This window comes from Sander vitreus, chromosome 19 (assembly GCF_031162955.1).
Source record: "Sander vitreus isolate 19-12246 chromosome 19, sanVit1, whole genome shotgun sequence".
Classification (NCBI taxonomy): Eukaryota; Metazoa; Chordata; class Actinopteri; order Perciformes; family Percidae; genus Sander; species Sander vitreus.
In genome coordinates this window covers 7,518,988-7,576,938 of record NC_135873.1, presented here as the reverse complement: position 1 = coordinate 7,576,938, position 57,951 = coordinate 7,518,988, and the positions used below count along the sequence as shown (strand labels likewise).

Here is a 57,951-nt window from a genome sequence, read left to right as displayed (position 1 = left end):
AGAGTACAAGATAGAAGGAAAGGAATAAGCGACAATTGTGTGTCAGTGATTTGATTTGTATGATGAAGGAAATCCCAAATAATCAACTAATTATCTGTGGACACTCATAAGAGTGATTGCACTGATGAGTTAAAGAGGAGTGTTTTGTGACCGGAGATATAGAATGCATTGTGTCTCAGAACAGGATCTGATTGTCTTAAAGAAGGATGATCTGAGGTCTCTGGGCTTGAGGACCCTAGTGGAGTTGAGAGTGACAAATTAATTTAAGACTCTGTTCCTCTCACACTCTATAATAAGCCACACGGTCATAGGGGCATCACCAGACTTCTCAATAGAGAATATACATTGTGTTGGCAAAGCACATGATATCTATATGACTTGTTTTTCAGTCTTTAAGCATTGTGGCGATAATAGGACTTTTGTCAATTGCTCGAACTCATGTTGAACTGGACCCTGAAGTTTTTTATGACTCAGAGATGACCGTAATGAAAATTAAGGGCAGAAAGTCCACTTTACGATCCCCCACAATGCTCCTCTGTGCTTCTCAAGAAAGGGGGGGTTTTGATGCAGCATCTGAGCATGTGATTTCATCAAAGTATAAACTATGTTTTTTCTGTTAAATTAAAAAAAGACACAAGACAAAACTCATATTGCTATTAAAATGTACACTAATTGATATGCTATGTATCAATTAACCATCCACAGGTCCTAAAGAACGGCGCACTGAAGAATTGCTACTACTACACTACATATTTGCTATAACTCACCTCACAGACAAGTAATGGTACTTTGTCAAGTGTAAGCTTTGTCTTTAAGCAGCCTAAAATTGGTGTGATTTTCCTGTACAAACTGTTTAGTTAATCAAATATGGGCTACTCAAACAACCAGAGAATTTGGAGTATATTTTTTAGCTTATACTGTGCAGGGTTTGGCTGCCAGTAAGGTTAAAGTGTTTATTTGTGGCTGGTTCATCTGGCCTGTCAGAGTAGAACTGGGAGAGGGAGAAATATGGGTGATTCTTAGGCTTCCCCTTTGCTGAAAATACAGGTTACAGTTGAAAAAAATACAAGGATGACAAAAGTAGGTCCCTTGCTTATAGAGTAAACGCAGCTGACAATGAAGAGGCTATTTTAGGGCTGAGTATAATAAATAATAATAAGAGGCAATGTCATACTGTACCTACTACAAACACACACAGTAGTGCAATTATATGCAGGTGGAATGTGTTAGCAATAGTCAAGCCCTTATTGTCATACAGACTGGAAGCAGCCCCAATAGCCAACAGACATGAGCTCACTGTCATTACAATGAGAGGCGTGTCCAAGCCCATCACCGCTATGGACCTGATGTTGCCGTGGAGACAGGACACACACACACACACACACACACACACACACACACACACACACACACACACACACACACACACACACACACACACACACAGCTTAGAGTGACACCACTGGGAAATTAAAATGGTAGCCCAAAGCAACAGGCTTTTATTGGCCAATCCCAGCTTGATCCTTGAATGTGTTTGCCTTGCAAGTTTGTGTGTGAGCGACGTGTGTGCGTATTTAGGGCAGGGCACTGTACAGGTGCACTGCACATGCATCGCCTAATTATATTGACAATGTCAGCCAGTGTTGGAAAAATATCCACCACGCTTGTCTGGTATTCGGCATCAAGCGCAGAAGAGCAATTACTGGCCTATCAAATCATTTTACAGCTATATTGTGTTGGTGTGTGTGTGTGCGTGTGTGTGAGGCTGTCAGCACTGTCAGAGTTTTCTGACTCGGGAAAACAAAAACAAAAAACATGAATTACTTGTTTCACAGCATGCTCTGCAACTTAACTTATAGCTATATCAGTACGTCAGGACTGGGCTAATTGTAGCCAATTAGAAGAAAATTGTTCACATCAGTCATTGTCTTCTCTGAAATCAAAGGCAGTAAATACAATGCTTTCATGCCTAAAGCAGAAACATGATCGCAACATCTTGTTGCAACCTCTAACCACAGTGAAAAGCCTGAGGCGATGCAGTGGAGGCAAAAAGTGAACCGATTTATTACATTAAAATGTTTCATACAAACGATGCATACATACTAGTTTCATATTGCTTCAGACATAAGTTTCTTTTCTGTTTGAATTCCAGTTAAACAACTCTGTAACAAAATGTAAGTACAACATTTATGAAAATATAAATCTCTAAACAGGTAAGTCAGTCCTGACAATACAAAGAATACAATAGAAACATTCATTATACCAGTATGTCAACTATGAGTTGCAAACATGTAAGTTATTAAAAGTCATTCAAGTTACTTAACATACAATAATACCGTTTACTGGCTTCCATATGGACACATTCAAATATACTCTTAAACTGGCATTCCAATATATTTTATAAGAGGACTCTTTTCAAACTTTTTAGCAAAGATAGCACATTGTCTCTATCATAAACATAATTACAGTAGAACACTGAAACCATTTGGTAACAATATAATTACAGTACAAGCTTAAAGGAACACGCCGACTTATTGGCACTTTAGCTTATACCATAGCACCATACAAACCCTTCTCATCTCCGTGCGTGTTGTAACTCTGTCCGACGGTTCCACCGGTAGCTTAGCCTAGCACGGATCCTGAAGGTAATCGGTTCCAACTAGCCTACTGCTCCGAATAAGTGACAAAATAACGCCAACATGTTCCTAGTTACATGTTGTGATTTGTATAGTCACAGCGTGTACAAATAACAAGGTCACATGAGACACAGCCATCTTCTAACCGTATACAAACTGGGAACTATATTCTCAGAAAGGCGAAGAAGTGCTACTTCTGCTACTTGGGCGGAGTGATATGCTTTGCAGCACCTGAGAAGCCCCGAGCAGATCAGCAATGCTTCGCCTTTCTGAGAATATAGTTCCCAGTTTATGTACGGTTAGAAGATGGCTGTGTCTCATGGATGTGACCTTGTTATTTGTACACGCTGTGACTATACAAATCACAACATGTAACTAGGAACATGTTGGCGTTATTTTGTCACTTATTCGGAGCAGTAGGCTAGTTGGAACCGATTACCTTCAGGATCCGTGCTAGGCTAAGCTACCGGTGGAACCGTCAGACAGAGTTACAACACGCACGGAGATGAGAAGGGTATGTATGGACTTATCTAACTCTGGGGGATACGGTGAATAAGCTAAAGTCCCAATAAGTCGGTATGTTCCTTTAAAAAAAATTAGACAGTCAACAAAATTAAACACAAACTATAATCGGGACTTTGGCAATTACATAATATAATTGTTTTTTTTTCAATTTAGAAAGAGTTGTAGGGAGATAAAGTATTTTAACGCTTGATGCTGCTACCTGGTTTGAAATGATCCAAGGGCCGTTCTCTCAACAGTTCAAAACTAGTAAACATACAATAAGATGTAATAGCCCTTAAAAAGTATATGTCAAAGTGTAAGTGTGGTATTTTCAGTCATGCCTGGCAGATGATTGGTTTCATCAGAGCTCAAAATTGCGTTTTGGGTTATTATAGACATGCTTAACGAAAGCGATCACGGTACCTGCAAGGTACAACCTCATAGATGAACTCATCATCTATTCTTTTAGATTGTCAGCAAACCAGATCTTTTATTTCAGCCTGTCATGATGTTACCAGGGTCACATTTCTGTGGGCTGTGAATGTGTCAAAAAAAAAATCTATTTGTGGAAAGAACTTCAGAATATTTAAATAATATTTGTGCAGAACAAATATCAACAGTGAGGAAATTTAAAGACTCAGAAAAAAGAACAGCTTTTGTTCGATCATAGAGTATAAATTTGAAGCACAAAGTACAAGTAAATGTAAAAAAAATAAATAATTTAAAGTGTAAATTTTGGTCATGTTTTTGGCTATGAAAGCAAAAGATGTAACTTAAATGTGTGTTCATCTGTAACATTTCTGCTTTGAATCTGTACTCGGATGTTCACAAAAACAGTTTTTCTTCTGTGTAACCTCACAGTTGATACATTTTTTATATTCCTATTATTATACATCTGTTTATAATTTGTTATATTATTATTATACATTTTGACAGTCTTATTTTTGTAAGCTCAAAATCTTATTGGCCTTTATTTGATCCCATATATCTCCAAATGTTCCTGTCTCTGCTGTCAGGTGTTAAGATAGCGGCATCTTACTGTTGTAGTGATACCAGGCATATAAACAGAGACTGTAGCATTTCAAGTGAGTTAGCTGTAGCCTGCAAGTACCTGGATAGTCTAGTGTATTTTTGTAGGCAAATTCAATACCTATTTTAAGACAACTCTAGATCACTTTAAATGATTTACACAATGTTTCATATGAATACATTTAAATAATTTCACAAACCACTCATAAAGTGCTTCCACCTACTGTCTAAACCTCTAAATATATTCACATGGCCAAGTTGTTTCAGTGAAACATTGGGCTTACCACTCCTTCCTTTTCTATCTGAACAACTGAACAAACTCCACTAAATCTATAGTAAGTACACTGGTTAAGGCGTGAATGTGTATGGTGCTATGCTACACTATGCTCAATAGTGGTGTTTCCCTTAAAACAAACAGCACACAAACTGATGGAACTGCAGGTAAATTCACACCAAATTGACGTAAACTGTTCCAAGACATTTCTACAACTATCATTACAAAGAGCAATGCCATCGGTCTCTCGTGTTGTTGACTGGATTTCAGTACACTAATCGTGTAGATTTAACATCAATGCAAGTATTATGTATGTGTGTATACTGTGTTTACAAATTCCCTGCATTTTCATAAATCTTGTTATCTGCACATAAAGAACATTTTAAATTCCAGGCACTCACTTTGATTGCATTAAGCACAACATAACATTTTTAAGGAGTTGCACAAATTGCAGCAGCCAGAAAGGGATATGTACATATGTTCATAATTCTTCCTTTTTGTACAGTACCGACTGATGTTGATACAAACATAAATCTACTCTTAAACATTATGGCTTAATGTGCACAATGTAAATAATGATAGTGTCAAATGAAAGTGGCCTAAGATCACTGGAATGGCTTTGAAAATGTTTGACCAAGACAATTGAATAATACCTTTGTTCTTCAAATGCAAAAGGACACATAATGGCGAACTAATACCTCACAGAATATACCTTTCTTTTTTTTCAAAAACTTAGAATTTTTCTAACAGTCTTTGTGTGAAAAACAAAGAGAAACTGTATTATAAGTTGGAAGTAAGTAATACATAAGTTGAGTCGGCCCATTAACTACCCAGAGGGCTGACATCTGCAGCTGAATCACGTGGCTGTAAACAAGTATCAACTGCAACCCCAGAGATTCTAAACCTTTTAACCTATCTTCACCTGCTTGTCCTAACTCCACCTGCTTCTTTGATCTCCACCTATCACTGCAGAAGTTCAGTCTTTTTTGTAGGCGTGGTCGACTCACCTTCCCCAGAGTCAGACACGTTGATAGGGCTGTCCCTGGAGAAGACCTCGGTTGACTCTCTCCAAACGCAGTCAGCAACAGTCTTAAAGGAATGGTTGCCACATTTTGGCCGTACCTTCTGCGAGGCATTGTTGACAATCTGTCGGCTGTTGGAGGTGGCTATCTTTATCTTGAGAGCTGCATCCACACGATCCACTACTGTGTATGTGCCAATACTGCCGTCCTCGAAGCCAATGATGATGTTAAGTGCTCGCTGGGAGAGAGACAGGGAGGTGGGCGTCTTGTATAGAGAGCATGTGCCGATGCTCTTACCATCAGCTAAGCGCATCACGATCAAATTGGACACAACACCAGCATCATCGTCTTCATCACAGTTCCGGAAACAGATATACACTAGATAACGTCCGTCTCTTGATAATTTCTGACGCCAGATTATACCAGCAGCATGGACAAGCCTCAGCTTTCCGCTGTGAAGATCCAGGACATTAATATTCTCATCACCTTTGGAGACAATTCCTAGTTTCCCATTGGGTGAGATCTGGAAATCCTCTAGATTTTTGAGGAAATTGGTTGGCAGCTGGACTCGCCTGCAAACTGACTCATCTGCCACACTCCAGATGAAAATGGTCTCTGTGGATGTGATGAACACAACACAGTCAGGGCAGTCAGGAATGAGCTTGAAGTTGACGATGGTAATGCCATCATCACAGACAAACTTCTTGGATACACTGCCCGACCACAGGCTGACAGCGAGGAGCTTGTTTTTGGAGGTTCCCACAAGGAAAGTGTTTGCTGTGGTAACGAGTGCATTCTGGAGGGTGACTAAAATGTTGCAAACTTTGTGCCCAGTCCCTAGTCTCCAGACTCTAGAGGCATTCTGCTCGCAGAGGGACACTACAAACTGGTCATTGTGGGTGATTAACAGCTGTGATATTCTCTGTCCATTGATGCGGAAGATGTTTTCTCCTGTGTTGGTTTGCCAGATGTACTGACTGGACTTATCATCTGAAGTCACCATGAGATCCCCTGAGGAGGTTAGGACACAGTTCTCCACTATGCCCTCGTGCTTAAAGACGGTCTCAATAAAGCCAGTGCTGAAGTTCCACTTGTGGACAGCTTCTGAACCGTCCATGGTAAACACATAATCCTCTCTGCCAGTCAGCTGCAAGGTCTGGATCTTTTTGCCTGTTTTGTCGATATTGGACATGGCGGTGATGATATCAATGTCCCAAACAGACAGCACTCCACTGCTGGCAACAGAAAGGAGCAGGTTGTGGTGGGCTGATTTAATGAGTTTGACAATAGCCCCTGAGATCTCAATAAGGCTAGCCATGCATTGCCCACTGTCCCTCCTCCAGACAAAGATGGAAGAGGTGTTCTCCATGGAGGCCACAATGCTTTGTCCATTCTTAGAGAGAACAGCAGCCACAAAGCGTTCAGTGCGTTTGGCCTTGAACTTCTCTACCATTTTCCATACTTTTGTGTCCAGAACTTCGATACTTCTGGCCTTGCAAATGAGAATGGAGCGTTGGTCCTCAGATAACTCAATGCCCACCACTTCACTGTCATCCCCTCTACAATCGTAATCCTCCATCAGACGTGGGTTGGTGATCTCTTTGGTGTTCCATACTGACAAACTTCCTTCATTGTCAACCATCACCATTTGGTGAAGGGTGTCCAGAACTAGAATGGACTTTACAAATCCCCCAGAAAACTCAGAGGTCACAGTGGCCAACTTGTCCCCATTCCCCAGATGAAAGATGGATGCAGTGTTGAGGTACTGGCCACAGAAGGCATACATTCCATCCGGAGAGCACTGAACACAAGTCACCTCGTACCAGCAATGGAACTGGTAGAGAGGCCAACCGTAGAGTAGGTCAATAACGTTGACTTCTTTACTAGCCTCAAGCCAAGCCAAAGCATGATGGGTGGACAGAGTAAAACCATTGATGAAGGCCACCCCACCAGTGACACCACCATGCTTGGACCCCTTGATTTCAACCTCAGATAAAAGGCAGGACTTGTGATTATCATAGATGAGCAGCGTGTTTTTGGTTGTGGCCACGACCAGATACTTTTCATCAGTGGTTAGCCTGATTCCAAGCACAACGGATTTGGCTGTGTCGATCTGCCTTTGAAGTTGTCTGCTCTCTACATCCCAGGTGCTGACAGACCCATCTTCGAGGGCTACAAGGACTATGTTTGGTGCTAGAGTGGGCAAGATCTCCACAATCTGCATGTAGCTAGAGCACAGAGGAAGCCTCTCTGGACTGTATGTGACGTCCATAGAGGAGTGGAGAGGCACAATGGAGCAGTACTTCGGGCCATCTTTGTCACACTCAAGGAGGAGGTGTCTGAGCTTGGGGAGGGAGGTGACAACTGGCAAAAGCCTTTGCTGCAGCTCAGCCGACAGCGATGCTGGGCTATTCAGCACTTTTACCTTAATGCTACGGAGAGTGGTGGCCAGGAACTTTAGTTCTTTTTCTTGGGTGTAGCTGTAAGCTAGGTCAATGTCTGATAAAGCCTTTTCAAACTGGCCAATCTTGATCATTGTGTACAGCCAGCTGAAGTTCATGATGACACCAAACATGAGGTCATCAGTGCGCCCACTCCTGGTAAGGTGGTACACCAGCTCTGTCATCTTCCTATGGTTGACAAAGAAAATGTCAGGCTCCAAAAGATTGCACTGGAACACCCAAGGCTGCTCTGGAGTCTGTCTGTCATATGAGTACTTGTCAGAGGATGTTTTTTCATGGGACTGCTGCTGGTGGGGGTTTTTGTGATGAGATATATTCAGGGAAGTGAAATGGTTGTTATCATAAGTGAAGATCTTCTTCCTGCCTCCTGACCATGCCCCCAGGAAGTACTCAGCGAGTAGGCTGTGCATTTGATGGACGTCTTCCTCGTTGCTTAGATACAGCTTCTGGGCAATGAGATGCAGGTGTCTGTTTGCCCAAACCATCAAGGTGACGTTACGTACCTGGCGTTCCACCAGATAACCATCCAGCTCCTCTTTAAGCCTGGCAACCAAATCATAAGAGATCCTCAAGGGGTTTTTGAGGTATGTTGCCACAATGACATCACCAAGAACTATATTATCAAGGGACAGAATATCTTCCAGCTCGACCTCTGTTAGCCCAGCCTTGGCCATGGTGATATACCCTAATGCCCTGAAGACAAATCGTTGGCCCAACTTGTTCTCCACGGAGTAGAAAAGCTGTTCTATGCTTTCATGCACTGTTGAGCACAGGGACCTGTCATCCACATCTTTGTGAGACCTCCAATGAACTACTTCTCTGTAGATGAGGTTGACAAACATCGGCAATGTACACTTGGCAAGTGCTTCATTGACATAGATCTGTTGGCCTGAGGTGACCTTTCTTTTAACCCCCAGCAACTGCTGTTTCAATGTTTGGCTGCAGACCTTGCGGTCCCTCTGAATTAATTCCACATAATACCCCTCATCATGAATGAGCTGTCGAAGCTTCTGCAGGATGCCATGTTTATTGGGTAACGTTGAGACTACAATACGGACTGTCCGAGGCAGATGTATGGGGAGCCACCACAGCTTGCGTACTTCATCGGCATCTGAGAGCTGCTCCAGTGCATCCAGGACAATGACCAAGGGCCTGTGGAATGAAGATTCTCCTAGAAGGTTGATCAGGAGCTCCCTCATCTCCTGGATCTTGTTAGGCAAAAAGTGAATCAGGCAGCGGTAGTTTATTGCAATCTGTTCACAAATGCTCTGGAGGAGGGTGCGTAGGTCTGTGGAGAGCTGGCTGGAGCCAATAAAACGGACAATAACCACTGGGTCGGTTTCAGGGCCCATCTCTTTCTGCAGCCATGTGTAGGCCTGAAAAACAGCATTGAGAGATGATTGTTAGAAGATAGAGAATCATCTTTTTTTATATAAGTTTTTTTTGGATATTCCATATTTTAATAGCACATAGGCATAGGCAAACCAAATCTGCAAAATAAATATCTTAAGATAGAGAACATTTTTTATGTTTATTTGTATGCTGCTTGGTCTGGTCAAACTCTCAAAAAATCTCAGTAATGTTAATTTCTAATGCCCTTAAACATTCTCAACGTAATACATAGATTAAATCCACAAAGTGTTTTTTCATCATTAAAAACATTATATGAGCACTACTCAAAGTTTTGAGGCCTCATTGATATTATATTCCCACCATTCATGAATTTATTAAATGGCCCAGCAAATACCATAAAGATGGTATTTGACACTTTTAGGGCAATAGTGATGATTTCTACTCCACATTTAGCTGTGTGTGTGTGTGTGTGTGTGAGAGAGAGAGAGAGAGAGAGAGAGAGAGAGAGAGAGAGAGAGAGAGAGAGAGAGAGAGAGAGAGAGAGAGAGAGAGACACACACACAGACAGACAGATCTGTCAGTAGATTATTCACATTTTTATTTTAAATAATCTACAACTAAAATGTAACTCACATGTTACATTGAATACAGCTACAATGTACCTTCAGAACAGGAAGGCAAGATTATAGTGCTATAAAATGGCAGGATGTACAGGATGCATTTTCTCTCATCATAGCTTTTGGGAATTTGCATGCCAAACACCCACCATTACAATCAGACAAAGGAAACTCTACATAACTTTAATTAACCTGATTCTTACGTGCAGTAAATGCCAGCCATTATAATGGGCCCGAAATTCAGTAGAGTCTCTGAAGATTGGCAATATTTACTAACTGTGCCAAAGCAGCCATTGCATTGGTTGTTAGGAACCAATTACATACTGCTGTATATTTTGCTATAAGAGTCTATTTAACAGCTATTGTAATTTATCATCTGATATGTATTATTCTTATTCTGCAACTGTGAACGATTTGGCTGCTGACATGAAAATCTGTATTGCAACCTTACACACCTGTTATCTTTACACAGCCTACAAGGCTACGAGTTACTGTGGTGAACTGAGAAGATTAGAGCTCCAAAAAAAATGCCTCATTATTCCCTATAACATTATCCCTCTCCTTTATTACAGTCAGCTAATTCTTTTTAGAAATCTAATTTGGTAAGAAAGTTGTAAATACATACTCTTTTACACACAAACATTTGTGTGTTTTGTTTATACATTTAGAGCCCATTGCGACTGACAGGCAGATCACCGTGCAACCCAAAGCTCTGCCCTGAGTCCCACAAATGTTTGATGATATTTTGACCTGGATTCCTCTTGTCTCGGTGGACTGGTTTCAATTATAAATCAAATACCAGACAAAAATTCGGTGTGTTAACCTGTAAGTCCCTTTTATCTTCTTTACTAACCACAATGAGTGTCCTTGTTTGTAGTTAGTAAAGTAGATTAAAGTGATTTAAAGGTTATTACTATGCACAACAAATTAAAGTAATCTATTTTTGCAAGAAGAAAATTCTGCTGTACATATTACAACTGGCTTTTCTTTGTCATAGAGAAACTAGAAACAGAAAATGGACATTCTATATCCTGTACTATATCATGTTGAAGAAAATGATTGCTATGATGAAAAGATTAATAGGGATGAATTTGTCAATTTTTGCATTACACAACAAACAAACCACAACACGGTCCACTCAGAGGAGTACAGGACCTGTGTTTCTGAAAGATCTGGAGTGGTCTGAGCTAAAAAAATAAAGACATAAATGCTCCAGGTTTCAGATAAATCAAACCAAACAGGTTAGGCGTAAATTACACCCTGTGGACTTGAGCACAGAGTTGTGGCACAGTGGCCCCAGACCACTTCACCCTTTGAATTGTTTGGACAGCACTGCACCTCTTTTAGTCTCGCCTAAATCTAATAACATCCCTCTCTCCGGACCTTCAAACACCAAGGCAACATAGGGTTTCAAACTATCATGTTTTATTTTAACTTGCTGTAAGTACTAAATGGCTGGAGATTAATACACAGGACAATACAGTGGTGAAAAACTACAATTGTCATGCTAAAGCTGTGATTAACATCCAACATCTGAATTAGACTACATCTAGTGGTTTTGGGAGCGCATTTCATGATCTAGTCCTTTATTTAGCCTTTAAATAAATGGTAAAGTCTGCAGTTTCACATGTAAAACTGGACTAAATGTTGACTGGAGAGTTTAAACATACTGCATGCTATTTGATAAGGCAAACAATCATTTCAATTCACTGTTTTTTTAGGATAATTACTAGTCAAATTTAAATGGGTAAAATTGATATCTGCATTTTTGTAAATTTCTTAAAAATGTTTCTGATGATTTACGGAAGCAGATTTTCTCTTTCTGTTTACAAAAACGTATTTCCACTCTCACACAGTGTGACTGTCAGCATGTTACGAGGAAGCTTTTGAAAGATCCACCTGGAATTGAAAACAAGAACGAACAAAGACGTTTATGGCAAGAAAATCAGGACAGGTTCTAAAAAAAAACAGGCAAACTCCCCTGATGGAAACGAGACACATGGTGCTGTTGCAGTGAAGCAAAAAGACTCATTTGTAGCAAAATAAACTAATTCTGTATCAAATCCCTTTTTCTCTTTTTCCTCCTTAATCCTTTACCATGTTCTCTTACACACCTCCTTCCTCACTTGTCACCTCTATCACTAGGCTCTGCTTTATGAGAGTGTGAATGTACATTAAGTGTTGTTTTTACTTTCACTCTTACTCCCCTGGTAATCTTCAATGCTGAAGTTTAGGTTCTGATCATTGCTTTATTGCTGTTATCGTACCTTCTAATATTTTATACAACTATACAATGAACTTGGATGATATGACTGGCACTTACAATAAATGATTGTATCAATGTGATGTCTGTGTGTGTGTGTGTGTGTGTGTGTGTGTGTGTGTGTGATCTTGGCCATGGTGTGATCCTAATGTAGCCGGGCAGCCAGATGGCGCACACAAAGCCAGAGCAAGAACAGAGAATGTGGTGCATGTGCACAAACAGAGCTACACACATGTTCACTTTAAAAAACAAATGTACACAGACAATGCAGAAATCTCAACAGATGTTCTCGCACAAACGCCTAAAAACGCAAACCTATGTACAGATGTGTGTACAGTGCACACGGAAACACACACATACGCACACACACACACACACACACACACACACACACACACACACACACACACACACACACACATGAGCTTGCACGAACGCACACACAAGCGTATGGCTTCACAGGAAATTAGAGACGTGTGCATGGCAATGGACTGTCTTTTGGCAGACACACAGATGGTCAAGCAAGTGTTTAATGATAAGAGATGAACAGTTGCACGCCCCCTCATACTCTGCGGTACAAAGATGGACATGCTCAGATCTGACAGACAGTCGAGCACAAGCGTGACCACACTGCGAGAGCCGGCCAAAGTGAGAGAGAAAGAGGGGCAGGAATCACACAAAAGGAGAAAGGCCATCATTTTTTTATATTCTCTCTATCATGTCTCACCTGTTTGGCCACCTCAGACAGCAGCAGTGTCTTCCCAGTACAAGGTCCCCCGTACACCACCAGAGGGCTCATTCTGCTCCCCTTGGACGTCAGAAGGTACTCTTGTACGTAATCCAAAGACTCGGTCTTGAACTCGTAGAGTGCTGCGTAGCTTTTACATAGGGAGAGTTGCTGCAGAATCTCATCGTACAGCGGGTCAGTCTCTGTGTCAAAGTTCTGCTGGACCGTGGCTTGGATGATATCCACCATGTCCTCGTAGAACTGTTTACACAGACCTTCTACATAGTGGCTCTCCACTTCTTGGGAGTAGCCTAACTTCATGTCGCAGTGAGTGACTGAAGAATAGACACGGAGGTTGGAGGCAGCAACAACTGTGGGGATGAATTCGTCCCGTACCTTTAGAAGGCGTTCGTAGGCTTCCTGGTTGCGCATGACGCGATCGCTGCCGACCACGATGTCCATGTATCGGGTCATCTCAGGGATTTTGGCAAAGCGGTCAAAGTTGGCGATCTTGCGAATGTAGCAGACACATTTCCTGAGAAAGGCAGGAGTTTGTTTTCCAAGGGCAAAGTCTAATTCATCCTCCAAGGCTGAAATAAGACAAAATAATACAACTTACAAGTCTTCCTCAACATCCCTATATGAAATCACCTTTTGAAAATTTAGATTACAGCATTGTGTTTGGTTAGGTTCTAAAATGGCTTAATGCAGATAAGAACCACCACCAATGGATTACAATGTAAAATATTTAAAGATAAATGTCTATAACAGATGTAGGTTTTACATTTCTTTCAGGAGCAAAGCTGAACAGATTTGAGAAGCCTTTAGCCTGCGATTAGATAGATTTCTCTTGAGCCTTATTTAAGAAGAAATAAAGTAGGCCTAGATAAAATCAAATAAGCCTGCACTACTGAACTGTATAGGCTCCCCAACAAAGAGTTGGCTGACTGGAATTCTGCCAGCATCTCCTGTTTAGTGGTAGCTTACTAATTAGGTGGGAGAGAGAAAAGTGTGAAAGTAAAGTTCCAGGAGACGGCACAACTTCTAGGCTGTACAAATAAGCTACACTTAAAGCCCAGTGTGCTCAATTAAAGTGCATTAAAAACTACAGTTTCCTGACACAAAAATGTGCTTCCTTTTCATGTGAAATTATGAAACTTACAATTACTTAATTTGTTTTGTTTTGTTCTTTATTATCACCATAAAAAGGCTACATGTTGTGCCTGCTCTATAAGAACAGGGCGAGGTGTATAAAACAAGGACTTGTTATTGAATTATTGCCTAAATCTTCTCCCACAATGACTGAGAACCTGAGAAAAGAACAAGAGATGTCTTGAAAGATGAATTCAGTACTGTTCAAACAATTCAGTAATAACTGGGTTATGGCCAAATGGAGTCTTTTACAGACAGGAGCTGATATGGAGCAAAATCAACCTCACGGTGAGAATAAAGAGTGGGAGGAGTTGTTCAAATATTGGAGTTGTACCTTTAGCTTTCGCTTATACCCTTTACACCAGCAGAAGTACAACAATCTGCGAATAACCGTTTAGATGCATTTACTTGATTCTCTGTTTTGATGTTTGATCTTAATAGGAGAGTTCAGATTGGCGCCTTTGGTGGCAAATAATTTGTGTTTTTTAGAACCATGTTCAATAGAAAATAATAAAAATATAAGTTCCTCAATAATTAGCCTGGTAATCACTGAAAATGTTGCATAATAATAATAATAATAATAATAATAATAATAATAATAAAAACCGAGAATAAAAAGGGGGAAAGTAGTCTTGAAATGTCACTTAGGAAATCTCTTTAGAAAAGAAAATCTAGAGAAAAAATCTTTTCTGTTTTTACCTGTCATTGCAAAACACGGTTTGGATGAATTACTGAGATGTGAACATACAATGTGATCGGTCAATCACTGTCATCTGCTGAGCTGAGTCTGACAGATCCTGATTGCGTCTCATGTCTTGTTACCAAGTGACAAGATGTCAGTCTACACAACAACCTTCTTCATTAAATATATGGCCTTCACGATGTGATTTCTTTTCCTGAAGGTGAATGATTTGTATTTTTTTAAATCAGTATTTTTTTCTCATACATTATGTATATATGTATAAATATTATTTTAACCAGATATACACTGTAACACAATATTACAACTATCAGACATACTGTTTGATAAAAGGTACGATTTGTTAGATTTTGTAGGAGAAATAAGCTGCCTGTATATCACCTTTACTTATTTGATCTACTGTCGAAACTAGTAAGTATTATTTTCATTACTATATACCTATATCTAATCTCCCCTTTCTCTCTAATGTCAATGTCCATTTCAAATGTATTTATATAGCACATTTAAACAACTGTGGTTGACCAAAGTGCTAAAAAAGACAGAATATCAAATACAAAAATGATCATGTAAAAATACATAGTTACAAATAACATTAAAAGACATTTGAGACGCCCACCTCAGCTAGGACCAAAGGCCAGAGTAAAAAGGTGTGTCTTTAGCAAGGACTTAAAAGTATATATAGTCTGCGCCTCTCGAATATACAATGGAAGGCTATTCCAGAGGATGGGAGCACCCACCGCAAAAGATTGATTGCCTCTACTTTTTAGCCTAGCTTACCAACCACTTGCTTTTGGATAAAAGCAAGTGGTTGGTTGACCTCAGTGTTCTGACTAGTGTATAGCGATGTAAAATTTCAGGCAGATACAAAGGGGCCAAACCATTTAAAGCCTTGAAGACAAGCAATAAGATCTTGAAATTCTGAAATGTACAGGAAGCCAATGAAGAGAGGCCAAGACAGGTGTTATATGTTCCCGTTTTCTTGTACTAGTTAAAAGGCGAGCGGCTGCATTACTGCGTACTAACTGGAGCCAATTTAGTAATGACTGATCGATGTAAGATCCTTGAGAAGGTGGTCGCTAATCAGTTATGTGACTTTCTACATAACAATGGTTTATTTGAGGATTTTCAGTCAGGATTTAGAGTGCATCATTGCACAGAGATGGCATTGGTGAAGATTACAAATTAGCTTCTAATTGCTTCAGACAGGGGAGTTGTCTCTGTACTTGTCTTATTAGATCTTAATGCTTTATTCAACACTATTGACCATAGCATCCTATTACAGAGACTGGAACATGTAATTGGCATTAAATGAACCGCACTAAGCTGGTTTAAGGCTACTTGTCGATTGCCGAGGTTGTCGCTTTTCATAGAATTACATTATTTGCATTCAGAGCTTTACGTTTGTGTCAATAAATTAAAGGTCAAATCATTATTTTTCACGTAAAAATGAATCAGTATTTTCAAAAACCAAACAGAAACCCTGAGAAATAGAAGTCAGGTTCCCATCGGACAGTAAGACTAGTTCCAACTTAAAAAGAAGTTATCAGCGCCAGGGTTGGGTCAGTGGGTAGAGCAGGCGCACATGTACTGAAAGGTTTAAGCCTCGACGCAGAGGTCTAGGTTTCGAATCCGACCTGTGACAATTTCTTGCATGTCTTCCCCCTTTCTCACTTAGCTGTAAAAAAAAAGTCGTGACATGAAAAAGAAAGAAACAGTCAGCATGAAACGAACCAGAGCAAAGGAATTTCTTGGCCTGAGCGCTCTTCATGGTCCCCTTCTCCTGAAGCTGCAGCACCGCTGTTCGAAAGATCCTCTTGATCTCCTCCGACACATTCCTCCAGGCCTTGTCATTCTTGGTCTTGGCTGCGCTGCTTGACTCCATCTATGCAGGACAGGGGGAAGGGAGAGGACAGTCGACTTTACTCTTTAGACAGAGACTCTCATCACGTACTGAGGGAATGTGGTTATTCACGTTTTCTTATGTACTGTGCAGAAACGTACCACAACAAAAGGAATATTGTGAACGAGTGCTTTATGTGGGCTGGGTTGCTGTATTTTTTTCAAATTATTTTCAAATTACCTGTTAAACTAGATTTTTGAGTGATTCTGCTATCTAGTAGAGGATTTGAGAGATTCTCCAAGTATGACACTTTCATATCTGAATGTTTTTAGCATCCTAAAGTGTGTTAAAGGGCTTCACTGGCCAACAATGTAAAGTTTATATGACTTAAGTGAAACTCAAGGCAACATTATCATGCAATTCTTTAACAAAACTCATTCAGATATTTTTTTTAAGAAGGTGGAACTCAGAAGCTTAACTGTTTTATATAAAATTAATTTCTGTTAAATTAATTTTATGGGCTCATTTGCATGTATACTAAAACCTTTTATTGGCAAACAGTAAAGCACAGGACTTTGAAAAGGCTCAAGAGCTGAACTACTTTGTCACAAGCTCAAAACCAACCTGCTTTTCTTTTCTGTACGTGCATATAAAATATGTACCTCAAGGATAATTTAATCCATAAACCACAGATCTCAAGGACAATAATCCATTATCAGCACTGTTAAAATCTCTATTTAGTAACAACCCTGTGGGTAAAATAACATATCAGAAAGACTAACAACCACTAACAAATCCCTTTTCTGCCCCTGTAGTGGTAGCATGATAGCTGGACTCACAGAGTTCTGGCAGTTCTTAAGCATTTGGGCTTTGGGTTTGAGGTAGTATGCGGGTGGCACAGAGTTTTCATCCCTGCAGTACCACTCTTCCAAGATGTGTGTGTCCAGTCCCGCCTCCACAGCTGCATCCAAGATCATTTCAAACTCAGCTGATTCCACCTCCCCTGGCACTCGGATGCTGCCGTACTTTTCTCCCACCAGACCCTGAAGAGGGGGAAGGAAGGAAAGAAAGATAAAGGGCAGGGAAGGTGAAAAAGAGAGAGACGGGAAATGTGTATAATCATGATCCTTCAAACTGTTATGGGGCTCTATTTTTTGGATCAGTGGCGCAGGGTGAATACTAGAGTCAATGATGCATGCAGCGCGACTTATTTAAGGCAATTTTAGAGCCACAGGCGGAACTGTGCTGCAGTTGGGACATCTACCAGCCAATTTGTGACATCAGGGGTGTAGCTGGCCTGCCACCACGATACCCACTCTGTAAGCACTATGGTGCATACTGACAGCTCTATCTTAAATGGAAATTGATTTATACCGAAGCCACATTAAACAGTTTAAATAAGAAAATGTTGCACCTCTCTTCCCATGTAGAAACAGTCATGTTTGCAAAAAGGTTTAAGTTGTTACTGTTTGAATTCTGCAACACATAAGAAAAAAGTTGAGCTGACTTTGTGCCCCGTTACTCTTTAGAGTGGCGAATGCTCAGAAGCACTGAGGTGGACAACCACTCAAGCACAGATGTTCATCCATCTGTCTCATGCCATTGTCGCTCTCATCTCACACACACACACACACACACACACACACACACACACACACACACACACACACACACACACACACACACACACACACACACACACACATTCACTAATAACTACATGTACGTACTGATACCATAATGATACTATTCAAACACAATTATGATTTAAATGAGGAAATAATAAGTAAACAAGACCAAACATTTGATGCTTTCAGCACTTGAGGTACAGTCAGTACCTCAAAAGCACTGAGGTGCAATATCAGTCCCTGCTCATAATTCATTGTTTTCAGTAAGAACATTCTGATTTGTTCTGTTTAAATGTTATGTAAAATACACATCCTTTGCCAAATTTCGTAACGCTCATTAATCAGTAGTATTAAGGAAATGAACAGATTTGCTTTATATATATATATATAGAACATATGGCACTGTTTTAAATAAAATTGATAGAAATATTATAGATTTGTGAGAATTTATGACTGTGAAATTTCACATAATTGTGCTTCTGTGCTGTAAGTTACTGTTATTGTCGTCACGACCACTGACATTATCATTATCATCATCATCATCATCAGTCTTATACACCAAAGCTAATACCGACAATCACTTTCCACCATCTTTTTAGTAAGAAACAAGAACACTCAACACAGTAGCTGCATAATTAGTCATCATCAAATTAATGAGTGGCCTTTTCATTATCTCCCACTCCACATGGCATATCTACTGTAAGCTCTAATGAGTCTCCATTCTTCCCCCTCGGCATCTACGCACATGCTTTTGAAAGACAGCCGGCTCAATACCATTGGAAATGATCGGGGCCATTTCCTTGCTCCATCCCTGATGTGCTCTATCAGTCACATTCGAGGACAATGGGAGCAACAAAAATAATCACTGGAAACCCCTTCGCTCCATGACCAGCTGATCTTTACTCCATGTGTCATAATTCACATGCAGCTGATGCCTCGGGGCGAAGACGCAGAGCGAGTGAGGAGCAAGCCAAATGACTGTGAGCTCCGATGAGCAGGAAAACTACGTCGGTGCGCTCACGGCAATGACGCTTCAAAGCCATTCCATGTTGGACTCCTCGTTCCCTTGGCATTCGCAGTGGGAACAGATGCAGAGAACAAGCAGAATCAGATAATGGCATGTGGCATGGTCTGCAGGACGGCCTACTCTCAAAACCCACAAATGCCTGTGGTGGATTCATTTACATTTGTACAGTTTTGTGGCCACGTTGCAAATATGATAGCAAAGCTTCATTTTGCAGCTTCTTTTGGATTTAGGAGATAGTTTCCCTGTACAGTATCAGCTGTTTTGGAAGAAAAAGGGGTGTCATTTTCAAGGTTGGGTATTGCGATTTGGATCCAATCCCAGCATTCGCATTATATAAACATTTAGCTGACCCACTTATCCAGTGAAACAATACATTAATTGTATGTATCCTGCCCCAGAAAAGATAAAAAATCCCCTGAATATTATAGTATTAGCAATAAAACAAGAGGGTTAAATAAAAAATGAAGCTAGATGCTAATAAATGAACCCTCCTGTGACTGGAATATTCAAATACATCCAGTAAAACAAGAAGCCATAATAAAATAGTGCTTATTTAAGTACAGAATACGAGCCAAGCATCTGTAAGACAGGAAGAAAGAAAAGGAATTCCCTCTTGTGTGTAACTGTGCTCTCTTCCTGTCAAAATAAGGAGTTTAATAGATAATTAGGGCAGGCTGCTCACTATCTTCAGTGATTGGCAGGAAAGGTCATGAGCTACATTCAAGACCAAAGTGTTTCAAGTGACAGGTGCACGATTTAGGTCAGAAAAAAAACAACTACTTAGCTGCATACATTTGCTGTCCAAAATGCTAAAAGATCATTTTTAGTTTTGCTTTTCTCACCAGAACCAACACACAACCTATGATCCAAATCATTTGTTTGTTGTTATTTTTGAAATGGAAACTGTTATAATGAGTTATAGTTTTGTATTCAATTTAAACCTTGCTCCCCTTAGTTACACGCCTGTCAAGCGTTTCAGTCTGGCACAGAAGCAGTTTATAACATCGACATATTAACCACTCGAAATTCTGAGTAATCTTTTAAACAATGCCTCCTTGATTTCAGACAGATGTACACAAACGCAGCCCTCTCATTTTTTGCAGGCTGAAATGACAACCAGATTTTATCAACTGTAACTAGCTAACTTGCTAATTAAGCCAACAGTCCCTCCATGAGTTGGTTGAAAATGCCATCTCGAACTAACCCATTCATTTGACTCTTTTTACAACAAAAACCCTGTGTTATGTTAAGTATCTCTCTTATTTCATTCCAACATACTATAATCCTCTTTGTCTGCTTAGCTTAAATACTTGAACAAGTAAGAGGTTAAATCTATGCTTTATTGTTTGGATTTTGAAACAGAATATTTCACTTTAAGTGTTACAGGAGAGGAGGACTGGGTTAGGATGATGAGGGCTAACCAATGTGTTTGGCAAGAAATAACGCTTTCTCGGGTAACATTGGCTGGTGTTACGTGAAGGTAAACTTCCCCAAATCAAATAAAGAGCACATTAACGCTAGCCTACACACCCAACAAATGAATGCAGTGTGAAACGCTCCTATTGGCCTTTGAAATAACACTGGGTTAAGTTACTACTTTTGGTAGTGAGCTAGCCGGACATGCTAACGTGCCTACTTATGGTTGCTGTTTCAGGGAGAGGTCAAGTCAATTATTTGTTTATCTATTTTCCACATGGATAATCTATTGGGCATTGAACACTTAAATCCTACCACTTTTTTTGTAATATTAAATCTACCTATATTATAAAATAATATAGGAAACATACTGTTTAGAGACACCTTAGATCTTCTAAGGTCACCTCATCTGCCCTCTTTAGATGGTCTTCTATGACTCACTGTGCTGCAGTGATGTGTCCTTAAAGGATGGAGGCACTGGGCTAGACTGCAGTAATGCTAAGAGAAATAGTGTGTGTGTGTGTGTGTGTGTGTGTGTGTGTGTGAGAGAGAGAGAGAGAGAGTGAGAGTGAGAGTGAGAGTGAGAGTGAGAGAGAGAGAGAGACAGTCCCTCTCCAAGTTGCTTGGCTGTGTGTGTGTGTGTGTGTGTGTGTGCGTGCGTGTGCATGGAGATAGAGATTAGGATAAAAGTGGATTATAGCATGGCAGCTGACAAGCCAAAACTTCACTCCTCCATGTCTCGCTTTGGAGAGGGGTTGCAGTAGTTTTTATTACACTTTAGCAGCCGCAGGTGCAAGAAACACAGGAGGCTAAAGTGACAATAGCAAAGCAGAAAGTGGCCAAATGCGAATCCATTTTTACCTGCACTCCTTCCCCATTCCTCCCTGCTCTGGTTTTTCATCCCTGGTACGGGGTTTTATACTCTGGCTAAGTGCACTTTATCTGATGAGCCAGTTGGGAGAAGCGACTAAGATATTGTACACAGCTACAGTATGAATCAACAAATCAATCACGCGGCCAATCAATGAAACACACAGTCAACTGTTCTGATATTTGCTGTGTAAGCTTTGGCACTGCAGAGGGAGAAATGTCTCTAAAAAGAAACCAATGATCTGATCAAAGAAATACTTCATTTCCAGTGACATGTACACTCACTCACAGAGCTGGGAGGCATATCCTTACTACATACTGATATTATACAATGGGCTCTAATTGTCATAGTATACTTTTTTTTTGCAGTATGCAAGAAATGTAACCAACAGTTTTTTATTAACATGAAATGATGTGATATGTTACTCATATTTACTCAATCCTACATACACTGTCTTGTTACTGAAAATACTCACAAGATCAGCAAATATGTATTAATCCACTGCTGAAACTAGTCCCTATCTATTCCTGTTTGACTAATGTTTTTTTTTAAACTACAGTGCCCAGCAGTTTTAGGAAATAATGGACCTTTTATATAAATGAAACGCCATGCTCTCAAAGATTTACACCTTCAGAAGGAACAAATGGGATTGGGGATGAAAGAGCTGTGAGGAAGTCAGACAAGTTGGTTTCGGCCTTTTCATGGGATTTATTAACAAAGAATAATGTCCTTTAAATATAAAAAAGATGAAGAAATAAGAATTATTATTATTATTTTCCTATCTTCCATGATCTTCCATGAGCTGTCACACCACCATTCCCAATTTATTTTGCAGCTATGAGTAGCTCCTCTATTTTCATTGTGCATTTTATTGTGTCTACAGCACCCTGGTTAAAAGTTAAAATTAGTATGTTGTATGGATTTGCAACAAAGCTCCAGATTTGCCAAAATACAACCCTTGAATTAGAGCAATCTTTGCACAAGGATAAAAACAGACACAATTTCCAACATCAAAAAAGTCACTCTTTTGTTCAATGCTTTCAGGATCCTTCTTTGCTGGATTTGAGGCACTGACTATTTGCTATGTATATCGACTTCCACTGAAGATGAGCGGTAAACCACGTTAGCAGTTACACCATGTTAAGTGAATGGAGGAGAAGAAGAGAGAAAATAAGAGCTACAGTATCATCAACTATCTTCTTACATACAGTAAATCTGCTACATGGCCAGGCAAGTCGGAAAAAAAAGTAGAAGAACTGGATGCTGACGATATGCGTCCTTGAGGCATTTATCAAGTTTTAGTGTTTTTCTACATGAGGGAATTTGAGACTGCTGGTGAGCGGAAGGGTGGAAAGGAAAGAAGAAGAAAAAAAAGTCATGGCTCATTGTCATGCTTAATCTCCAGGTCAATGACACCATCACCATGCCAACCCCTGCGATCGCCATGGAAACCAGCTTTATCGCATCGACAGGTTAGAGAAAAGCCTCCCTTACCAGGTGTGCTGTATGTTTATATCTGTGTGTGTGTGTGTGTGTATGTGTGTGTTTAACAACCCTGCACTGCCACCTGTGCCCTTTGAAAAAACATTTGCTGCAATTGATTCCTACTCATAAAGAAAGACTGACATATCCAATAAAACGCTGGTTATATAACAGCTGACTTTGTCTTATGAACTAAGACAACTCGACATCTTGATGGTCACACATGCCTATTGAATGAAAAAAACGTTACGTTTGTAGTTTCACTCAAGGTCCATTTTCCATGTCATGTAATGAGATAAACAACACATTTTTTTAAACTGAAATAGTGAGATTTAAATCCCACATTCCCAGTGATCAGGTTGAGATGAGGAGTACGATTAAGTCTGCCTTTACATAGAAGTTACAATACCTGAAGGAGCTATGGAGGTTAGACTAAGTACCAATGCTATTATTTTGATTCTAGAGTAGAGCACAGCACTGAATAATAATAATAATAATAATACATTTTATTTATATAGCGCATTACATGGTACTCAAAGACACTTTACAGTAAAACCAGCACATATATCACATTAAAAACAGATAAGCAATAAAACCAACACATAAAACAAGCATATTAAAAGCAATTAAAAACAATAAAACCAGTAACTATCAGGTGAGAAATGTAAGACTATTGTATGTGGAAAGCTAATCTGAAGAGGTGTGTTTTGATTAGTGTCTTGAATGTGTCCAGGGGTCTCATTTATAAAACTGTGCGTAGGATCCTTACTATAAGTGCCAAGTGTAAAAGCCCAAAATGGCGTACGCCAAAAAAAACGTCAGATTTATAAAACTGTGTGTACATGTATTAATAATACGTCCAAAGGGATTACGGCACTCTGGGACAACTTCGATATACCAGACGTATATAATAAGATTTAACAGAACTATATATTATATCCAAACAAGCCTTAGTGATGAAGTTGAAGATTATATATAATATTTATTAAAAAAAAAAACACTTAGCTGTCTGACATTTCCCTCTGGAAACAGCCGGTCTCCCCCAGAGTGGCGAGGACCTGTATTTGGACCGGGATGGCACGGTTCCGGCGCGTTGCCCCACTGGACCCAATTCAATACATAGATCCAAGAGCTCAGCTTTAGGGAATCTAAATCAGCATATTAGCCAGTCATCGTCTCTTTTTCTCCTGATTCTTCCATTGGCGGAGTCCTCCTGCAGGGCCAGTAGTGCCATCATGCAGCATTACGCACGGGTTCACCACAGTATTTGTTTACAACAATTTGTGATTGTTAACACCTTGCCAACACAGCATCAAGTAGTGGTATCCCCAACCACTTGAAGACCAAAGAAAGTCTAATAGGCAAACACACTTTTCTTCATGCAGGTTTGGTCACGAACGGTATTAAAGTTCGGACCGATAACGAGGACATTAAGTGTAACAATTGCACAAGAGCTTAACGTCTGTATTTCCAGACTTTGACATTTGATGATATATGCACAGTATTAAAGACAGCTATTTAGTTATGTACACTGTGTTCTGCAGTTATCTAATGCTAGGGTATTTTAACACATTTGTATTAAAGATTTGAGTTGGATTTTACAAAGTGTTTATGGAACAAGTATCGCTAAGTACAACACTGCTGGATTTAATCTTCATGGTAACGTGGATGATATGGAGTGAAAAAATGAATACTTGAAAATATTACGAGTAATCGTTTTTCCCATTTACTTTCTGCAGTCTGACTTCAGTTCACCACCTCACCATCTGCGTCGCCAATTCCTATTTTGTCTCCAAAATGTGCGTACGCATGGGTCAGAGTTTGCGTGGAGGACCGCACATTCTCCCGTCTAGTTTGTTTTTTATAAATCACAACCTTTGCGTGGGAAGTGGCGTACGCACATTTTCAGCCCCGTTTTGTGCGTACGCCACGTTTATAAATGAGACCCCAGGTCAGTACAGTCACAGATGTGTATGGGTAGGGAGTTCCAGAGAGAGGGGGCTGCAATGGTGAAAGCTCTGTTACCCCAGGTACGGTGCTTGGTCCTGAATGGAGGTTTGCGTCAGAGGAGCGGAGGTTACGGGGGGGGGGGATTGTGGCGGTGGAGCAGGTCTGTGAGGTAGGAAGGAGCCAAAATGATTTGTAGAGGTGAATGGGGAGAGATGTGTGTGCCAATCGGAGTAAGAGGTTTCTAGTTGTTGCACAGATCCTCTGTGGCAGCAAGACTACAGCCCCAGTCAACCAAACACACTGCTTTGCTATTGGTTGAGGCTGTGATTTCGCCCGGTCAAAGTTTACCAAAATTGAACTTCACGCCCGCCCCTCCCCTCCCCTCCCGTCCCCTCCCCTCCACTCCCCCCATTCTCCCATTTTCTCCTATCCACTCCTCTCTTTATCTGTCTCTTTTTCTGCAAGAGAAACACATCCCACCTCCTGTTTTCTTTTGCATCCATAATCAATGCAGATTTAGTTTTGCTTTTGAGAGATTTTCCTTTTCATCCTTTTTCTGTTCATCCCTATTTTCCCCTCTGATCCATGCACTGGGCTTTGTGACAGTTGTTGTGGGCTGCAGACCCCCAGATCAGCTTCTCTTTGAAGTCTCCTCTTACAGCCATGTGGCTGTGTGTATATGTGTGTGTGTGTGTGTGTGTGTGTGTGTGTGTGTGTGTGTGTGTGTGTGTGTGTGTGTAAGCTGGGGGTGACACCCCCAGGAGGTGGACACCTAAGCGAGTGAAGGTAATAATTATGGTGGGTGTGTAGAAACTTTGAGCGGCTGCATGTCAACAACTGAGATTGAAACAGACAGAACGAGACAGAAACAGACAGAAAGAACAAGAATGAAAATAGGATAAATTAAAAGAAGAGACTGGGATTTGCCTGAACAATGCACAGTGACACACAAACGTACATGCACGGTTCGAAACCTACTGTATGTTGTTGCAGAAGCAACAAGACCCTAAATTCGGCTGACGTTTTCCCTGTCCTCACATATATCTAGGTCTACCACTCTGTAAAAATAAACAACGGCACTCCAGAGATGGCCCAGACAACCCAGAACTGTCATAAACAGGGATCCAAGTGTCTGATCAAAGGACCTGTCGCTGCCGCCCGGAGCTCCCAGTGCTGGAAACATGGCTGGCCGGCCTGTGTGGCAGTGACAGGGAGCCGGGCTGCAGGGACTGCAGCAGCTGGCTCTGATAAGTCTGAATGGGATTTCATTCTGTAGATCTATTGTGGGCTTCTCGGCATAAAACCCATAATTCACCACGAGACAGACAAGTAGAATATGCCATTAAAGATTTAACTGGCCAGATGGGACATGCACTATAGATGCATGCATGTGTGTGTGTGTGTGTGTGTGTGTGTGTGTGTGTGTGTGTGTATGTGTGTGTGTGTGTACAGTGTGTGTGTAGAGGGGTGTAAAGAGTCTGTATCAACCAGAGTCAGAGTCCACCCCAACTGATTCTCAATCTCATGACAGAGAAAATGCCGCGGGTCAAGATACTCTGTTTGTATGTGCCTGCGTGGGTGTGTTTGAAAGCAGGAGAGAGGAAGAAAGGTGAATCAGAGAGAGAAATAACAAAAAGCTGTGTGTGCGCACCAGAGTGTATGTGTGCCTACCTACCCTCGGTGTGTTGTGTGGTATTGCTTGAGATCAGTCGGGGTTAAGATGGTGAAATTGCAGCAGGGACAGAGGGCGGCAGGTCTGATGGGAATGAATGAAATCAGCGCGGCATGTACAACCCCACAGCAAACACCAAGCCAGCAGCACAAAAGCGGCGAGTGCGTCAGGTCTTTTTCACTCAGATCTGGTCATTTCACTGCAGTTTAGTCTGATTGAGCTTACATTGTACAGCCCAATATCGCACACAATGTCTCAATGGGCTTTAGAGGCCATGACATCAAATTCCACTTCAACACATAAGGACAAAAAAGAACTCAAGAAAAATCCTAAGCTTCTAGACGGCCAACATTATTAGCAAGGTCAATACCAATGTTTGTAAGAAAAACTCCTAAACTGTTGCAATATTACAGGACCACTGGGAAAGAAAAAGTGGGGACATAAAGTAGATTAGATGGAAAGAAGATGGTGCAAGACATTTTCTTCTTAACAATATATAACACCAATATTTAGCAATACATAAATATACTTCAATTTTAATAAAGCAGAGGCCTTTCAGCACTCTGGTGGAGTGTTATGGCCTGCAAACTGTTGTAGTTCAGGCTAGAGCTTAGATCTGGCCCAAAAAATCAAGCCCGACCCAACCTGAGCCCATGCACGTTGCGTCCGTGCCCAGCCCGGCCCGACACATTAACTGGAATTATGAGCCCGAGCCTGATTTAAACCAGACAATTTTTTAATACGTGGGCCGTTATAACTGACGTTCTCAACTACAATTCCGAGTTGTTTGAACTACAGAAATCTGTTTAGAATTATCTTAATAAATACAGGTAATGCAACAAGGACGAAGTATGTCAACTGCGCTGTTTGTTTATTCAGAATGGAATGGATCGCAAATGGATCCGAATGAGAAACGTAAAATAAAACTCGACCCTAGCTGCTCCCTCAGCCGAATAGTGTGGAACAGATCAAGGCAGCAACATAATCAAAGCCCTGGAACCATATAGGAGATTTTCTTGTCTCGATCACCTAATTAATCGACACTTTGATAATGTGGCTTTAAGGCAGCATTTTAAGAAAACAACTGTGTGTTTGTGCCACACTACCCATGCTGCTACTAGTATTCCCTGACTCTGTTGGTTGGCTGTTGTTACCTCTGATCTGGGCAAGAGATGCCATTTTATTCAAGCCAAATGTGGGATTTTCCTGTCTTTCCTGTCACTGCTGATGTTGTACTTCCCCAAGGTAAGTTCCAACATTTCCTGCGTGTGCTAACATATGTGACTTGGTGTTTTGGCTCTGTTCAGGTGTGTGTTTTGTGTGCTTGGTGATATCGGTAGTTTTATTACAACATAGTTTTATTACTTTTCTGCAGATCAGCCTGTGGGCGATGCAACTTTCTGCAACACCGCTACCATCTACGTTTGTGTAGTATTTTCATTAGTGTTTGTTGTGAATTAATGTCTTGCAGTGATTTTGTTATTTGGCATGTGCGTTATGAAGTTTCTTGCTGTTGATTAATACAGTGGAAAACTAGTTTTCAAAAAACAAGCTTAACTCAAGGTCCGTTTACTAGATTTTTCTGGGGTGTTCAACCTCATCTCATGCTCTCTATGGGCAGATGGAGTTCGCTTCGTTGTCAAGGAGATGACACAGTTCTAAATTTCCACTAATACACATAAAAGTGGTCAGTGTGGTTAACTGAGATGTGAGTTTATTGTTGTCACTCCCCAAACTCTACTGTAATGACGTTGCTGTATGCTTGTGAGGAGTGATGAATTGGGAGCCTTGATGCTGAATATCTACTATGCACGCACTTTGTTTCATGTTAATAAAACAAACACATTTTTAAACTAAGAAACGGTGCAGCAGCCACACAAATCAACTCTTTGAACCTGTGGAGGAGTTGTGCGGGGAGGTACTGTCATTTCTCTACTTTCTGAAGCAATTATACTTGTTGGAAGAATGTTCCTGGAGCAAGTGATACTGGCCAGATATAAGGAGCATCATTCCACTGTAAATAACCTAGAACTAATCATTAAGATGCACATGTTTGTCAATGAAAAGTGTGTTTGCGTGCTTGTTTGTGCGATTGAGAAAGGAATTAACAACTTGTGAATGAGAGAGGAAGGAGGAAGCAGTGCATGCAGGGTGGGAGAAGAAGAAAACACAACACTCAGTCTGGGCAATGAGATTATGCTCCCTGGAGACAAGGCTCCTGCCCTACCCATAATGCAGTGCATTACATCTCCCTGTGATCTCTCACCTCAATTTCAACCTCTAGAAACGGATCTGTTGCATTTGAATAATTCACCATAAATTACTCTTTCCGTCGTCTTCCCCACTTCACTGGTGTCTTCGTCCTTTTACAGCCTCGTGCCAGACTTTTTTCTTTTTTGTGTGGCCTAAAATTATCTTTAAAAATATAATTGAAATGTCAGCCATAATTACGCGTCATGCCATTCTCTCTCTCTCTCTCTCTCTCTCTCTCTCTCTCTTTGCAGAGGTATACGAATTACTCATTCATACAAGTGTAATTTTAGCTTTGCATGGATTTTCAGTATTTCCAGTATGCTTGCCCAAGATAAGATACTTTCACGTGTTTCCACTCCAGCGAAGATGACTTAGCATCTACTGTCACGTTTGTGAAAGTTGTTTCATTTTTGTTATTGTTTTTTAACAGTGAAAATAGCACCGACCCATCAGGTAACATGAATGAACATATATTATTTCCTGAAGTGAGGAAGTTAGAGGCCTTTTCAGCAGAAACCCAAACAACTATTATCAAAAAACTGCACTTGTTAAAAAAGAGATAAAAAGGATTCCACATCATCCACTGTCAACATTATGGACACAGATGAAAGGACTTCAAAAGCTGCTGTCATTTCAGTTTCATTTTTCAACAACGTGAAAAATTAGATTTCCCTCTTATTAGGTTTCACACAGCTATTACGTCTTCAACAGCTAACAGCCTGGGAACAATCCAGCTTTAATACCACATCAGAGCCATGGAATGAGATAGGGAGGGGAAAAACTGGTGGGAAAAAATGGAAGTAGACACAGATTTTCTGGACACAGCGATTTGAACTTCGATAACACCCAAGCAGACTTATAAAATCCATTACATTTCAAACTGTAACCTGTGTGGTGTGTAATACTTACAACAAAACATGGTCCCGCTGAGGTCTTTAGACATTCCTCCAGGAGCTTCATCCTGAGTCGCTGCAGCTCTGGACTGTCCCACTCCTCTGGGTCCGTACCCCAGTACAGGTCCACCACCTGAAAACACACAAACATGGGCCAAGAGTTACTGTATGTTCTAATAAGAGCAAAAAGACAAATTAAATGTATTTAGCGTGGCACATTTTTTGCAGAATCTTTCTTCTACCTCTAAATAGATAAGGCGTTCTTGCTTTCTTTTTCTATTATAAACAAGAATAAATAGCCCAACCTCCTTCCTCAACTTGCAAAAGAGCAAGTAAATGATATATTTTTCTTTTAGAAAACAAGGTTATACACTGTTTTACTAAGATATGTTGCTGTTGCAGGCGAGCACTTTAAGATAGAGCTCTTGCAAAACAGCCTGTTTTTACAGTAATACATATTGCAATAACAGCAACAACATTTCATTACAACCAAATACAGGGCGGTTAGATTCCATGCACACACTGAAATATAGGAAACTTAGTTGAGAAAAAAGAACAAAGAGTTAAGCGGAGAACTGCTGTATTTAAGAGAATTTAAGGAAAACCTGATGCCAAGTTTTACAAATGCAGCAAAGTATAATCAAACAAAAGCTCAAATGGGGATCAGAAGGCTTACACTCTAAAATCTCATTTGAAGTAATGCCAACACTGACACACACACACACGCACGCACGCACGCACGCACACACACACACACACACACACACACACACACACACACACACACACACACACACACACACACACACACACACACACACACACACACTGAAAACCACTACACTACTCTGAGCATTGCCCTGCAGTGAGGAGTGACACACATACACATGCCACAGAGGGGGTCTCCCTCAACACATTCCGTCACAAGGTTTGGCAGTTGGGACAATAGCAACTGTAAACACACTTCAGAGGAAGGTGAGGAAGCACCGCACACTGCTGCTGGCTTGGGCCTGTCAAAGCCCTCCTACCGGCAGCTTCCTGGGTCTCTGATAGTTTTTCGCCTGCTAGTTAGGGACTGACATATGGCTTACAATATGATTCCTGATGGCCTTTGCTGCTTGGAGCCTCTGGTTTCAGCCCCAAAAATGAATAATGCCCATGGTCGCATAATTCTTCTCTTGTTCTTCCCTCTTCCATTCTATCGATTCTGCTAGTCCGTCTCCCCGATGGCAGTGTTTGGGGAGTAAAAAGTAGAGGGTGAAGCAGGGGGATGAGGTGAAGCCAAAGTGATTCAGCAGCCCTCTTTCTTCATGCTCTGCTGCTCACCAGACTAGCTAGCTCAAATGAGTTTAGCCTGGCACAGTGACTGACACATCCGCAGTGTGGCAGAGAAGAGCAGTGACTGGCAGCCCCATATAACCTGAAGGCACTGAAATTGAGAGTGTGGGACTTTACTTTGACAGTCTGGGAGACATGTGCCTCTTATATTACTGGTGGGAGCAGCAGGAGGGCTGATCCTTGATCAATTATTCTAGTGGCTACCAAGCTTTTTACCTTGTAAAGCTATGTTGTAAATTATGTAAATTATTTTGGCAGTATTACCAACAGAGAGATAAATGACAAAATTTACAACTGGCCGATTAGGTTTAGTTATAAGCCTCTTTCCATTATTCTGAACCACCATTAGCCATTACATTGGGAAAAAAAAAACTCTCCCACTCATACACACATGTTAAGCATCCCTCATAAAACTTGTTACTTAGCACATTGGTCACTGTGTGTCAGTGTCACTAATCTACTTCCAACGCACGTGTGGGAGACTGCAATTGGCCCTGTGTTGACAAGGAGCGGAGGGAGGGGGAGTGAAGTGAGATGAGCGCCCCCGATTACGATAGGTTTCAGCAGGTGAACGGGAGGATGCACGGTAATTAAAAGCTAAATAAAGACATTAGTCATATCTGCTCACTGCGTGCATATGTGTGGGGAGATGATTAAATTTGGTTCGTCACCCGCTGTGCTTCACTGGAGTATAGACAGATGGATGAAGGACAAAAGGGAAGAAACAGTCGAGGAATGTTTATCCAAAAAAGGCAAGCACACATGAATGAAGTTAAGAGGGAAAGTATTTGGATGGGGAATTAATAAAAGGAGGCGCAGTTAGTTGAGGACTCCTGTGGGACGGGCTTTGGCTGGAAGTGTTTCACAGTTTCCTCGTGTCTTTTCACCCTCCTCTCTTTTTCTTTCATGCCAAGTTCTCCTTCATTTTTGCTGCTCCTCTCTCTGATTACTTTCCCTCTCCCCAAGTCTTTCTCTCTCTCTTCTACTAAACTACAGTAGTGGGGGTGCCATTGCTTACGTAAAAGCCGAAGCAGCTTCTGCTAAGCAGCTTTCTAATGCATAAAGGCATTTGCCCATGGCGGGTCAAGTGCAGGAGAAGCCTTTTTTATGTATTGAATGTTAGACTATTAGACTTTGGGATTATGCCCAAGATGCCCAGGAAGAAAGGGCATGAAATCAGGCGGGAAAAACCCCATAACAGAAAGACTCTCAGGCAAAAAACAACAGTAAAAATAGATATGGTGTCAACATAAATATATCTTAAACTCTCTTTTGCAGGCAGTTTTTTTTATCATGAAACATGTAGTAAATCTCTAAGAATGTTTGATGAATACAGCTTTGTTGGTGCTCCAGGAAAGTGCAGGTTTTAGCAGGAAATCCACGGCCAAATATGAAATCTTTGCAGTGATATGAAACGTACACAAAACCGAGTTTGAAAAAATAATAATAGGACAGATCACAGGAAGGGAGTTTAAGCAAGGATTTAGACTTCAATGTTAGATCCCTGAATGCTATGTTTTACTTCACTTATTTCAATAGTCCGCCGGCTTTTGATAAGAGGTCAGATTTGACTTTTTGAATGTAATAGAGTTGATTCAGGTTGTCGACGATGAGCGCTGAGAGGAAATTTCACATGCATGCCTTCGAGAAAATCTGTCATGCTCTGACCCACGGGGGTAATTACGACACAGTGTTTCACACGTTGCTGCTCAACCATAGCAAGGTAAGGTTAAGAGCCGGTCAAAGACATAAGGTAATGACATCACATGACTTGTGCTGGCTATAATGAGGCACCAGCAGAGCAGGAAGCAGGCCTTCAGTGAAACTGTTCAGGGAGATCCTTTTTTTTTTTCATGGCAGAAGATGCTTGAGAGTAACTTTCCGACTGACAGTAACCTTAATTGAAAGCGAATGCTGTGTTTTTTAGAGAAACACAGCATTAAAATGAGCATTGGTAATGTGAGTGGAGGTCTCCACGCCAGATGGAGGTGCTTAAATGGGAGCTAGTCTCGCATTGCCAGACCTATCTCCACAGCGCTCTCTGCGCTAGAGTATGGTCTGACTACACTACTTATCTATTCTGGGATAGGGGGGGAAAAAAACGCTCTGGCTTGCTTGTATTTCTTTAAACCAATCACAACCGTCCTGAACGGCGCAAAGCCCCGGATGCAGCGTTGGTGCACCTGAAAAATAGATAGCTGAAGAAAAGGGACTTCCAGCACATCCCAGGCTTTATCTCAGAAATGTCCATCCGTTGAGCCAGACTAAATGGGAGCAGACACAACTTGGAAGCTCCTCAAACCAATAAGTAAACCTGCAGGGAAAAAAACTAATCACAACACTGTTGACCAATGCAGGTGTGTTGTGGAGTAGTAATCAAAGCGTCTGGCGTGGCCAGCTGGTGCACACTGCAGTGTCGAGAATAAATCAGCTTCTTGTTGGTTGCAAATTGCAAACATTCCTAAAACGTCTTTCCGAGTGCACACTCCTCTTCAAGGAGCCTCAGAGAACAGAACTTAAACATAATGATGTTCAGAAAGTTCAAGAAAAGACTTAAAATGCAATTGTTCCCATTTCCCCTGCAGCTAATATTGCCTGTGGGACATTTCTTTATACTTTGATTGTGCTGTCAGGATACCTGCAGAGTTGATTAAAATGTTCTCTTAAAATTCATGGGAACCAGTGTAGGTATATTATGAGGAGAGTCAAAGTGTCAACACAGCTGCTTCCACATATTCTCATCTCTCAGCTGCCCTATAGCTCAACTGATGTGGAAATTTCACCCAAAACAGTTGTGCCAAAATGAAATATATAAGTTTTCAAATCACTGAAGAAACTCAATATATTGGTGCATACAGGCTTTCTTGTTAAGTGTAATGGTGTGAACACACTGTTGGCACACAGGGAACCAGTTGCTCTGAGCCCATTTATTTATTTAATCAAATATATTGTATGCATAGTATAGTATAGTGTGTTACTAGATTCCACTTGAAATGAATGTGAACTATTGTACACATAATTACACTGAAAAATAATTGACTTCACCTGGAATTATTTGTAATTTCATTACATCTCTCAACATTAAGAAACAAGTCTCTGTTTCATTTTTATAGTCATGGATGTAAACACTTTGTCATGATTTCAAGCAATTCCTATTTCATGTTTATTGCCAGGCCTATGCGTCCATCAAATGTCAGAAATCGGCTCATATTTTCTGAGATATCCTGCTGACAACAGATAAACTGACATGGGTGAAAATATAATCATGGTGGTGACAGTAATAAAACTGAATAGTTCTCCCATGGGTTTTACAAATGCAGTGTAAGTAAAACCGTAGGGCGTTTTCACACATGAAAGTCCGAACCAAGGTCCGGACCAAGGTTCATGTTTTTGTTACGTTGTATACATTTGATCCGGTAAGTTTTGGTTTCACACTGCAGTTATGCAAGCGCACTAAAGATCTATACGTGACAAAACTACGTCCTGCCATCATCACATACGTGAGCTGCGTCTCCAGATACTTCTAATTGATTGGTTTGTAGACGGGCTTCCACGTCCTCTCGTATCCTCTCTCTGTGTCGGAGTTTTTTCAACTGAGTGCTGCTCTCCCCTACTGCCGCGGCTCTTTTGGTTTTGTTGTGATGTTGAGAAGCAAAGACACGGGAACTTTCTTCCTGAAGCATTTATTCAGACACAAACGGAATCCTACACTGTACATTTACTACCACTTAACAAATAAACTGCTGATGTATTCTCTGCTCTGATCGCTGACAGCTGTCTGCTCTGAGCGCTGACACCGTTACCGTCTCTCACGTACACATAAGCATCAAGCTATTTCTTAAAGGAGCTTCCCCTGTCTTGTAACACAAGGAGAGCCTGCCAGAGCTTCTTGTATTTGGTCCGAAAGTCCGAACCATCCAAAAAATGCTTTCACACTATAAACGAACCGGACCATCTCTTTTTATCGGACCAAAATTTGGTCTTTAGATTCGGACCGTGGTCCGGGGGAGGCTTTACACCTGTAATTTTGGTTCGGATCAAACTGAAAAGTCCGAAAGTCCGGACCAAATGAGGTATGTGCGAAAACGCCCTTAGAGGCATTTCATATTTGATTTTTGATTATCTACTAGGGGTGGTACGGTTCACAAAACCCACGGTTTGGTTCGTATCACGGTTTTAGGGTCACGGTTTTCGGTTCTGTACGGTTCTTGTTATTTTTTCTTTTAATCTTTAACACTCCAGAAATATACTTCAGCATATGATATATGATATGATATATATAGCTTAATTATCCACAATGTAGGATACAGTATTAAATAATTATATAGTTATATCATGTAATCATGCACAAACTGAATTTGACTTGACTTTAATCACATTATTGGGACCATCTCTGAGGAAAGCTAGCTGAGATGTTGATACAGCCAGAGGGAAGACAGTGATGATTTCAACATGCTTTTCATTTAGGCTATTTGGCAAAAAAAGGAGAATGTGTATTGCCATCTACAGGAACTTATGTGCCTTTTTAGCACATGAAAATTGAAATATTACAGAATATCAATTCAAATAACTTGCATTTATCAAACTGCCAACTTCAGTGTAGCTCTTACAAAAATGTATCCTTTAAAAGAAAAAGAGAGGAACTCTTAAAGCTCCGTCTTTTGAATAAGTCAGAATATGTTAAACATAAAAACAGTTTACATTGTTAGTTAATTTCCTATCCTGGCCTGGGCTGGGACACACAGTCATACGGTTTGATAAAGTACTTATTGGACTTGTCCTTGCACTTACAATAACGAGCGTAGCTGTCAGGTCCTCCTGTATACGTCTCATCTCTGTTTTTTCCTGCATCCACCGTGTTTGTGTGTGTGTGTGTGTGTGTGTGTGCGCGCGCGTCAGTCGCAGGGAGAACTGAGCAGCCCCGAGAGACCCGACAGGATCTAAACTGCAGCCGCTTCAGCGACTTTAGAGTGAAAAAACGTTACAGTACATTTATGTTAAAATGTATACAGGTTGGCAGGACGGTCTGAAATGTTTTGCACGGTCTTTAGCTGTACGTTTTGTTGGTAACTTGTCCACACCACTTCTTTTGCGCGAAAGGGAAACACACTGTCTGAGGTCACATACGGGCACGAGGCTACATTGCGCATGCGTCGAACCGTGCGGCACACACACACTCCGAACCGAGACAAGCGGACCGAACGGTTCGGATGTTTTTTCATGAACCGTACCACCCCTATTATCTACAGTATACCAATTGTCAGCATCATTGCTGTGGAGGCAGTTGGCATGTTGATGTGTTTTTGTAGAGACTGAATAGAGAAACAGGCTCAGAGCAGAACAGTGAATGGAGATGACGGCAGACTGCCAACAGGTAAAAGAGACACAAAATAAAATAAAAAACAATGGCAGCCAGGTAAACAGATGGAGTAGTGATGAATACATGATGCTTTGAACAGTTTGTCCTTCTGATGTTATATCAGTCTGAAATTACAACACAAATTTAAAGTGAGACTTGAGATTTCCTATCGTAGGACAGCTAAAGAGATGAGATTAAACACTTAGAGATGAAATATCTCCTTTCAAGACCTTTTGTACGAGTTTGTACCATTCTTCCTAAGATGGTTAATTTGTGCTTTTAGTAAAAAGTAAGAGACTTCAATAAAAAAGCGATGAAGATAAAAAAGCATATTCACAGAAAAGCACATTTAACTAACATTTTCACCAACTCTTATGAGAAGCACCACTACGAAATACGCTATTAGCTTTTACATTTTTAAGTGGGTGACATATTCTAAGAGCACTGTGTCTTTTTTGACAAAGCCAAACCGACAGGCGTATTCCCTTCTTTAAAGGTGCAAGCATAATAGCCTACATGAATAGGCTTTTATTTTAATCATTGTGAAATGTCGTCTGACCTCTCATCTCGTCTCCCATCTTGCTGCTTGTTTTGTAAATTGTAAAAGACATCGGAGTGACAGCCGTTGAACAGAATCTCACTGCTGTGGCCAGAAAACTTTAATTGTAATTGCACTGTGTGTGTGTGTGTGTGTGTGTGTGTGTGTGTGTGTGTGTGTGACGGCCAATGAGTTTGGCAACCACAGAGACGATCCGACCACATTATTAACAGAGCTGCTTCCAGTAACCCCGAGATTGAGTTTAACTTCTGCATGTGGCAGGAAATTATTGTACTGTAAGAAGATGATTTATGAGTCTAAGAAATGCAAGATGGGTTGTGATAACGGGGACTGTGATTTTAAAGAGAAACTGACAGTCCAGCATGTGAACCACATTAAAAACTAGACTGAAGAGTGAATCTACCCAGGTTGTAGGTGGAAGTAAAGCAGCTGCCATAACTGCAGTGCGGTGGTACCATATGTAATAGTTTTCTATTCTAACCACTTTTGTACTGTTTTTTGCAAGAAATATTTTCAGGAGATCTAGAAGAACCTTCTACATGTTGAAATATAGTTATTGAAATGCAATTCAAACAAAGTTTATATGTAATCTCGACTAAATGTAACTTTTCAACAAAATTTAGCCCAGTTTTAAAAGATACTTACTACTACTACTACTACTACTACTGCTACTACTACTACTACTACTACTACTACTACTATAGATGTCTTTTCAGCTGCACATCACCAAAACCAGCTTAAAGATGTAGTAGGTAAGACTTATAAAACTAACTTTCTGTCATATTTGCTGAAACTGATCCTATGTTCCAGTAGAACTACATGAAGCAGGTCATTTAAAAAAAAAAAAATCCGGCTCCTCTGGAAACACCTACAGCCTGTAGTGCGATTTGCAAAAATCCACAGCTCCCTGTTCAGATGCACCAATCAGGGCCAGGGGGGGTGTCTAACTGCATGTCAATCACTGCTCATGCACACGCATTCATTCTCCCTTGTGGGGGGAGGGGCTTAAGGGACCGTTTTGGGCTTTAGCAGAAAGGGGGGAGGGACCAAAAGTTGTTGATGTTCACATTTTTTGGGTAATTCCTGGATCTTCGCAATCCTACCTACAGCACCTTTAATGAGCTGTGTCTGTATCAGGTTGTCCACTAATAAACTTCAAATTTGGGAAAAACAAACAAAAAACAAGCTGTCTAAAATAAAGAAATAACAAAAGAGACACACGGGTCACAGCAGACCACATATCAAAGACAGGCATATTACATGTTGCACAGGATACAACGGATTGAATACAATCAATTCATTACAAAATTGTGAAAAGTATACCCAAACCTGATAATAAATGTATAACTTATTCCAAGAAAGAGACCCGACCCAATCTGAATACACCTGATCGATAATTAGACCCCCTGCTAAATGCGGTCGACCTAAACAAACCCAAAAAAGAGAGAGAACACTAACACTGGCAGCAGCACGATGCGCCACCAATTAACAGGCAGTCATGGTCGGAAAGAGCAGTAATTCATGTCATGTTACCCTGCGAAGCACAGTTGACACACTCTGCCTCGTGGAAAAACACACATTTTTCTCTTGAGATGATTTTAATGCAGCATGTGCCTCACTATCATCTCCATTCAGGCGCTAGAGCTAAGATAAGTGATAATACAACAGAATCCCTAACTGATTCAGTTAAATATAATGTTGACCACTTGGCTGGGTCCAATTTCAGATTAGTGTTCTGAGACTGAATAAAGGGGTGATGACCAACTGAGCTCGGGTCGCCCAACAAATAAATCAGACGGTTGAATCGTCTATATATTTGAGTGGCAAAACACTCATGCGTGAAATCCACGGATCTATGTCTTACTGATAACATATAAATATGGTCAGAGACTGGCTATTTGGTTTTATTAGAGCAAGCCAAACGTCACACACACCAACAGTTATCTAGTGTGGTTAGTGTGTCTGTTTTGTGTGTTTATAAAAAAAGAAGTGAGCATACCAATGAGTGATGAAAGAGAGAAAGAACAGGAAACACAGGGATAGAAATGGCAAAAAGAGATCATGGAGCCTGATCCCCTCGCCACTGCTGTGCGCTGTGACTGAATGAGGCCGCGGCCCACGGCCCCTGGGCTGGATTTCCGCGCCCTCTTCCTCCCTCTATCCCTCTCTCCACCCGCTGCGATCCCTCTTCATCCTCTTAAGGAAATGTTCTGGATAGAAACTAAGTCAAGTGATGTTGGCATACTGTATGTGTGTCAGTGTGTGCCAGCGGATGTGTGTGAGAGACGGAGCGCGTGTGTGAAAGGGGAGGCGGGATCGCACATAAATTACAAATCAAAAGCAAAAAAGGAACGCAACTAGAAAATGAATTCACTCGGACCTACAGCACACCGTACGTAGAGACCGTATGCGATTTCACACTTAAAATTATTCATAATCAAAAAGTGAACTAGTACAACAACTAGAAAACTGGTTTTAGCCAAGGTGCCAGTTCTCACATTGCGTAGGTGAGGATGAGGAGTGGGGGGTTTGGATGGAGGAGGAAGAGTGGAGAGTAAGTGAGTCATAGTATAAACTGCTAGGCCTTCTGCATAATCATTTCAGCGCTGATTTCACGCTTCGTCACAGTGAGCTGAATCACCAGACAGACACGTGGCCACAGAAACCAGAGCCAAAACGTCTCTGCCTGGCTCTTCTTGCGTTATCTTGCACTTCTCTATCACACACAGACAGTTGAGAGATTCAACAATGTTTGTTCAATCTTTCTATCTGGTTCTTTAACCCTTTGACTTTATATACAATTGATGCTTGTAAAAATAGTAATTCTAATTTATGGGACTGGCTGTATGTGCCAGACATATTTAACACGCTTGTCATTAAACACTGTGGTTAACTGTGGGGGCATCAAGTCTGTGGAGAATCTGCTTATGGTGCTTTGGAGCTATACACTGAATGGTAAATGATTCATCCCATTCAGTGGCTGGCTTGTCTCCTCACAAACAAATTTCAACGGAGATTTGTGAAACAACAGCAACGACAGAATAAAAAAAAAAAAAAGAGCTAAACTAAGACCAACATTTGGTATCAATAATCGCTTTTGAATTTCAACCAACCAAATTTCTGGGAACGAGGGGTTTTATCTCCCCAGTCGTAGTCATATTGCCCCAAATTAGCTACAGCTAGTGCATCCAACTCATGTAAAAACCCAGGTAATATAGTGAACATTCAACTTGTGCACAGCAAACAAGAGAACATTTAGTTTTCTTCATTTAACCTTTAGAAATAAACCAGCCAACTCATTCCAAGTCCTCTAATCAGGCCACCATTATCGGCCTACAGACTAGGGTTGTGAAGATTAATCAATTAATTCATTAGTTGTTAACTCTTAAATTAATCGCCAACTATTTTGATAATCGATTAGTCGGTTTGAGTAATTTTTTAAGACAAAAGTAAAAATTCTTTGATTCCAGCTTCTTAAATGTGAATATGTTCTAGTTTCTTCTCTCCTCTGTGACAGTAAACTGAATATCTGAGTTGTGGACAAAACAAGACATTTGAGGACGTCATCTTGGGCTTTTGGGAAACACTGATCAACATTTTTCACCATTTCTGACCTTTTACCAACCTTCTGACCAAACAACTACTCGAATAATCGATAAAAAACACAGATTAATCGACTATGAAAATAATCGTTAGTTGCAGCCCTACTACAGACCAATATATTAAAAAACTGATTAAATCACATTCGACCGCCATTAGGACTTAGTGCTACTGTATTTGCAAATGTAAATTTCCTGTACAGCCATAATCTAAGTGTGTACTTGTGAGCCACATCAAAGACAAATGTCAATTGCTTTGTGATGGGCAAAGTCTGATTCAAACTGTGAACTGAAAAATAAAAACACACACAAAATAATGCATATTCTCTGATATGCATATTAATGGCGGCTAAAGTCTGCTGAAAAAAGATAAGTGTGGTTTTGCCTCCTTCAAAGTTTGGTTTGTTCTCGTACTCGAATCATATGGCAAGAATCTAAAAACAGGATTCTGTAAGAACCAGAGTCTATAATCAGAATCACTCAAATCTGAACACATCCCCTGTAAAGGACTGGACGAGCCCTGTGCACATATAAGAGGTCATCTAAATACTAGTATTAAGCCTTGTTATAGCACCTTTTAGATGGTATGTGCTCGGAGCTGTTTGTAATCCAAACATTCTTAGCATGAAATGAGAATTAGCTGCCGACACCCTGCTGACGACAGCTTTACGAAACAATTCAGGGGTCACAAGTCTCCTCATCGGTAACAAATCTCCTCAAATCCTTCCAGGAACAATCTATGGCAGAAATATCCCCCTGCCTCGGGGGCTCTGCTGGATTTGTTAAACAAACAAACCTCTGATAGCAATCTTTCCACGTACACTGATGCTGATTTGCAAAGCAAATGATCTTGATCAGTGGACACCACAGGGAGAATGCTGCAATTCTCCGATACCAACAAAGGGAAGGCCCTTGCATCCTGCTTTATCCACAGCTAGATTTGTGCCAGCCTTCACTGATGGAAACCTTATCTCTGCTGGCCTTCTGTCCGCCTAAAGGGACAGGGACCTCTGCATGCCGCTCTCGGGCCCCTCCAGGCACTGTGTAAGCCATGGTTTAGATTTGGAGGCACTTAACAGTCAGTATTGGCAAACTACAGCTCTGGAAGTTATAGGTCCCTTGAGCTGGAGGGAGATAAGACAAAAAAGAAAACAATTAAAAAGAAAAATAAAGGTAGAAAAAGGGGAATGCAGCCAGTTACCTGGAATTCAATCCCATAGTTCTCCCTGCAGAAGTCTCGTAGTTTGGGGTAGACGTGTTCTTTCAGTGCGTTCCTCTCTGCCTCTGTGTCTGGAGACAAAAGAAAGAGGACATACTAAAGTGTTGAACTAACTAACAAAAAAATCTAACTTTAAGCACTTGTGTATAGGAGCAGAAGCAATGTGCACATTATAGTAAAAATCTGTATTTGCATTGCCAGTTCAATTAAAGGGAGAAAATAAAATAAAAAAGTAGTTCAGCTTTTTGGGAAATATTATTCACCTCTCTGAGCGTCCGATGAGAAGATCGATACCAGTCTAATGTCTGCGTTATGTACAGAGCTCAAGCTATGGGACGATTAGTTTAGCTTTGCATAACATAAAGACAAGAAGCAGCGCTTGTCTGGCTCTCTATTAAGTTAAAAAATACACCTACTACCACTACTGACATTCTCATGTAGCTCTTTGAAAGTTAGGCCAGACTTGACTTCTGTAGGTCTTTGTCAGAGTTAAAAGCAGAAACAAATACCACAGTTCAACCTTGTTATACAATACATTCATTCAACAGGGGGTGTATCTTAAATGGATAGCTGGAACAACAGGTGAATAATAAGAGCCATTCAACTAATCGAATAATCAACTAATCCCCTCTTAAATAATTCATGCCAATATTAACGTCAGCACCATATCATTTTTAAATACAGTATGCAACCCCTTTTTACACCCATAAAAATATGATTACCTAGAAGAGCCAGTGCTGACACACACTATTTAAGAATATGGGATTATGCAGCATTAAAAAGTAAGGCAGTAATCATATTGGACAGTCGGAGTGTCACAGAGTGAGTGCCCACGGCTTGTTGTTGTGTCCCACTTTCTTTCCTCCTGTCCTCTCTTTTTCAAATGGTTACTGTAATGTATTTGGACAGGCCCAGTCTCTTCCTCCCTCTCTTTTTCTGAAGGGTGTGGATGGATAGTTAAAAACAGAACATGCCCGACAGAGAGGCCCTGTGTGACCAAGAAGCTGACTTGCACATGCACACATATGCGCACACAAAGAACACACATGGTGGACGGCGCACAAACATCCCCTCAGCCACTAACCGTGTCATACGCAGTGTGAGCAGAAGAGCCCATGAATTTAGTCTGACGAATATTCCTCTCATCTATCTTTAGTAAGGCTTTGGGCGATGACCGTACATATATCCGCCCACAGCTACCCGGGCAAAATGTCAAATCAAAACTGAACGGCTGTAATAGTATGCAAATGAAATAAACGGCACTTGCTGCATCAGTGGAGCTCTCGCCTAATTCCATTAGAGATACATTACAGTTATCTTACAGTGTTGTAGGTGACATCATAACCACAGAATAGCAGTGTTTATGGAATTTGCATTAAACCTATTTATGTGTTTGGGAAGTGATAAAAAGGAGTGCAATCCAAGTCTGCATGTTGCTGCACGGTGTCTTTCGTGACCTGACAGACTAAACTGTGTTGTTGTTTGTATTGTGCTGATAACTGCATGACGCCTTTCCCTCTCTCTCTTTTTTGTGGGATGATGATGAGTTATGGCAGCCTGACGTGTGTGTGTGTGTGTGTATGTGTTTTGTGTGCACACCCACTTGCAAAGGAACAAAGACTGAATGTTACATTCCCCTCTTTCTCGCTGTGTGTCCCTCCCTCCAATTTCCCAATCTGTTTATTTCAATAGTGTCGACCAATCTATCTTTCCTTTCAGATATGTCTTGTCAGCTCGTTCTTTTTTCTTTAGCCAGTCCTTTTCTTTTCTCTCTTCCACCCTCATCCTCCCGTAAGGGAACTAATGGGCGGTCAATTGAACATAGAAATACAGTCACATTTTCTTTTCTTTCTCTTCCTTCTTTCTTTTATACTCAATGCAAGGGCTGCTGCTAACAATTATTTTGATATTCCATTCCTTGTTTAGTCTTTAATAGGTGAAAATGGAATATCCCAGTGTCCAAGAGGGCAACTGGCAACTCACTTTCATACTAACGGTACATGTAGACTTTAACACCCTTCCAATTTTATCTCATTCCTCACTCTTCTCTCTTTACTGAACCACTTAATCTCACTGACATTTTACAGTAACGCTTCTGTATTCTGAATGATTATTCCCTGTTATTTATTATGTTGTAATTGTAGGCTCTGTGTGTTCTTTTTTGTTTGTTTGTTTTTTTGTTGTTTGGTTATTTGTTTCTGTTTTGTGCTGTTTTGTTTATCTTGTTTGTATGTGTGCAATGTTTTTTGTGGCATTTTGTTCAGGACCCCCTCGAAAACGAGATGGTACATCTCAAGGGGTTATCCTAATAAAAGAATTTAAGAATTTCAAGAATCTTCATACTGCTTGTTTTGTCCAACCAACAGTCCAAACGAGACTGTCCTCCCCTGAAAAACGCACACATAAGTTATGATGTGTGCAGTAATTATGATGGGTGCAAAGCAGATAGTAAGGTGACAAAATATAAGAGCGTCAAATTCCGAGTAAGGAGGTAGGTTGATGTGGTGGATGGGGCAAACAAACACAGGACTTTTACCCAGGAGACCGGGGTTCATGTCCCGTTCAAAAATAAAAGTAAACGGGGAAGGTTTTTTTTTTTTTACTTTAAGGAACAAACAGAGCTACGTCACGTTCTGCGTCAAGTGCGTAACCGCGAGTGAAGTAACATCTGAATTTATATTATTATTTATATAATAATATTTCCTGCCTCCACTAGTGGTGCTAATTTATGAAACGCTCCTGTGGATCCTATTAGAGGGGAGGAACACTACAGTACAGAACTACAGTATATAGTCGTATGGTTTGGAGGACTTGTTGATCCAAACCCAAAGATATTCAATTTACAGTGATTTGAATACTCAAAACCTCACATTTGAAAAACTGCAACCAGGCATTGTTTGGCTTTTTTCTTGATGGAAGGATTTAAACATCAACAAACCATCTGAGCAGTACTCGATACTAAAGTTCTATGGATAACGAGCCACAAAGCTAACCCAAAATCATTACAACACTATTAAGTCAGTTAACACTGACATTGCTTCAGCTGGTCCTTCAGTCCTCTAGATAGTGGTCACTGCAAGTCTCACCAACAAGGCTCTGACAAAGCAATCACTCTGCTCTCATCAAGCTACGCCGACTGACACTCCAGAGCCACTTGGTATGCACAACTGCTTAGAGATATCTGATTAAAAGAGAGAGAGAAAAAGAACCTCAGCAAATAGACCAAAGCTGTGACACGGTGGTCATCTACATTGACCAGTCCTTCCAGACAAATGCGGAGTTCTTTTGTGATTGCTGCGGGCAAAAATCCTTGAAAAATTGCGGGAACTTGCAAAAACTGCGGTTTCATCATGGCTTGTAGCTTTTCGATGATGTTCACGTCGCGCAATTATGTCACTTCATCACGTTCCCATGGCAACAGGGGAAAATGGCTGCTCTTGTGTGAAGTAAACGCAACATTTTTCAACTTTCTGCTAAGATATATGTGACTTTTTTTGCAACGGAAATGCGGGGATTATGAAATCATGCAAGCCCCGCATATTTTGTGCGGAAATCATCAATTTATGCGGCGAAAGTGCGGCGTATTTGAAAAAATGCGGCCCCCGCATAAATATGTGGACTTTGGCTGATTATGCATTGAATTATGCGATCGCATAATCATGTTTTTCTGGAGGGACTGATTGACATGGATGCTAGTGCGTGCGTGTGTGTGTGTGTGTGTGTGTGTGTGTGTGTGTGTGTGTGTGTGTGGGTGGTGTGTGTGTGTGTGTGTGTGTGTGTGTGTGTGTGTGTGTGTGTCCGTGTGTGGGTGGGTGGGTATGTGTGGGGTGTGTGGGGTGTGTGTGTGTGTGGTGTGCGTGTGTATATCTGAGATCCTTAAAGTGTCTGCATCCAAAAAGAGTGTGTCTCTGTTGGCTAATCCACAAAACACACTGGAAATGTGTCAGTTCTTTGAGTACCTCAATACAAATCTGTCATATCGGAGGCAGACATCTTTGGAGTTATTCACATGTAACAATCTGAGAAGTTAAGAAAAATCACTCTTTAGTGGATATGTTCATTAGCAAACTGTGACAAGGGGGTCAGTAGATACATCAATTATTTGATGTCAAAAAGGTTAAGAACCACCGGTGCAGAGTATGTTTTCATGCATCAGGGATGTTTTAGGTTTAGATTGACGATTCTTCCGAAAATTCATCGTCGACAGTTTTTGATTAGTCGTTTATCATGCTAAAAAAAATCTTTCTGGTTCCAGCTTCTCAAATGTGAATATTGTTTGGATACAATATATAGTTCTCTTAAATCTAGGTCTGGTATATCGAAGCTGTCCCCAAGTGCTGTAATGCCTGCCGTTTTAGACGTCTGAGAAGTTCTTTGCTTTTTCCCCGCCAGTCATCATGATTCGGCATGATTCGGCATGATTTGGCATAAGTAAAGAACAACTGCCAAGGTCATTAACAGACTGATCAGCATTCATGAGGTGCTTTGCATTGACTATTTATGGTTAAAAATGGGCATGTACAGGACGGGATAAGAGGCTGATTCACATACACACTCTTGTGGGTAATCTGTGATTTATAAAGGGAACATTGGGCCTCATTCACCAATATCTATAAGTTTTCTCTTAAATATGTTCTTAAGAAAGTCCTTAAGAAAAGTCTACGTCGGATTCATGAAACAGCTGAACTGTTCTCTCTGGTGTTCTTAGCATTGATGAATTCAACGTCTTCGTAATTGAAAGCGCGTGGCAGTTGTTCCTAATTAGCATAAGAAAACGCCCCGCAAATTCCCATATAAGGACATGACATTTCCTGTGCACCTCCTGGGAAGCGGGAGACTGCGTTCAAGAGATAATTGTCGGAGTTGCAGATGACTTGCAGATGTACATTGCAGTGGTGGAGGAAGTACTGAATCTCAGTACTTAAGTAAAAGTACAAATAACCAGAGACATATTTACTTTAGTAAAAGTACAAATAACCAGAGACATATTTACTTTAGTAAAAGTAGAAGATGTCCACTACCACAAACAAGGCCAGCTGGCTTTTAAAAGAAGTTCCTATCCTAACCAGCATAAAACAGAAATATGTTGTTAGAATCGGAATGCGGTTGGTTTTATTCATGGATGTAAGTAAGCAAATAAAGTGTGTGAAGCAGCGACAATGGGGAGGAGATGTGAAGAGGTCCAGCCAAATAAATAAGATATGAACTCGTCCTACGCTGCCTGGCGGAGGAGTAAACAATGCTGTGGAGAGGCAACTATGATTTTAAAAACGGGAATAATAAAAAACAAACATTTTCATTTTCACTTTTACCGGGGGGTCAGCGGCGCTGCGCCCGGGCTCTGGAGCACTGGAGCCGGCTTGGAAGCCGATGAAGGATCGACGGTGCACCATATATATCTATGGCAACCAAACTTTACTGGTGAGACAAACGTGTGACGGTCAGGAAGACGTTTTGGCAGGAGGAAAAACTGATCAGAAAATGTAACGGAATGTTGTAGAAATGTAGTGGAGTAGAAAGTAGATAATTGCTGCAAAATGTAGCAAAGTAAAAACCACTCCATTTTGGCCCTATAAATAGCGCGATCAATCACCAAGTCACGATCATTTAATCAGTTTAACTGCTGATGTAAATTGCAGTGTTAGTGTTTCTTTGTATCCTATGATTTTAGGATATAACAAATATATAACAAATAACAAATTATCAGAAATACATTACAGTACAATACTATCATTGTAAACAACTGTAGAATTAAATAAAATGCAGTAACCAATTATTTGGAGCAAATTGTCATCACTCAAATGTGCGTAAGAGTGCTCTTGAGTGTTCGTAGATTTTTTTCTTAGCTAAGAACAAATCCAAGATAAGAAAATCTTCGTAAAAATTGCGTAAGTGGGGTTTAAGAACACATTTCTTCGTAAGAACGGTTGGTGAATGAGGCCCATTGCTTACAGATGTGCATACACACGTTTTATAAATAAGAATTTTTTTTTGCCGTACGCCATTTTTAGCTTTTGGGCGTACGTACACTTTTAGTAAGGATCCTATGCGCAGTTTTATAAATGAGACCCCTGAAACTGAACCGTGATGATGCAAACGCACAGTCAGTGAGCAAATCAATCCCGAATGACCTGGACGATGCTCAAGACAAAAGTGTAAATCTGCCATCCATAAAGGCCAGATGTTCCTGCATTTCCTGAACACAGGGAGACCCTACAGGTTATCTGAATACCACTGAAACAAGATGAAAGAAATTCACTGGAGTTTATTGTGCCAGATGTATGTTGGGAACACACTAAAACATTTTACAGCCCAATTATAGTAAACCATGATGGCTGATTCTCAAGATCGTGGAGACATGGACACCGCATGTTATCTTTCTGAAAATTTAAGATTCAAATCTCTTGCCTCCTGACAGAATCTCAGACCAGTCAGATGGTCTAATCATGATTATATCGAACATGTTAGATTTTAGGTTGAATCTAGACTGGGTAAACCCAGGCGATTTGATTTCACCCTGCAGCTCAGGCTGGAAACCTGTACGTTTATCTATCCTGCTTCCGTTACAAATTTGCGGGGACCAATCACAAACTGGCTTATCCACCTGGCGCGCTATTGGCGGGTTTAACATGTTTACGATAGAGAAGCGACCAAGCAGCTTTTTGTTTACATTCAACTTGACGGCCACCGAAGCGCAGCAACCCCTTGATGCCGCTGCTGTTTTAAAAGAATTGAAAGGCAAGTTTTCTCTGAAAATGGAACAGAAACTTGCCCTGGAACAATTCCTACAAAAGAAGGATGAGTTTGCCTTACTACCGACCGGCTTTTTTTTCTTTTTTTTTTTACTACCTACCGGCTTTCGCTCTGCAAAGTACGTCACCCGGATCGTTGGTCTGATTGGGCGAAGGACTATCCAATTGCGTACAGAGTCATTTGAACTATGCCCGTTGATCACGCCTCTTGTGCAGTAGAAAATACAGAGCAGACTCCCCAGACTAATGTTCAATCTTAAAAGATTGAGCTTGGTCTGGTGATAGCCAGACTAGGTTGGATCTACCTCTATCTAAGTTGGAGATGGACAATGATGCCAAGGTGTGATGCCATGCTTTTCAAAATATCCAAACTCATCTGCTGCATCTTTAGTTTTCTGTCAGTTTCCTGTCATGGACATGTCACTACTAATGTCAGGGCACTAGTGAATTGTCCCTACCAATATTTTCAACGATCTGAAACAAATCGATAACCGGTGAGGTCAATGCAGAGTTGCCAGGTCTGTTTGTTTCCTGTACAATGTGGAAGTATTTTAACGAGTGAGGGGGATGTGGGATGTGGTCTTCTATCAGGCTCAGGTTTGCTGCAGGTTCATAAGCTGATTTAAAATGTAGCATAAAGCTCTAGTATATTTAAATTTTAAATACTAATTGAAGTCTCAAACTTACAGTAATGAAATAATATGTGAAACATTACTTTACATACAAAAAAACAAGCCCTGTTTTGAGCAGGTAATGTTCTGTGTGTGTGTGTGTGTGTGTGTGTGTGTGTGTGTGTGTGTGTGTGTGTGTGTGTGTTTGTGTGCATATGGGCATGTGAGCAAGTGCACATATACTGTATACAATTGTGCACATTGGTCGTCCGACAAAAAAAGTCCCTAGCAATGTAAAAACCAAACCTATGCATACCCTAGTTACTTGCGTTATTATGCTGCTCCACGTACACAAAGTATGTGATAAGGTAGTAAAGGGTTTTGCTTTTTTGTAACATAAGTAGCTTTAATATAGTTGTGTAATCAAATGCAAAAGTAGCAGTTTTTGTGGAGAGATTTGGTCTTACACTGTTTATCAGATCTATATCATACTACCTCACCAGGAACCTCATAGCCAGATAGTCATCACATTTCTAATCCTCTGTGTTACTTTTTAATCTTGGAAACTGTGCCTTTTAAGGATGATAAATCTTTGCATGCAACACTTTATTTCTGTCAGTGTCCTCGAGAAATATATTATATTCCAAGGAGAATTAAATTGTGGGAGATGTGTTAAATATTATATTCATTTTTGAAGTGACATTGCTACTCCATGGTTTTGGGAAATTCATCAATATATCTTTTTTTTTTTAAACAAAGAAATATATTCTGAAAATGGAATCTGGAAATGAAGAGTTTGTAAGTCCATGGATACGCATGCATAACTGACATACAGATTTCTAACACTTTTGACGCAGCAACTTATTGTCTGCAAAACTAAGCAAGACTTGAAGCCTTACCACATTATATTGTAGTGACTTTAAAAGTAGCCAAAAATAGTGGCAGGTTCCAAAGATGAATATATCCTCCAAGAAGACATTGAAAGAAACATTCATTGGAAGTTACTGGTAAGATTTTGTTCATTTTCAATCTATTATCAGCATTAAGCCTCCAAACTCTCCCCAGCAGAGCCCTTGATGTGCACGTAAAATAGAATTTCCATTAGTTATAAACCACTTGCAGACCACACTAGTTTTTCTCGAGGTTAATTATGTTGGTTATAAGTGGGGGATTTCATTCAGGTGTATCTAGCTAAGCATCACCATCATTCACCGATGAGATATTTTTACAGTGTGTTCCATTATATGGCTCAAACACCCTGGGAATTAGATGAGTGTGTGAGGGCAACTGCTGAATTTGTCAGAACGATGTCCTGGGGGTGCAGTCTTGCTCCACAGCACTCTGGGAAACTCCGAGAGAGGTCATTTAAAGCCGCTGCCAAACTAGTGAGAGTGAGCTTTCTCTCTCTTTCCCTTGAGGAGAAGAGCGGAGGCATGGAGGCCAAGGACGACACAAGAGGGGGAGCAATAAGCTTGCTAACACTTCACTTGCCGCAGAACTGGGGCCCCGGGTGCCTGGTTAGCTCACCTGGTAGAGCGGGCATCCATATATAGAGGTTTACTCCTCGACGCAGTGGCTGCGGGGTTGACTCCAACCTGCGGCCCTTTGCTGCATGTCAGTCCCCTTCTCTCTCCCCTTTCAAGTCTAAGCTGTCCTGTATAAATGAAGGCCTAAAATGCCCAGAACAAATCTTTAAAAAACGAAAGCATTGGGGCCTGGCTTGCCCAGAGATCTGGCACTCACCAGCCCTGAAAAGCAATTTCTTAAACAAAAGCCACCCTTGACACTGTATTTCCACCTGTCATCTCGCCCTCTGTCCTCCTTGTCATCCCTCCCACTCTCTTCTTTGTTCTCTTTCACCAGACTCAATTCGAAAAAGTGGATGATTAGGGAGAGAGAGATATTCTTGAAGTAAAGAGACCATTGAATTACAGGAAATCAGTTAAAAACCAACCAAACAAACAGAAAAAGAGAAATAGAGAAATTTGGAACAATGGGAATAATTGTGGGGTAAAATTGAATGTAATTGGTGGTCTCTGTGGTGACATACTATAGCGTTGATGATTGTGCGTTGGAGAGGTAGATGATTTTATGCATCGCATCCCTACGGCCTCGTGCTTTTATCAACTTCAAACAGCTTTAGTGATAGCTTGCATTCAAATAGCAGCCTATTGCACCCAACCGATGCCAGAGCCCCTGAGGTGACTAGCAAGGTAATGGAGTTGTCATGATATGCTTATAATGCTTATATGGATCTCCATGAACACACACAAACACACACACACACACACACACACACACACACACACACACACACACACACACACACACACACACACACACACACACACACACACACACACACACATATTGATAGAAGAGACAGGTTGCACAAAGCACTGAGCGGTAAACACAAAAATAAATAAATCATGTTAGGCTTTTCTCTGGTTTGTTGCTGCTGTCTCGCTACTGGCAAGAACAGATAGTGGAGTTTTTAATTGATCGACTGTGGCCACACACACACACACACACACACACACACACACACACACACACACACACACACACACACACACACACACACACACACACAGATTCATCCACATGCGCCAAGAACTTGAGTGATTCATTAACATCATGGAAGGAGGATGTGAATCCACTCAAATTAGTAGTTTGGCTTACATTTTGGCAAACACTCTGGAATACATATAGCCTACTCTATATCACTGCATTGTGGAGTGAACCTTCTAGTGTAGCATATGCATGTGCTGATATCTCAAACCACTCTCTTCTGTCTACTTGCTAGACAATGTTCTTTTTCCAATTTATTTAAAAATGATATGCCCCTTTTATAGACAGCGCAAAGAAACACAACAGAGGTCCCTGACGGTGAAGACACCAGTGGCATTGTCCTGCAGTTGCCTATGGCTTTTGATTAAGAGCATTAGGGTCAGTATATTCAGCAGAGCCAACACTATAACCAGCGAGCACTTAAACATCTTGGCGTTGTAGATCAAAGCAGAGATGTCCCCCGGTCAAACAGACACAATAAAAAAGTGCCGCTATACTGTTTTGATGGGGAGATTATTACTGCGGATAGCATTGTGTACCTTTGTAGTGTCTGGTATTACACATAGTGAAATTACACTGTTACGTTTATGGGGAGTTTGTCAAAGCAAGGGATTCTGCCCAGCTTTCAGCAACTCCTTCACACTCCTACTGCTTCATTCTTTGATGCATATACATCTTTGGGGAGAAATGTGAGGAAATATGCTCTTTCTGTTCCTGCTCAACTAGGGTTAGAGTTACTCATTCAATTTCACGGTCACAGCTTTCTGGTCACGAGCCTAAATAGACTAATACTCCACTACGTGACAGCAGGATTTGGTGGGATTTAAATCAAAATGTTGGAGGAAAATGCCAATGCCTCTTGTATCATCAAAATGTGTATTGTATCCATTTGGGTCATGATTGCTTGTCTTATTTGACCACATTATACATGTAGTGTGTTGAATGCTATTAAATAAGTGCATGGACAGCCCCCTCTAGTGAACATGGAGAAACAAGTACTGCAGCAGGACTGAGGGCAGACCTTTGTCATAGTTAGGAATAACAGTATTTCATCATGTGCATGTTTATACAGAAGGTAGGATTTGCCACACCACAAAAGTTTGCAAGAGTAGGAATGTTTCTGCAAATAGTTTGAATCTGTTCTGTTATTGACAGACAATATCATTGACAATATCTACAGTACAGCTGGAATACTGTAATGGAGTGAACTCATCCGAGATCAAAACAAATGCAAAGAATACCTTATTGCAAATGTGATTTGACAAAGGTAGGGGAATCAGCAGTGTTTCTGCGCCACTGTTTGAAGTATGAGTGTGTACTTCAGTGGCTTCATTACCAGGATATACTAGCACTGGATACCAGTGCCTTGCTTCACTGGAAACAGCAGCTCATAATTAGCTCTTTAAATAGCTCAGGCTGAGATGTGTGTCTTTCCATTTGTGCCGACAGTGTGAAAAAAAACTACTTGGAATAGCCCCCTCATCGTTTTTCCATCCACGTGTAGATCGGAGCGTTAAATTCGTACTGTGAGGTGATGGTCTGAATGACTGAGTCAGCTACAGGTGGCTAAACAATGCCAGCGTTTTCACTCTGTACCGCGGGCCATAACACTGCAATAAACTGAGTTCAATTTCTTCTTATTTTTTTGGGTCCACAGCAATTTGCTCAGCGTGGGCAAGCAAATGACAGTGATATATTGACAAAAGCAACCTGCCTTTTTAATTCTGGCATGCCCTCCTCTCTCTCTCTCTCTCTCTCTCTCTCATGGCCTACTCTACTTCCCTTGCCTTGTTTACTCCAGTTTTACGGAGCCTATTTTTACCTCTTTGCCCAGAGGGCATATTCAAATACAGAACTGCAACTGGGTGTCTCCCTCACAACCCAACTGTCTTTGCACTCTGCTCACACCATGCACTCTATGTCGAGAACAATGTGTTGTTTCATTGTGATATTGGAATAAATCATGTGCCAATTTGTTTTTTGTCAAGTTGTCATTTGGCCTAATGGAACTTAATTTAAGATATTTTCCAGTTTTTCTATTAGGTTAAGTGGATCTTTACATGTTGCAGCTCAATACCTCGCGAATAGACTACACCTTGATCTCAGAACCCTGACTTTTTAAATGGGCCTAAATCAATACTGGATCACAAGATCACATGCTTGTAAAGTGGCTGGATTTTATTTCCCAATGCATTAACCTTCTATTTTACAGAGCTTGAGTTACATTTATTTTTTTACAGCACTAAAAGCTAATAGCTGCAATTTGTTTTATTTAATTTCTCAAGGACTGTCCACACAAGTTACATCTTTAAATTCCATTGCAGACAATTCAACTAAAACATACTAAAAAGCCCAAGACATCTGGATAATACGGTTAATGTATTTCCATATTTGTAAAATGCAAAAAAAGAAGAAAAAAACGTCTTATTTGAAGTTCTGCAGGGTTGAAGAGTGTGTGAGTGTGTCAGATGGGGAGATGGAGGTGTCACACTAGGTCTTACCGTCGGGGTTGGCACAGATAAACACCCGGACGCTGCGGCCGATGGGGACGTGGTGCGGCAGGGCGTTGATGTTGCCGCTGATGGCCGCCTTGCGCAGCGCCGACTCCCGCGGGCAGGGCTGCCTGCTCCCCACACCCGACGGCCACATGGTGGGCGACTTCCAGCGTGGCTACACACAAACACACGCACAAAAGGGGCATGTTAGCGCGGCCAGGGGCGCGCACACAGGCACATGGACAGACGTGCATGCTTGCACGCAGATTCCCCTGATCCATCCACACACACGGGGCGTTAATTATGGCAAAAGCATGGAGCTGCACGCTTTAATTTGCAGCTAACTTTGGACACATTTACATGCATTGACTTAATTCCTAAGGACAGAAGATGCCTGACTTTTTCACATTTCAATATTTGCTCCAAAATGCCCCACTGGGCATTTTGTTTAAAATGTGACATTGAAAGAGTTACGAGTTTGATCTTTTCTCACATAAAATGCACAATATTTATTTAGGAAATTTTACTGCAGGCTTAAGCGTGACAATACCTTGCTATACTCATAACGCCCATGCCACACACACACACACACACACACACCAATTAAGTTAGGATGGATCTGCCAAATCTTCTCCAAACACAGGAGTGAAATTGAATGTTTGTTGTTGCAATAATATGGTAGGGATATAATAATAGGATATTACGCACAGCCTACTATCGTCATGGTGCATGCGTAATTTGTATACATGTCCTTGGACGCATTCATGAATTTTCATGCCACTGTGGGACAAACAGACAAACAGAACGACACGAAACAAAACTCGAATAGACGAGCAAGGCAAGCATCAGTCGTATTCACACCCCCAGAGAAGATGCTTGTAAAGGCGAATAACCGCTACGAATGGTTATTCGGAGGAGCAGACGTCAAGTCGCTGGTTTTCCGGAGTTGGTCTGAAATCTTTGTTTCAAAGACGGAAAACCTCGAAAAAGACAACAAAAAGCGGAGAAAAGTTGGGTAGTCCACTACAGAATACTACGTTATATCCTCTGAAACAGACCACTAAAAATCACAGAGGCACCGCATCCACAGGGAGGACTTGACTACTAGTGATTCTGGAGACAGGCACAACAGGACACTTCTTTGTTGCTCACATTCATTCGCTTCATGTCGTGGCTTCCGAAAATATCCAAGCGTCGAGGACGGTAAAAGGAAGATAAAAACGCCCATCAGAGTTTCTGTGGCCGAGAGACGACGCCGGGAGACAGTAAAACGGATGCCGTGTATCGGAGTGCTCCCCCTGGCATCCTGCTGTCTCTACGAGCCGACCGAGCTCTGAGAGAGGGAGTGTGTGTGAAGCCTGGCAAAATAAAAGCGCGACTACAGGCTGGCAATTTTCAAATTAAAATAGAAGTTTCAGCATACAGATTGCTAGACCTTCACGTTAAAGGCTAACAAACTTTACAGTGAAAACAAGAATGGTTTTCGAGACAAATCACTATTTTGTACATAAAAAATAACGCAGTTTTAACTTAAAGTGTGTTTTTATATCGTATAAGTTAGCCTCGTATACTTACCTAGCTTGTCCCAGTAATTTGCCCTTTTACGTTGAAGGCTGAATGTGTAATTCCGGTCGTGCTCTAGCTTTTTTCTGTTTGACTTGACGGAGGTGATAGAGAAGAAGAGCTCTGGATTCTTGTTATATCTTTCTCCCTGTCTCTCTCCTCTCCGGTGGACAGACTGCTCACCCAGCCTCCATTAAAGATAGCACTGGACCGCGGAGTCAGCAGCAGTGCGATGTCGTAAATGACGTTACCACTGTTAAATGTTAGCAAAGCCCGTCTACAGAGCCGTCTACTTCCCTTATTAGAAATTCTTTGATGTTAGGCTACCAAGTCAGGAACAAAGTAAAGTAACGTTAGCCTTGAACTAGAAGCGACGGTACTGAAACGTCATTACACCTTCACTTTTTTAACCAGTTAAACGTCGAATAAAGTTGATTTAGCCTATTCACATGAAAGTGACATTGTCAGATTGTTTCACTCTCCTGTTAGTTTTCACCGTAATTAATGTTAGCCTAAGGTGCATATATCTTTTCCTCTATAGCTACGTGAGATATAGCTAAAATGACAAATAGTTATTACGTTGTAGTTGTAAAGCACAGTTCCATAGCTAATTTGTAATAACAAGCCACTGTTCCATGAGAGTTTATGAGAAGAGAAATTGGCTTAAGTAACGTGTAATGCGTTACTTTTCTGAGTATGTTACCTGAGTGAGTAGCCTTTGTCGCGGATAGGGGAGAAGCAGCACCTCACAGGAGGACGAGAAGGTGGGGGGGGGGGGGGTTTGAATGAATTGCTTTATCGATAACTGTACCTCTGCTCTGCAGCCTCTGGTTATTCGCGCTGGAAGTTTAAGTGCATTGGATTTGTACTAAACGGAATTGATTACTGTGCTGTTCTTGTGAGGGGGAAACGCTGAACCATATATTTCCCCCACCTCTCAGTCTTAGTGTTTAGCGGGCAGCAGCAAGTATTTCTCTGAATCTGATGAAGAGTGAGCTCTCGCTTCAACCTTAAGCTCAGCCTCTGCACTAATGCTTTTTAAGTTATGATTGTATAAAAGAAGAATGAAGCCTATATAGATGCATAAGGTCCCTGGCTAGATATTTACCATCTTACTGACGAAAATAAGCTTTTAACATCACTCTATGTCCACATCTCACATATCCAGCCAAGGAAAGAAAAACCTCTATTTTAAAGATCAAAACATTTCAAATAATAATGTTATATAGCTATATAGACAATAGTGGAGACATCGGTGACCTCGTTTGCAAGTAAAGCAGCAATTGAAATCATTGTTCCAAATCAATGAACACCATAAATGAGCACTGACTGTTGCAAGATTTATTTATTCCAAATCCTGCTATTTCATATTTCAATTTATTTTTTATTTATGTATTCAGCTTCTGCACACTCACAGTAACATTCAAATTTAACTTATCTAACTTATTCCTGGCATAATTGTAAGTCTAGAGGACACATTACCATGACTACAAATGCCAAATCTAACACATTATTTACGTAACATAAAAATAATTAGGCGCTAGATGACTTACTGTTCTGCTGCAGGTCTCAAGGAGGATTCTAGGGCTCTGCAGGCTCCCACCGACCCATTTAAGGCAGTCTGCAGGACCACTGGCTCACACCAGAACAAAATGTAATACTCCGGAAAGGCTCAAGTGGGGCACAGGGGATCGGAGCCTTGTTCCCAACAGTGTTATGACCTTTCTTTACTTGATTGTTTCGCTCCCTCTCATAATCCCTAGTCAGTTAATCATGTGTGCACCTGCACTGGATTAATGCACCGCAGTCTTTCGAGAGGATGCACTTTACACAGCTTGTTGGCATGGTGTGATGTGGCAGGCGAAAATTGTGTTTTTGGATGGGCATGTGTGTGCGAACAGGGCTGCTGGTGCTACAGTAGAATTTCTGGCCCCTGGGAAAACAGCTCAGGGGGCCTTAAAACCGTGACAAATGTATAATCTTAAGGCCTCTGTACAGCATCTTAAATCATTTAGCATCTCTCCCCAGTTTGGTGCCCCTAAGTCACCTTTGGGTGAGTGTTTGAGCATGTGTGTGCATTCAAGCATGGTTATAGTAATTGCAAGTTGTTGGGT

General features: G+C 40.9%; 1 protein-coding gene across 1 annotated transcript; it reads right to left on the bottom strand.

Moving 5' to 3' along the window:
• Positions 1-3,039: 3,039 nt before the first annotated feature.
• nwd2 (NACHT and WD repeat domain containing 2) lies at positions 3,040-55,586 on the bottom strand. Its single transcript, XM_078276534.1, has 8 exons — positions 55,427-55,586; positions 54,281-54,449; positions 41,828-41,916; positions 29,788-29,904; positions 17,419-17,622; positions 16,471-16,621; positions 12,888-13,477; positions 3,040-9,303 (listed from the first exon to the last, which is right to left on the bottom strand). The coding sequence occupies exons 1-8, from the start codon at positions 55,439-55,441 to the stop codon at positions 5,407-5,409; spliced, it is 5,232 nt and encodes a 1,743-aa protein (XP_078132660.1). The 5' UTR covers positions 55,442-55,586; the 3' UTR covers positions 3,040-5,406.
• Positions 55,587-57,951: the final 2,365 nt, after the last annotated feature.

What these genes read in the sequence shown, in the direction of transcription:
- nwd2 (XM_078276534.1), bottom strand. An exon ending in CAGCGGGACCATGTTTTGTT is followed by an intron (nt 17,623 to 29,787) that starts GTAAGTATTACA and finishes CCCCCTCTTCAG; the next exon opens with GGTCTGGTGGGAGAAAAGTA. An exon ending in CAAGAAATTCCTTTGCTCTG is followed by an intron (nt 13,478 to 16,470) that starts GTTCGTTTCATG and finishes GTCTTATTTCAG; the next exon opens with CCTTGGAGGATGAATTAGAC.